The 72089-nt window shown below is 42.8% G+C and overlaps 1 protein-coding gene across 3 annotated transcripts; it reads left to right on the forward strand.

The window, feature by feature from the left end:
- Positions 1–35318: 35318 nt before the first annotated feature.
- Positions 35319–53869, forward strand: LOC115473986 (nuclear fragile X mental retardation-interacting protein 2-like). Of its 3 annotated transcripts, XM_030209229.1 has the most exons (6): positions 35319–35629; positions 36039–36150; positions 36254–36417; positions 46285–47448; positions 47775–47807; positions 53400–53869. In XM_030209229.1, exons 3-6 carry the CDS (start codon positions 36285–36287, stop codon positions 53447–53449), a joined length of 1380 nt encoding a protein of 459 aa, XP_030065089.1. In that variant the 5' UTR covers positions 35319–35629; positions 36039–36150; positions 36254–36284; the 3' UTR covers positions 53450–53869. The 3 variants fall into 3 exon arrangements, with proteins under 3 accessions (XP_030065089.1, XP_030065088.1, XP_030065090.1); XM_030209228.1 differs by having other exon boundaries at positions 36039–36417; XM_030209230.1 differs by lacking the exon at positions 35319–35629 and adding an exon at positions 35636–35726 and having other exon boundaries at positions 36039–36417.
- The last annotated feature ends 18220 nt before the right edge of the window (positions 53870–72089 follow it).

Genomic DNA, 72089 nt, shown 5'->3' on the forward strand with positions numbered 1-72089 from the left:
GGAGTTCAGTGATCATGTGCTACCAGCAGGTCAGGTTTACAGGATATTCTTAATGAATATGCATCAACAAAAAAATATTTTATTGGGGAAAAAACTCAAAAATGACTGATCAAAAAATTCAAACAAAAAAACAAAAATATAGATCAGACCTCATATCAATAACTAAACTAACTCTTTTTAAAGGCATGTATGAAATGTTCTCAGAACAAGGTGCCCTTCAAGAGAAGATGACCAACCATCCCATCATCGCACATTACAGACCCTACAAAGTCCATAAATTATAATAAGTCTTTCAGCAATCTGTCTGGGTATTTAATGTCCAGAAAAGTCTATAACCAAAAGTCTTCACACACAATAGCTAAATAGCTCAAACACCAAGATAAATTTTAAATCTATATCTTTTGCAATCGCATCCAAGTGCTCAATATGCTCAATATATTCAAGATTTAAAATGTTTGTGCCTATTATTTACCACCATTTAAGAAGAAGATGGGCGAGGGAGGTCACAACGTGTTATCTCCTATTTGTCTTTGTAAATAAACAAAACTTGAATCTAGAATCCTGGTATGTTAACTTTTTATGTTTTTTTAAAAAGGACCTCAGCAGGGATTTGAAACAAATTGTCGCTTCAAATCCTTGCTGAGGACCTTTTAAAAAAACATAAAAAGTTAACATACCAGGATTCTAGATTCAAGTTTTGTTTATTTACTAAGAGAATATTATGTTGGGGAACTTGTGAAATCATTATTAACATAGTTGGTGGTTATCTCTTATTTCTCAGCATAGTTTTGACTTTACCGCATTCTTAGAATTGTCAAAGGACGAGTTAGTTACTCCTTCTCCGTTATTAGTTACTTTTGAACTGGATCCTGATAGGGAATGGCTATTGAGGCTGCATTTTAAGTACAAGAACCCTTCTTTTTTGTCTTTAAAATGTGAGAATGTTTCCTGATATTGCTAAAGCTACACAAAGATGTTGTAAGCAGTTTTTGCTGCTTCATCCTAGGGTAGTAGAAACTGGAGCTGCTTTTGTATTTAAATTTGCTTGTAAACGTGTGATAAAACATTTTACTAATACCTATATATTCTTTAAGTCTTCTCAATTAGTAATATTTTTTAGTAATAAAACCATAGAGGCAAGCCATGAGCCGCTGCCTGAGTCAGCTGGTTCAGTGTAGGCTGCTTTTCTAAGCAAAACTCTCATGTTCAAGTTTACAGCGCTGCGTACGTCTAGTAGCGCTATAGAAATGATAAGTAGTAGTAAGTAGTAGTAGTAGTTGTCAGTGTATTATTAATTCTCTCATTTGGTCTCTGTTTTCCCTCTTTAGGATTATGTTGCTCATACTGTTTGTGTTCTTGGATCTCCTCTGAGGACTGGTACATTGATTGAAATAGTTGTATTTTTGTAAAGATTATTTTTGTGATGTATGTAATTTCAATATTTCACTAATTTTCTATAAGGCCTTGTTCCTGTGTGACGTACTTAAAACTTATAAAAATAAAATGTTTAAAAAAATGTTAAACTTATCTGTTGTCGGACTTTTCTTGCTATGTAGAGAATGCTGAAAATGAAGCGTCTCACGATGTCAGGTCGACCTCCTTGCTCAAAAGGTGTAATTAAAACAGGTCATGCATACTGCTATCCCCAGCACAAGCTGTGTTTCCCAAAAATGCTTCTTCAGGGGAATATATATTAATTTAGTTATTGATATAAGATCCGATCTATATTCTAATGAATATGCGTGAGACAGATCTGCATAGATATTGCCTCCATTATATGCATCTATATCATGCATATTCATTAGGGATATCCTGAAAATGATCTGTTGGCAGCCCTCAAGGCATGAACTCCTGCATTCCTGCCTTAGGGTAACTAACTGGATCCAAATTTTCAGGACAGGCTGAACCACTCCTGGTTTTACCCCGTTGCCTAAATGAACTTGTAGTTCTGGTGTCCCTATTGAATTATCTAAGAAAGGCAAGATTACAAATTGGTGCAGGCAGTGGGACAAAACCAGGACTAGATCAGTCTATCCTTCAAGTCTGGAGCCAGTCAGAAACCCTACACCAGGGCTTCCCAAACCTTTCTTGGGGACCATACAGCCAGTCACGTTTTCAGGATGAGTGGAGGAGTGGCCTAGTGGTTAGGGTGGTGGACTTTGGTCCTGAGGAACTGAGTTCAATTCCCACTTCAGGCACAGGCAGCTCCTTGTGACTCTGGGCAAGTCACTTAACCCTCCATTGCCCCATGTAAGCCGCATTGAGCCTGCCATGAGTGGGAAAAGCGCAGGGTACAAATGTAACAAAAATATATATATATACATGAGGTACACAGAGATGCCAAGTTATCCAGTTCCAGGCTGAAGCTTTTGAGACCGACCCCGGATTTCTGAAAACCCCATGTTGGTGCATTATGGGACTTACAGCACTGATTTCAATAGGCAAGATCAGCCACTACAAATTCTATGCTGCTTTGGAATGTAAGTTTAAAACCAGAACTGACCAAAAAGTCTCCAGCCTGGAACTGGGTAACTTGGCACCTTTGGGTACATTTACAGAGTGGATTTCCAGTGTATGAAAATAGATCTCATGCATATCTACAGTGGATATCCTGAAAACTTGACTGGTTGTGGGCATCCATGGGGCAGGTTTGGAAAGCCCTGCTCTATATAGTTTCCTTCCTAGTCTATATGCAAGCAGTGGTGTGCTGGAGCCGGCTTGCACCGGCTCGCAAGAGCCGGTTGTTAAATTTACTGGCATCTTGCAAGCCGGTTGTTGGCCCGTGCGAGCCGGCTCGCCTCTGCTCCCCCGCTCGTCCATCTTCCGTCTGCCCTCTGCAGATCTGCCGATAGTAGCCCTGGTTTCCTTCTTGCCCCGCCGCCCTGCCTTTAAAATTTTTATTTTCCCTCGAGGCGCACCAGCGTTGAAGCGAAGGCAGCAGGCTCAGCTTGGTTCCAGCCTTCGTTCCGTTCCTTCGCATCATGGCTCCGCCCTCCCCTGATGTATTTCCTGTTTGCGCGAGGGCGGAGCCATGATGTGAAGGAACGGAACAAAGGCTGGAACCGAGCTGAGCCTGCTGCCTTCGCTTCAACGCTGGCGCGCCTCGAGGGAAAATAAAAATTTTAAAGGCAGGGCGGCGGGGCAAGAAGAAAACCAGGGCTACTATCGAGGAGCAGAGCTGCAGAGGGCAGACGGAAGATGGATGACCAGGGGAGTGGGGAGGGCTGGAAGAAGGCAGATGGAGGAGAGGAGGGCAGGGGGGAGACGAGGGTTGCTGGACATGGGTGGGTGGATGGAGGGCAGGGGAGAGGAGGGTTGCTGGACATGGGTGGGTGGATGGAGGACAGGGGAGAGGAGGGTTGCTGGACATGGGTGGGTGGATGGAGGGCAGGGGAGAGGAGGGTTGCTGGACATGGGTGGGTGGATGGAGGACAGGGGAGAGGAGGGTTGCTGGACATGGGTGGGTGGATGGAGGACAGGGGGGAGATGAGGGTTGCTGGACATGGGTGGGTGGATGGAGGGCAGGGGAGAGGAGGGTTGCTGGACATGGGTGGGTGGATGGAGGGCAGGGGAGAGCAGGGCTGCTGGACATGGGTGGGTGGATGGAGGGCAGGGGAGAGGAGGGTTGCTGGACATGGGTGGAGGAGAGGGAAGGGAGAGAGAAGAAATGCTGGACATGGGTGGAGGGGAGGGAAGAGTGAGGAATGAGATGAGAAGAGGGAAAAGGAAGAGAGGAGAATAACTGCAAATGGATGGAGAAAATAGGCAGAAGCTGAGGACCAGAAAGGAGGAAAGAAATAAATGGAAATGAAGCCCTGGAAACGGAATTAGGAGGACAGATAACAGCAGAATCAGATACTGGGCCAGCATGAGCAGAAAAACAGTCACCAGACAACAAAGGTAGAAAAAAACTCATTTTATTTTCATTATAGTGTTTGGAATATGTTCACCTTGAGAATCAGGTGCTCAACATTAAAAGTTTATATTTATTTACTTATTTATGGCATTTTATCCCACATTAAACATGAATTAGATTGAAACCTGGGATCATTTAATAGTTTTTTCCTGGAGAGAGTAATGCATTGCCCCCCCCCCCCCCCCGGCTATAGCCAGCTCTGCAATTTGGGGGGGGGGCGCAGAGGTGGATGGGGGGGGGGCGCAGAGGTGGACGGGGGGGGGGGTGCCGAGGTGGACCGGGGAGAGAGCCTGTTGTTACAAATTTACCAGCACACCACTGTACGCAAGTAAATCAGGTCCATAATTAGGTCAACAAAAAGCCACATGTCCACTTGGCCAGCCTTCTTGCCACTGCCTGGCAGCTCTGTGTACATGACAATAGTTCAGATGACTCTGCAATAGTGAAAAACATTCCTTCCTTACTCCAAATATGGCAGTCTGCTCAGAATTGCTGGTTTTGCATTTTGTTCGGGCTTGTAGCCATTTCATTGTATCCATCAATATCGTTTTCCCTAAAACCCTGGCCAATTTACTTTTGAGTTGATTTAGTGCTGTAGCCATAACTGCTTCTGCTGGCAAATTGATCCATAATTTTACCACTCTGAGTTAAGAACCCATTCATCTGAAGGTAGTGAAATCTATTACCTCAATCTTAACTGACATCTCTTCCCCCCCCCCCCCCCCCCCCCAATAGCTGCTTTGGTATCCCTGTATGGTTTTGTGATATATTTGTGTAACATAAATAGATTTCCTCTGAAACACTAAAAAAAAACAAAAACACCTTAGTTTGGAGTGTCTTTCATCAAATGTAAGCCTTGATGTCCTATTCACTAGTTTAGTGGGGTGTTTTGCTAGTAATTACTGATCCAAGCAATACACCTACAATAAATCTAAATGTCTGATAAACACATTTATTACTTTTCGCTGCACTCTTATACATGTCAGCATGAGTAAGAACTTGAAACATGATGTTCTCTACAGGCTATGTTACTGAGAATCATATTAAAGGGGTCTTTTTTACTGAAATGTGGTACAGTGTTGCAGCTATGGTGTGGTAACTGCAAAGCCTGTGCCTTAACTGTTGAGGGCATTCCCATCATCTGCCTAAGCACTAATCCCCAGATTTTATATAGTTTGACTTGGGTTTCATGCACAATTCAAGTCAATTTCTGTATCGCGCTTGCAACTTATCTTAAGCCAATCAGTGCTGATAATTGCCAATTAACAAGCAATTATTGACACTAATTGGCTTTAATTAGAATTTACACAAGCAACTTGCTAAGCGTATTCTATAAAACGATATGCATAAATTCTAATGCACGCTGCCAAAAAGGGGGTGTGGCCATGGGCTTGGAATTTGCAGATCATAGGCATTTCAATAAATTATGCATGCAGTTATAGAATATACCCACCTGTGCCTAACTTAGTTGCTGGCATTTACACCAAATTTTACTTGGCATAAATTCCCGTGACTAGATTTAGATGCATGGATGGGCCCTAGGCATATTCTTTAAACTGCGCCTAACTTTAGGCATAGTTTATAGAATATACCTAGGCTGGTTTTTGTCAGCGCCAATTTATAGAATCTAGCCCTAAACTCAGAGAAAATACACTTAGCACGTGTTAAGTGCACAGCAAATAATTCAGATATCTGGTTGAGGTGATGATAAAAGTTCTGTGCTATCTGTTGCATTAACAGTTAGCACATGGTACAGTACCACACATTAAGTGTAAGCCACAGTTCCCATCCATTTTGTGTTTGTCAGTTAATGTGGGAATTAGCGCAAGGTGCTGTGTTACCTATTTGTGCGTGTTAATTCCTATGTTAACTGCATAACACACCTTAGTAAAAGGTCTTTAAAGGGGGGATTCAGCAAGCAGCCTTAGAGCCTGTAACGCACATTATTTGGCCCTTAACGCATGTTATTTGACCCTAACGCCGCTTGACTTAAAATATCACCAAATAGCATGACATAATTTTAAGTCGCCATGGGTTAGGGATTAATGAGATGTAAAATATGCAAATGATACACCACAAGTCACACTAGGGCCAAAATAGCATAATAAAATAACTTCCAGGAACATCAGGCCACAAAGCCACTGCCCAATGCTCCCAGGCAGACAGGGCTGGGTCCCCCTCCCCCGATCAAGCCCCCCTTTCTAAACAAGATCCCCCCTCTAGCCTCGAACAACCCCCCCCCCCCAAGCAAGACCCGATGCTCCCAGGCAGTAAAATAACCCCAGAAAAAAGCTGGGGTTATTATACTTTTTAAGATGAGATTCAGCAACCTGCAGTACCAGGAACCCACAGGTTGCTGAATCCCATGGGAGATCAAGGTGTGGTAAAACGCGAACTTTTACCGCACCTTGATGAATCCCTCCCTAAATGTATTTGCACCAAAATCATATTTGAATTGTACCTGTGCCGCTTTCTCTGCCTCATCTGTGACTTGTACCATCTTAGCAGTGCTTGTTAACATGTCCATGAGGATACGAGCCAGTATACTTTCCTCTTCTGGTTTTGGGTCCGGAGTGGGGTTATTATCTTTCTCAGCCATAGGTATATGACGATCTTCATGCTCAGTGTTACTTTTTCTCTGCTCCTTCTTTTCTTCAATTTTGGCTCTCTCCATCTTTTACCTCTGTGCTTCTAGTTTAGTTTAGCCAACTGTGTAAAACTGAAGCTCTATGTCCCCCATCGGATTCTGCTCTTTGGTTCTAAACTGTGGTAACTAAAGAGAAAAACCCTGGTCTTCTTCAGTGCAGATTGAACAAAAGAGCTAAATCTAATGCTAAACTTCCAAAAAAAAACCATATATCTTTAGAAAGAACTCACTACTGCAGCAAACTTGCTTATACATAAAGGAGATGATTTCTACACAAAGAACTGATTTTCCTTATTTTTATAAGACTTTTTAAAGAAAATGTAAAAAAAAATGTGGCATACAACTTTACTGATTTTGGCTCCCTCAAGGAAGAAAATGTAAAAAGATAAAATAAAGTTAAAAACCTATTAGCTGTTAGATTTCCAACCCCTTTTAAAATGTACTTTAAAAACTTACTGAAGAAAATGTTTTCAACATCATAAATCTTTTTGATTTTCAAGTCCCTTAAAAAAGTCTAACTAAAAAACTGTATACATTTATTTTGAAAATTGCTGTTTTCAATCCTATCAAAAATATTTGTTAAATAACCAACACCCTAAGAAATTAATATAATATTTTAAATACATGTATATTAAATATTTAAAATCCTTCCGGTAACAAAATTCTACAAGTTAGGAGAATTAAGCTTGAAATCTCCAGAACTAGAATTTTTCTCTTTTAAACCCGAATAATAAATACATACAATCTGAATCTCTGCTGCTGGAAAATGATTTTCTGATAAAAATAAGGGGTGCAGTGAGTTTTGCAAAAGGGTTTCTAGGGGTTTCTGAAGCTCCTGATGGTCCTCTGTTTGAAGTTTCCTGGTACCAACTGCCAGAGGATGCAGTTGTTACGGGAACAGAATGCTGCGGAGACCAGTTGCTAGGCAAGAAAAGATGCATTCCAAGCCTCTCCTGGAGCAATGTTTAAACCTCACCTCTTTTTTAAAAATACTTATTAAGTCATGGCCAATGAGCTTTCAGAAAAGCTCTTGAACCAGAGGAAGGCTTGAAATGGCATTGGTCATGCAGCTTCCCAGTAACTCTGTCTTTATCAGGTGAACAGTAATTTTCAAAGACATACCTGCAGGTAAGACACATTACTACAACTGATATTATGTGCATTGTTCTACAATGAACAGAATTTTACCTGGATTGCTTGGAAACATTCCCATGGGTAGGGTTAAGTCAGGAGAGGCAATAACAAGCATAATCCCCATTTACTAAGCCATGGCAAGGTTTTGCAGTCAGAATGCATTAATTGCAAAAGGCAACCTATGATAGCAGCAACACCTCTGCAGTAACTACTGGAGGCATTTCTTCCACTAGGGGAAAGGCAGTCATATTGCTACAGTAGAGCAACAGTCACTAATGTGCATTACTAGTGCAGCTGCCAATATAGAAGGCAGTCAACTACACATCTGGAGGTGAGCAGTCCCATTCTGGATACAATTTAGAAATCAGAATTGAGACATCTGGGTCAGGATGTGTCCAATTCTAGTAGCATTTTAGAAAAAAGACCTGCTAACTTAAAGCCTTTTCTAAAGTACACGCAGGAATGCATATGTATGTGCTAGCTACATGCAATAGATATTCCACCAGATATTTAAAACCATTTAACCAGTTAGGAATGCTCCTGGCTGGCTAAATGGCACTTAACTTGCTATCTGGCAGTATTCAACAGGAGATAGCTGGTTATCTCCCGCTTAATATTGCCGGTTAGCGCTTAGATGATAGCTGGTTATATCGCATGATATATCCAGCTATCTGCCAATATTCATCACATCGCAGGCTAAGTTTTATGACAAAATTAGGCCGCCAAAATAGCTGGAATTAAATTTAAACCATCCAAAAAGCACCCAGATATTCAATGCCGGTCTCCGGAAATGGCCTGGCATTGAATATCTGTGCTCAGCGCCTACCACGGGAGGCAGCCTGGCTACCTCCTGCGGTCTGAATATCGGACCCATTGTTTTTATTTTATAAACCATCCTGGTTATTCCTCAGAAGGGCAGTATATCAAGTACCTAATAAACATAAACATTTGTCAATATCTAAAAACAGCCACAGTAGTGGCATCTCTAGACAGAAATATTTGGGGTGGTAACAGGGGGGCAAGATAGGTATGTGGGGGAGGGGAATCAAAGCGACATTTCTGCACATCATAACCCCTTTCCACCCCACACACTTTTAAATTAGCAATAAAACACTACAGTCTTCTATGCATAAAAGAAACCCTCCCCCCTCCAGCCAGTTTCAGTTATCCAGTAAAACCGCCATTATAACTGATAGAAGAATTTCTTGAACGATGCTATGTGGGCATGGAGTTTGGATTCTCTATAGAACTGGTCAGAATCTCAATATATACCCTGAAGCTCCAGTTCTGTATTACAAACTCCATATTCCCCATCAATTAAGCTTTCCTGTCTTGCAACTTGCCACCCAAAATATATTCAAATTGGGATTATCACCTCAGGAACAGCAAACGCTCCTTCCAGTGCCAGACACTTTGTTTAAAGCAGATGGATATTTGTTTGTGTGGTGACTCTACTGGATATGGAGACCACTAGTCCTGTACATTTTTGATTTTCAAATAGGCTAGACACTTTGCAAAATAACACAAAACACTGCAAAAAGATGCTCAAAACCTATATAGGAAACTTACCAAACTACACTAACCCTAACCCACCTATGAAAAGACAGTGCTATATTAGACTGGGCCCTAGAGTACCAATATACCTGCCACTGGGAAGCTGGAGCAAGCTGCACTGTTACACATTCCTACAGACATTAGATGCTACCTGAATCCTTCCCCTCAATCACAGATGCAGAACATGGCTCTCACCTGGTATTTTATTTATTTGGATCTTGCTCACACCTTTTTCAGTAGTAGCTCAAGGTGAGTTACATTCAGGTACACTGGATAGTTCTCTGTCCCAGGAGGGCTCACAATCTAAGTTTGTACCTGAGGCAATGGAGGGTTGAGTGACTTGTCCAAGATCACAAGGAGCAGCAGTGGGATTTGAACTGGCCACCTCTTGATTGCAAGACCATTAGGCCACTCCTCCATGCCACAATGATACAAAATAGAGGACAACAAAAAGCACACAGACAAAAACTGAAACTAGAGATACCAGACACTGCATATTATTACCACAGAAATAGAAAGAAATGCATGTCCTCTTGTACAGTGCAAAATAAAACCGATAGATGTAAATTCTCAACACTGACATAACTCAAACACTAAAATGAAAATAAAATGCACCAAGTCACCCCTCTTCCCTTCCCTTCAAGTGCATCTCCCTCTTTCTTTCCCTCTTTCTTACACTTCCTTCCCACACCCGTTCCCTCCCACCTTCTTTCTCCTTCCTCCTCCCCTTTAGGTCTGGTCTCTCTCCTCAGCCGCGAGTTTATAAACTTGTGGCAGTTGCTGACAGCCATTAGATCAGGCCTTCCTCTGGCTGTCCTGAAGCATTCCCTCTGTCACACCCCACCCACACAGCAAAAAGAAGTTGAGAGAGAAGAAAACACTGTGGGATTAAGTGCTGTCCAAAAGAGTGCTTTTAAACCTATATATATCCAGGAGCAGCTATAAGTCCCACTGTTGAGCTCTGTAATCATATACATGCAATTCCCCTTCTGAAACAGGAAATATAAGTGTAAATTTTGCTGCTGCCCTAATCCTGCCCAAATCATGTTCCCTTTGCCATATGTGCTTAATGAAGATTTCCATATATAAATCCTGGCTTTAAAAAATTGGGGAGTCCTTTTACAAAGCCACAGTAAAAGATGGCCTGCAGTAATGTGGGCACGTCTTTTAGGTGCACACTGGGCCATTTTTCACCGCAGCTGGGAAAAAGGCTATTATTTTAATGGGCCAGGAAATGGGCATACGCCAATATTAAAACTAGTACATGCCTTTTTACAGCCAGAGCCCTTACTGCCATCCATTGACCTAGCGATAAGGGCTCTACCTATGTGGTAGCCATGCAACGTGCACCAATGTGGACGCGCTGCCAGTTACCACCAGGAACGCTTCCCACAATAGAAAATAGAAAATTATTTTCTACTGCAGGATTCGGTGAGTACTAAGCTAGGAATTACTGCCGGGCACACGTGCTACCCTAGCAATGGTGCCAATTGGGGGCGCGCTACCTGCGTGTTAGCCTTCCCATACCTTTATAAAAGGGCCTCTGGGTTTTCCACACTTATTCAGGGTGTACATTTAAGTGCCAATATTAACATATGTAAATCACAAATAAGGCTTATAAAATATGAACTACAGTTTTATTTATTTAATTTCCACGCCTGAAGTAGCTCTATGTAATGTACAATAAAATAAAATAAAAAATAATATAGTTCTACAATCAGCCAAGCATCAGAGAGACATCAGCATGGAGGTATCAGGTAGAGTAGAAGAGCGGGAAATGGTGGTGGAATCTGTGGCCCCTCCCCAGCAGTTTCAAGATGACCCATATACAGAGGGGGAGGACAAGGTTCTTCACTCGGATAACCCTGCATATCTCTCTTGGTTTCTACTACCTTATTGTCCTCCTAGGACTCTCTGCTCATCACAGTGCAATCTCCTTCACATCACTCTGTCCATCTTTCCTCTTTTAGGAAGAGGTTATTTAGTGTGCAAGGCCCCACCCTATGGAATTCCATTCCATGTTTGGAGTTCTCCCTGCTTATTTTTAACTCTAAACTTAAAACGTACTTATTCCTTAAGGCATTCGGCCATAGGATGCCCGTTGCTCTGCTTGGATTGTGGATTTAGTTCTGCAGTGTCAGAGTTCAGTTAAGTCTTTCTCTCTCTGGATCTCTGTACCTTCTGTTTTCTCTTTCCTGAATTATTGTAGTTCCTTTCATTTCTTGTGATTTATTTTATTGTAAACCACACTGATAGTTTTCTCTAGAGTGGTATATTAAGTCCACAATAAACTTGAAATTTAAAACAATGCTGGACACAATTGGCAGAGGTGGTCATTGCAGTGGAGGGACCGGTTAATAGACTACGCATAGAGGTGATGTGCCAGAATCAGGTCCTCATTAACCACTGTGCTGAGAAACTGGACATGATGATGTGTATGGTAGAGCTGCAAGAGGAGTGGCAGAAGGAATTGAGGGTTTAGCGTCATGCAAAACAAGGACTATGGGATGAGATTGCAGTGCTGTGCACAGATGTTCTAACCCTGCCAACAGCTATAGTGAAAGCTATGAAAGCCAACTCCAGACCGTCATGCACTAGTGACAACCCTGCAGTGTCCTCAACCTCCACCATCACCAGCAACACCATGGCCACCAATAGTAATCCCCCTAGCAGAATGAGAATGTGACAATCTATCAACAAGGGAAGGATGAGTGTTCTGCTCCTCTGAAATCATAAAACCCTGTCAACACCCCTTCCCTCACATACTGCACCAACAATCTCCAGATGCATATAAGTGCCACATGTATTCCCAAAAAAACATGAGGCTGCCCAGGCTTCAGATTAGGAGGAGGAGGATTCCGATGCCACATCAAGCAGCACACTGGTGGCCAAAGGAAGGAGTGGGAGGGGTGTGTGGGGCAGAGGCTGTGGGAAGGAAAGGGGTGGTAAATACAGATTTTAGACTGGGTGTGATAGGGGGAGAAGAGGCCGAAGAGGGAGAAGGAGAAATAGACTTGGGGTGGATGGAAGGGGCTAAATGGGGAGGGAAAGACGGACTTGGGACAGGGGCAAAATATGGAGGAGAGATGGATTCAGGGCAGGAGGCAAAATGGGGAGAGGGAGAGATGGACTCAGGGCAGGCGCAAAATAGGGAGAGGGAGAGGCGGACTCGGGGCACAGGGCAAAATGGAAAAGGGAAATATAGATTCGGGGAGGGGCAGAAGGACAGATGAACTCAGGAAAGGCAGAGGAGGGGCAGAGAAAGAGATGAACTCAGGGAGAGCAGATGAGATTGCAGAGGAAGAGATAGGCTCAGGGAGAGCAAAGGAGGGGAAGAAGCGATGGACAGGGGAAGGCAGAGGGGAGAAGGACTTGGGAGCAGAAGGTGAAGAGAGAGAGGCCAGATAGGGGGCAGAAGGGAAGAAAAGAGATGTCATGGGGTAGAAGGGTAAGAAGGAGAGATGTCAGACTTATGGGGGTAGCAAGGAGGGAGAGAGAGCTGTCAGATGGGAGGAGAGGATAGAAGGGCGATAAAGAGAGATGGGACTTGGGGAAGGCAGGTGGGAGGGAGGGAGCAAGGAGGGTTGATGAACAGGAGATGGCAGGAGTGTGTTTGGCCCATTATCTGGCCTAAAACCAGTATGTGGAGCTTGTAGCCCTATCAATTACGCTTGTGGAGAAGTAGCCTAATGGTTAGTGCAGCAGGCTTTGATCCTGGCAACCTGGGTTCGATTCCCACTGCAGCTCCTTGTGACCTTGTTCAAGTCACTTAGCTCTTCATTGCCCCAGCCCCAGGTACAAGAAACTTAGATTGTGAGCCCCCTGGGGACAGAGAAAGTACCTGCATATAATGTGTATGGTACTGCGTACATCTAGTAGCACTATAGAAATGATTAGTACTAGTAGTAGTATATGGGTTTACCAAGATGGTGGTTGCATTGGAGAGAATGAAAACCTCCTTGGGAGGGAAGAGATGGTGGATCCATGTGGGAGAGAGAGGCCATGGGAGGGTTGTCAAGGAGATAATGGAGAGCAGATGAAGAGAATAGGAGTAATGGGAAATGTGAGAGGTAGGAGATGAGAGAAGGATATAGAAAGTTGATAAGTAAGTGAAAAGGAATAGAGCAAGAGGGTGAAATTTGAGTAGACAGAAGCAGAAAAGAAAAAAACGGAGGAGAGAACTTAAACAGTACATAAGTAATGCCACACTGGGAAAAGACCAAGGGTCCATCAAGCCCAGCATCCTATCCACGACAGCGGCCAATCCAGGCCAAGGCACCTGGCAAGCTTCCCAAACGTACAAACATTCTATATATGTTATTCCTGGAATTGTGAATTTTTCCCAAGTCCATTTAGTAGTGGTTTATGGACTTGTCCTTTAGGAAACTGTCTAACCCCTTTTTAAACTCTGCCAAGCTAACCGCCTTCACCACGTTCTCCGGCAACAAATTCCAGAGTTTAATTATGCGTTGGGTGAAGAAAAATTGTCTCCAATTTGTTTTAAATTTACTACACTGTAGTTTCATCGCATGCCCCCTAGTCCTAGTATTTTTGGAAAGCGTGAACAGATGCTTCACATCCACCTGTTCCACTCCACTCATTATTTTATATACCTCTATCATGTCTCCCCTCAGCCGTCTCTTCTCCAAGCTGAAAAGCCCTAGCCTCCTTAGTCTTTCTTCATAGGGAAGTCGTCCCATCCCCGCTATCATTTTAGTTGCCCTTCGCTGCACCTTTTCCAGTTCCACTATATCTTTCTTGAGATGTGGCGACCAGAATTGAACACAATACTCAAGGTGCGGTCGCACCATGGAGTGATATAACGGCATTATAACATCCTCACACCTGTTTTCCATTCCTTTCCTAATAATACCCAACATTCTATTCGCTTTCCGAGCCGCAGCAGCACACTGAGCTGAAGGTTTCAGTGTATTATCGACGACGACCCCCAGATCCCTTTCTTGGTCCATAACTCCTAACATGGAACCTTGCATGACGTAGCTAAAATTCGGGTTCTTTTTTCCCACATGCATCACCTTGCACTTGCTCACATTAAACATCATCTGCCATCTAGCCGCCCAGTCTCCCAGTCTCGTAAGGTCCTTCTGTAATTTTTCACAATCCTGTCGTGAGAAAGATCAATATGTCAGAGACAGCTGTAGTTTGGGAGTGGAACAAGACAGGAGGAGAGAGGAGAGATAACAAATGGGCAGCGGCCACTAGAAACAGATTTAGCAGAAGACAGGAAAGCAGAAAAGAGAAACTGGGACCAATGTGATGGAAAAATAAAAGGCCCAGACACACAAAGGTAGAAAAAAAAGTGTTTTATTTTGAATGTGTTAACTGGAATATGTTAGCTTTGGGAAATGTGCATTGCAGATGTTTATATATTATATTCAGTACAAAATTAAATGTTTTTGTTTTTGTTTCTCCAGTGTTGCAGTATATGCTGAGTTAACCTTTTGGGGTTCCCAGATCAATTTTCATCTTCATATTTCTACCTCTAATTTGGGATCCCTTGTTTTGTATTTGGTGAGGATTTGTCTGTGTTTTGTGTGTGACTGAGGTGTGATTTTTGTTTGCCTATAGTTTCTGAGTTGAGATCTGTAGCAGTCCCACTTGTTCTGTTTTACTTGCATAGATGTTTTGTGTTTTAGGACCCAGTGTAATATTCGTAGTGCTGCCTGTTCATAGGTTACTCCTGGGGGAATTCTGCACCACTGCACAATGCAGAATTTGTGAATTCTGTAATTGCCTTGCAGAATTCTGCACAGGAACAAAACATTTTGTCAGGTTTCCGATCCCCCTCCCCTTGCAGCACACACAAACTGCTCATACAAATCCCACCCCCCTGTCCTAGATCATGTGGCATAAAAAACAAGCAGCTGTGCATCAGACTACTTCCTCCTCCTCCTCTGCTGGCCTGGGCTCAACTGCTGTACAGAGTCCGGCATGGTTCAAATAAGCAGTGGGCCCATGCTAGCAGAGGACGAGGAAGTAGTCTGATGTGCAGCCACTTATTTCTTCCTTATGCCACATTATCTGGGAGGAAAACACGGTAATGTAGAGGCAAGGACAGAAAAAATACAGAGAGGTAGGGGTTGGGGGCTGAGGGAAGAGAAAGAACTAGGAGGTAGAGAAAGCTGGGGTAAGGGAAGGGGTTCAAGCTAAATCAGGGTGGGGAGGGTGGAACCTGAAGCTAAGTTGGCGTGAGAGAGAACTGGGCAGGATGGAACCTGGAGAGCGAAATTACTGGTGAAAGAAGAAGCTGAGGGAGTGGTTAGGCCTTATGATTAGAGAAATCCTGCACAAATAATTACAAGTAAAGAAGCAGAATTTTAAAATATCGTGTACAGAATTTCCAACATTTTTGTGTTGAATTTTTCATTTTGCGCCAAATTTCCCCAGGAGTAATAGGCAGAGTTCTCGCTGTTTGAATCATGCTACTGTTGTATGACATGTTTGCTAAATGTAGTTGAGTGGATTTTCTTTAGGTTTTGCATTTCACAATGTGCCTAGTAGAGAGATTTATGTTGCTATTCCTCTGATGACATGAGAATCAGAATTGTATTGTGACTTCCATGGAAAAATATCCTAGTTATGATCTGCACTTGTTGGAGGGAGATTGGACTTTTGTGGTGTTGGAGCAAGCTCCGCCCACAGTGTTGATGTCAGATACCTTAGTCATTTCAAATCGCAGGCTGTCTACCTTTATCTGAACACTGCAGAACACTGTGACATCTGAGCTAACATGGGGCCAGATTGTGTTCCAGCTTTCTATCTTGGCCACAGCTCCTCACTGCAAGTATTTCAACCTACACACTGGGTGTGGGAGCAAGCTCCGCCCATTGACCTTCCAGCTATTTGTGCTTTGGGCCCACCCACAGCAAGCTCCACCCACAGCACTGATGTCAGATGCCACAGGGACTTCATTGTGGCGCCATGTGCAGCTTTGTGCAGCAGCTCAAGCAGCAGCAAAAACTGGGACTGAACATCTATGAGAATCTTGCACGTCAAGAGTTTTTTCATTTTTTTCTCTTTTTCCTTTAGTATTGCTTAGTTGTAACTCATATATCATGCACTGGTTATTGTTTTTATGTATGACCCTTTTGGGTCTTTTTAATGGACAATTGGGAAATGTGCTAGAATATGATTCAACTATACCAGTTTGGATTACTACTACATGTAGATTGAAATATAGGCCAACTCCTGACCTAAGGGGTAGACTGCTGATTGATTGTCAAGCTATATGCCCAAGGAGTATTGAAGTAATAATAGGTAACAGGTCTTTATTTTGAACAAAAATAGGTCTCTTTTTGGAAAAAAAGAGGGGAAGAATGACTTCTAGAGACCAGCAAGATGATATAATTTTGAGGTCTCTTCCTAGAAGCTCTGCTCCAATAAAAAACTTTTTGTTCACTCCTGTTCCTGTCTATTATGTACACACTAGGTCTGTAAATAATAAGTTTCTCCAAGATCTCTTGACTTCTTCAGACTTAGGTTTTCTTTTTATCTCAGAAAGTTAGATAACTGAATCTGATAGTCCTGTAATTTTCCATCTATGCATGCCAGGTTATACAATATTTCACTTTCCTAGACAGAATTTTATTTATTTATTATGACATTTGTATTCCACATTATCCCAAACAGAAGCAGGTACTATTTCTGTCCCTAGAGGGCTCACAATCTTGTTTTTTTAGTACCTGAGGCAATGGAGGGTTAAGTGACTTGCCCAGGGTCACAAGGAGTTGAACCCAGGATGCTAGGATCAAAGTCTGTTGCACTAACCATTAATCCACTCTTCCAGGAGGTGGCTTTAGCAATTATTTTAAAGAAATTTTTTAGTTTGATACTTATTTCCTCTGGTTCTCACTGGGAATTAGAATTTATGCTATGTCAACTTCAGGATGACTTCTATAAAGGTTCTAATGTAATAGGTATACTTTTAATATATCGGCCCCCAGGCTCTTGGGTTAAGGCAGAACAGAAATTATATTATTGCTGAAGCTTCTTTCCAGGTTGATTATTTTAAGAGATGTAAATTTACACGCAGAGAACAGAAATTATCTAAATGTTTTGGATTTAAAAATTTTTTTCAGTCTTGTGGTTTGATTTTAATGGAAGATGGACCTACATGTGAAAGGGGGGCACACTTTAGATTTTCTTGCTAGTAATCCATCTCATCCAGTTGACACATACGCTTGGTCTGCAGTATCTTGGTCAGATAGATTTTATACTGAACATCTGTTTATTTATTTGCTACATTTGAATCCCACATTTTCCCACCTATTTGCAGGCTCAATGTGCCTTACATAGTATCGTAAAGGCATTCGACAAGTCCGGTAGAGAAACAAATACATGGTGATTTTGTGGTTGATTAAGGTTCAGGCACAATGGGGATCAAAGAGAGGAGAGGTTATATAGTGTTGCTCCATTACGAGCTTTGGATTTCCTGTGTTGCAGAGTGGAGGCATTTATGTTGAGTCGGTAGGGTATGCCTTTTTGAACAGGTTGTTTTTTAGTGATTTCCTGAAGTTTAGATGGTTGTAGGTTGTTTTCACAGCTTTTGGCAGTGAGTTCCATAGTTTTGTGCTTATATAGGAGAAGCTGGATGCGTAAGTTGTTTTGTATTTGAGTCCTTTGCAGTTTGGGTAGTGGAGGTTTAGGTATGTTCGTGATGATCTGGTTGTGTTTCTGGTTGGTAGATCTATGAGGTCTGTCATGTAGCCTGGGACTTCGCCGTAGATAATTTTGTGGTCCAGGGTGCAGATTTTGAAGTTAATACAGATAAACCTATCATACAATATCAGTCTAAGACGATTTACTCAAGGTAAAATAGATTGCACTCATTATTGGTCAGAGATAACCATTACACTAGCTTCCTCTAAGTCCACTGAATCATTCAAATCATGTTGGGATACTGCCTCCCTTTCTGTTCTTGACAAAATCTCACCTTTAACTACTAAGAAAGTAAAATGCTCATAGAAATTCACCTTGATTTAATTTGGACCTTAAAATTATGATGAGAAATCATCGCAAACTAGAGACGCGATGGTGTAAAACCAATGATACAAATGATAAAATGGATTGGAAATCTGCCTTTAAACATTATAAAAGGACTGTGGTGATGGCAAGGAAAAATTATTATAACCAAATTGTTGGGGATGGTTTCATTACTAATAATAGGTTATTTTCTTTAGTTAGATCTTTAACAATTTCAGAAGATGCTCATTTGGGAATTCAATCTAAACTGCCATCTGCCCATGACCTAGCAGATTTTGTTTCTTAATAAAGTAATCCAAATACGTTCAGATTTATTACAATCTAGATTTAATTGCAGTGATGTATTGTCTGGTATTTTTGCAGAGCCTGAACAACCTGTAAGGGTGGATCAGGTTTGGACTCACCACCCATTTCAGTCAGTACTACTGCTTCCCTACTGAAGAAATGTTCTCATTTACAATGCATACTGGATACTTGTCCTATTTCCTTATTTTCTACAGTCTCACAGGTACATAAGTATTGCCATACTGGGAAAGACCAAAGGTCCATCAAGCCCAGCATCCTGTTTCCAACAGTGGCCAATCCAGGTCACAAATACCTGGCAAGATCCCAAAAACGTACAACACATTTTATACTGCTTATCCCAGAAATAGTGGATTTTCCCCAAGTCCATTTAATAATGGTCTATGGACTTTTCCTTTAGGAAGCCGCCAAACTTTTTAAAAAACCCCGCTAAGCTAACCGCCTTTTCCACATTCTCTGGCAACGAATTCCAGAGTTTAATTACACGTTGAGTGAAGAAACATTTTCTCCGATTCGTTTTAAATTTACTACATTGTAGCTTCATCGCATGCCCCCTAGGCCTAGTATTTTTGGAAAGCGTAAACAGACGCTTCACGTCTACCCGTTCAACTCCACTCATTATTTTATAGACCTCTATCATATCTCCCCTCAGCCGCCTTTTCTCCAAGCTGAAGAGCTCTAGCCACTTTAGCCTTTCCTCATAGGGAAGTCGTCCCATCCCCTTTATCATTGTCGTCGCCCTTCTCTACACCTTTTCTAATTCCACTATATCTTTTTTGAGATCAGCGACCAGAATTGAACACAATATTTGAGGTGCGGTTGCACCATGGAACGATACAAAGGCATTATAGCATCCTCATTTTTGTTTTCCATTACTTTCCTAATAATACTTAACATTCTATTTGCTTTCTTAGCCGCAGCAGCACACTCAGCAGAAGGTTTCAATGTATCATCAACGACGACACCTAGATCCCTTTCTTGGTCCGTAACTCCTAACGTGGAACCTTGCATGACATAGCTATAATTCGGGTTCCTCTTTCCCACATGCATCACTTTGCACTTGCTCACATTAAACGTCATCTTCCATTTAGATGCCCAGTCTCCCAGTCTCATAAGGTCCTCTTGTAATTTTTCACAATCCTCCCGCGATTTAACGACTTTGAATAACTTTGTGTCATCAGCAAATTTAATTACCTCACTAGTTACTCCCATCTCTAGGTCATTTATAAATATGTTAAAAAGCAGCGGTCCCAGCACAGACCCCTGAGGAACCCTACTAACTACCCTTCTCCATTGAGAATACTGACCATTTAACCCTACTCTCTGTTTTCTATCTTTTAACCAGTTTTTAATCCACAATAGAACACTTCCTCCTTTCCCGTGACTCTCCAATTTCCTCTGGAGTCTTTCATGAGGTACTTTGTCAAACGCCTTTTGAAAATCCAGATACACAATATCAACCGGCTCACCTTTATCCACATGTTTGTTCACCCCTTCAAAGAAATGTAATAGATTGGTGAGGCAAGATTTCCCTTCACTAAATCCATGTTGCCTTTGTCTCATTAATCCATGCTTTTGAATATGCTCTGTAATTTTGTTCTTAATAATAGTCTCTACCATTTTGCCCGGCACTGACGTCAGACTCACCGGTCTATAATTTCCCGGATCTCCTCTGGAACCTTTTTTAAAAATCGGCGTTACATTGGCCACCCTCCAATCTTCCGGTACCACGCTCGATTTTAAGGATAAATGACATACACTAACAATAGCTCCGCAAGCTCATTTTTCAGTTCTATCAGTACTCTGGGATGAATATCATCCGGTCCAGAAGATTTGCTACTTTTCAGGTTGTAGAACTGCCCCATTACATCCTCCAGGTTTACAGAGAATTCATTAAGTTTCTCTGACTCGTCAGCTTTGAATACCATTTCGGGCACTGGTATCCCACCCAAATCTTCCTCAGTGAAGACCGAAGCAAAGAATTCATTTAATCTCTTCGCTACGGCTTTGTCTTCCCTGATCACCCTTTTTACTGCTCGGTCATCTAGCGGTCCAACTGATTCTTTTGTGGGTTATCCAATGACTGACAACTGAATTGAATAGATTGTTGGTATTAGGCTCTTTACCACCTGATATGAGCTGAATTGCACTTACTCCTATACCCAAGGGTTCTAATCTAGATTTATCATTGCCTTCTAGTTACAGACCTGTGGCAGGTAAACCTTTATTCACGAAATTAGTTGAAACTTATGTAAGCCAACTTTTTATGGCGTATATGGATAATTTCTCTTTCTTTCATTTTTCTCAGTTTGGTTTTAGGCCATCTCATAGCATCGAGACTTTGTTACTTCTGCTAACCTCATTTGTGAAGGAAATACTGGGTGCTAGAAAGCAGGTCATCCTATTCCAATTTCATATTTCTCCATCGACCATGATCTTATACTATCTAGGCTGAGTGCTATTGGCATCTCAGGCTCAGTATTGAATTGGTTTGGGGAGTTCCTGGGAACCGCAGTTATTGTGTACGACAGAATAAAATCCTTTCTAAATACGGGTCTCTGGGCTGCGATGTTCCTCAGGGCTCGCCTTTGTCTTCGATACTGTTTAATTTTTTTAATGTTTTCCTTAGGAAGCATTTGTTTGAGTAATGGTGAATTATTATCCCAGACGATATTTTACATCTTTTACCAGTACCCTCTAACATTGCGGATTTGTCGATATTGTCCTATCTGGAATTAATAGGATTCAGAGCTGGGCTTGCTCCAACAAATTAAAATTGAACCCAGATAAGACAAAAATCTTATGGTTTAAAAGACCCGATGTAATGGTACCTTCCTCTGAGATTAGCAGATGACAGGGTATTTAATGTGGAAACTGAATCACATGTGTTAGGGGTTATACTTGACTTTTCATTTTCTTATGGTGCTCAAGTTAATCATTTGTGGAGGAAAATGTTGTTTAAAATGAGACAGTTATGATTAATTCAGTCATTTTTTACTCAAAGGAGCTTTCTCACTTTTAGTCTAGATGATGATATTACCTCATCTGGACTATTCTAATGTACTCTGTTTAGGGTTAAATTCCAAATATATTTAAAAAAAACTTCAACAGTGCTCTAAGATTAATTTTTAGAGTAACTAAGTTTACTAGTGTTCCAGAATATAGATTAAAATTGCACTGGCTTCCATTGGCCGAACATATACTGTTTAAGGCATTTTGTTTGCTGTTTCATGTTATTCATGACCTTACATCTTATCTGTTAAATAGCATGGTTTCTAAGACATTATCTGGTCATTCTCAATGATTGTGGGACCAAATGATTCTCTGCCCTCCTTTCTTTAACAGAATGCACTACATGAGGATAATTAACACAATTTATTGGTTATTATCATCCCTAAATGGAATTCTCTTCCATTAATGATTAGAATTGAAAAGAATTACGTTTTGTAAGATACTGAAAATGTTCTTATTTGTTTAGGCTTAATTTCTTTTATCGACACTGTTGATTGTTATGTCTCATTAGATTGTTTTCATTATATTTCATCTTCTGTCTTCTTCTTCTTCGTCTTATTATTATTATTATTATTATTATTATTAATAATAATAATAATAATAACAACAATAATAATAAAACATTATTTATAACCTGCTATATCTATAAAAGCCTAAGCGGGGAACAAACCACATACAAAATACAATAAAACATAACAATAAAAATTGTTTCTTTCCTCAAGACTATACAGTAATTTCCTATACTACTCTTAAAATAAAGCATATTGCAAATTAAATTCAAATATTATTGACAGCAAAATAATATCGTACATCAAAGGACCCAAAAGCCTGAAAAATATTAATGAGTTTTTAAAGCTTTTTTAAACTGAACCATATTCTGTATTAAACGAAGTTCAAGGGGCAGTGCATTCCATAATTTCAGACCTTTGATGTAAAAAATAGAGGATCTACATTCTTACAAATAGACCTAATGAAATTATGGCACGTTGAGTAGCTGTTTCTGAGATGATCTCAGAGAGCGAACGGGTTGATAACACCTTAGAGTGGCACTCAGTGTTGGGGAGATATTACCATTCAATATTTTAAAAACTAACAATTCACCACTATAACCATACCAAACCTTTCCCTTCCTGTTTCAGACACCCTGAAAATTCTCGGAGTTACCATTGATCAAAATCTTACACTTGAAAGTCATGTGAAGAATACAACTAAGAAGATGTTCCATTCAATGTGGAAACTTAAAAGAGTAAAACCTTTCTTCCCAAGGGCCATTTTTCGCAACCTGGTACAGTCAATGGTGCTGAGTCACATGGAGGGGCATAATCGACTGAAAACGTCTATCTCCATGGGTGTTTATCTCCGAGAACGGGTCCGTGAAGGGGCGGACCGAACCGTATTTTCGCAAAAAATAGACGTCCATGTTTTATTCGACAATTTGTGAGCTGGGCGTTTTTGTTTTTCAGCGATAATGGAAAATGAAAGCGCCCAGCTCAAAAACGAATAAATCCAAGGCATTTGTTCGTGGGAGGGGCCAGGATTCATAGTGCACTGGTCCCCCTCACATGCCAGGACACCAACCAGGCACCCTAGGGGGCACTTTTACAAAAACAAAAAAAAGGTAAAAGAGCTCCCAGGTGCATAGCACCCTTCCCTTGGGTGTTGAGCCCCCCCAAATCCCCCTCAAAACCCACTGCACACAAGTCTACACCATTACTATAGCCCTAAGGGGTGAAGGGGGGCACCTACATGTGAGTACAGTGGGTTTGGGGGGGTTGGACAACTAATAAGCATTAAGCAGCACAATTGTAACAGGTGGTGGGGATGGGCCTGGGTCCACCTGCCTGAAGTCCACTGCACCCCCTAACAACTGCTCCAGGGACCTGCATACTGCTGCCAGGGAGGTGGGTATGACATTTGATGGTGAAAATAAAAAGTTGTGAAACATCATTTTTTTGTGGTGGGAGGGGGTTAGTGACCACTGGGGGAGTCAGGGGAGGTCATCCCCAATTCCCTCTGGGGGTAATCTGGTCATTTAGGGCACTTTTTGGGGCCTTATTCGTGAAAAAACAGGGTCCAGGAAAAGTGCCCTAAATTCTAGCTACAAACGCATACTTTTTTCCCATTATCGGCGAAAGGCGCCCATCTCTGTTCGGGTGATAACCATGCCCCAGTCCCGCCTTTACCACGCCTCCGACATGCCCCCGTTAACTTTGTACGCTTCCGCGATGGAGTGCAGTTGAAAACGTCCAAGTTCGGCTTTCAATTATACCACGTTATTCGTTTTTGTGACATAAACGTCCATCTCCCGATTTAGGTCGGAACTTGTGCGTTTTTCTCGTTCGATTATAAGCAGGCTAGACTACTGCAATGCTCTCTATGCTGGCTGCAAAGAGCAAATCATCAAGAAACTTCAAACAGCCCAGAACACTGCAGCCAGACTTATATTTGGAAAAACAAAATACGAAAGTGCTAAACCCCTAAGAGAAAAACTACACTGGCTCCCACTTAAAGAATGTATTGTGTTCAACATCTGCACTCTAGTTCATAAAATCATTCACGGAGATGCCCCGGCCTACATGTGAGACCTTGTTGACTTGCCACCCAGGAATGCTAAAAGATCAGCCCGCACATTCCTTAATCTACACTTTCCCAACTGCAAAGGCCTAAAATACAGACTAACACATGCGTCCAGCTTCTCCTACATGGGCACGCAGTTGTGGAATGTATTACCACGTAACTTAAAAACAATTTTTGACCTAATCAACTTTTGTAAATCTCTGAAGACCTATCTCTTCAACAAGGCATACCACAACGATTAACAATTACAAATGTAACACATCACCACGATACCTTACACTCTGACTAGCGCTTTATTTGCCTGTCTGCTAAATTTCTACTATGTCATACTATTCTTTATGTAACACTAACCATATCTTTTACTCTGGAATGGTGAATGCCATAACGGAACATTGTAAGCCACACTGAGCCTGCAAATAGGTGGGAAAATGTGGGATACAAATGCAACAAATAAATAAATAAACAAACAATAATTTTAAACTCAATACAGAATTTTATAGGGAGCCAATACAGCAATTTTAAAATTGGAGTTACATGATCATAGCGTGAACCTCCTTTAACCACTCTGGCTATGGAATTTTGAACAACTTGCAATGCCTTCAACATGTTACTGGTAATTCCCATTAACAAACCATTACAGTAATCTTAACAGTGGACAAACTACAAACTGGACAGTTTTGTGAAAGTTTTCAACTGAAACCAGTGATCTAATACGCCTCACAATCCTTAATTTATAAAAAAACCTTCGCTATTATATTTCCAACCTGATTTTTCATAGACAAGGTACTGTCAAGTTGCACCCCCAAATTTCTCATCTGTTGGACAATAGGAATATTAACAGAGTCCATGTTAACTACCTTAGGACAGTGGAGGAGTGGCCTAGTGGTTAGAACACCGGTCTTGCAATCCAGAGGTGGTCAGTTCAAATCAGGGGTGTAGCTACTATGGGGCCACAGGGGCCTGGGCCCCCTGCCGATGACCCTCTCAACCCCCCCCCTCCCGCCACCAACCCACCGTCGCCTACTTTTGCTGGCGGGGGACCCCAACCCCCGACAGCCAAAGTCTTCTTCCTTCGTTTGGTTTCTGAGTCTGACGTCCTGCACGATGTCAGACTCACAGAAACACAACGAAACCCTGCAGATCGCAACGCTTCATTCTGTTTCTGTGAGTCTGACTGTACGTGCAGGACGTCAGACAGAAACCAAACGAAGGAAGAAGACTTCGGCTGGCGGGGGTTGGGGTCCCCCGCCAGCAAAGGTAGGCGACAGCGGGCGGGGGGGTGTCGAGAGGGTCGGCGGCGGGGGGGGTCAAAGTTGTTGGTGGTGGTGCTGGCGGCGGCGGGGGGTGTCGGCAATGGCGGCGGAGGGGGGGTCGGCAATGGCGGCAGAGGGGGGGTCGGCGGCACCGGAGGGGGCTAAAATGTGCCCCTCACCTCAGGCTACCCCCCTGGTTCAAATCCCACTGCTGTTCCTTGTGATCTTGGGCAAGTCACTTAACCCTCCATTGCCTCAGGTACAAACTTAGATTGTGAGCCCTCCTGGGACAGAGAAATATCCAGTGTACCTGAATGTAACTCACCTTGAGCTACTACTGAAAAAGGTGCAAGCAAACTCTAAATAAATCCACTCCTTTTGTACCAGAGAGGAAAAGAATTTGAGTTTTCGAAATGTTCAATTTCAAACAATTTCCCTCCATCCATTGTACTATTTTTGTAAGATGAAATCTCAATTTGACAAAAATATCTTCAAAAGAGTTCTCAACAGGTAATACAAACTGTATGTCATCAGCATACAGCTTGTATTGCACCCCCATGCATCTCAACAATGTGCATAGAGGTAAAAGAAAAAGATTGAATAGCACCGCTGAAAGACAGAATGTATACCACGTTGAACCCTAGTATTGGGAAAACAGCAGTCAAGAAGTATTGCATTGGCACTGGCACTGGATACAGAGCATGTTTACATTTAACTCGTAAGAACTGCTATATTGTGTCAGACCAAAGGTCCCTGAGAGTCATATATGCAATGTGTCAAATGCACAAGCATTGCCCATCTGGTGTGTCCTAACCGAAAAAAGGTTGAGAATCATTGTCCTAGAGCCTCTGTAGCATTTAGAAAGCAAAACATGCAGATCTTTCCAAATTTATACCCCTGACACACCACTTGGAAATCTCAATCATTGTGGTAGTGAATGTCACCCTTTGGTATGGGCCACCCTTTTCATATTATTGTGATGCACCAGCCTCTTGGTTCCACCAAAACTTGTGCCAGCTGCTCCTTTCTACTATATGCCAGGTCTGGTACCGCTAAATCAGCTGCAGAGTGTGGAGCTCTTTTCTTCTCTCTAGCTGCCAACACTGCACATATGCTAAAATCACAGAGAATTTGCTTCCTGTTTCATGTGCGCTACATTAAGTATCTACTCTCTGCTTTCAACTCCTGTGTAGTGCTGGTGGCTAGAATGGATTGAGTGAAGAAAGGAGCTCTCTTCTGTGCAGTGGATTTAGTGTTGCTGGACAGATAGAAGAAGGGGGTTGATGAGACCAATTTGCTGCTGGGGATGAGTAAAGGGAGCAGGTGGGAGATTAGAGCTGGGGTTGGTGATGAGCCTGATACAGGGGATGGGATGAGAAGGAAGGATATTGCTGGGGGGGGGGGGGGGAATAGAAACATGGGCGTATGCAGGGGAAGGTGGGGGGGGCAGAGAGGTGGATGCTGGGGTTAAGGTTGAAGAAAGGGTAGTGGATGCTAGGGAAGCGGAGAAGGAACTATGGGATAAGAGGTAGGGACAGTGGCTGCTGGGGAAAGGGGAAAAAGAAGGCTACAAAGAGTGTTTGAGGGATAAAAGAAGGTGACCTAAGTGAGAGGGTGGAAATAGGGTAAGTAAAGGGGGGGACTGGGAACCTGAATAAGGGGGTAAGACATAAGAAAGGGACTGGAGAGGATGACGAGATAAATAACAGGGAAGAGATGAGAGGGAGACACTGATGAGGCCTGGGAAGTGAGGAATACAGAGGCTGGAAATGGGGGACTGGAAAGTGAGTGAAATTCAGGGAATAGAAGGCTGGGGAAGGAATGAAAGGTAGGGATGGGAGAAGAGAGGAAAGTGTAGGAAGTAGAAAGCTGATAAGTAGGTGAAAGTGGAGACCGAAGATAGTGGGGAGAAGGAGGAATGAAATCTAGTAACTGGTTCATAAAAAGGCAGATGAGAGAAATAGAGACAACAATGAAACAGAAAGATCAATGTCAGAGTAAGGCATTAGGAAGAAGACTGTTGCAGTCCAGTCAGTACGGCTCTGGCATGGACTACCCGTCAAAGGAGGAAGGTGAGTCCAAAGCCTCTACTCCAAGAGGACTACGCCGCCCCGCCGTGTGGGAACAACGCCACCGCAGACCATCCCACCCACGCACTCCCAAAACATCACCAGGTATGAAGCACAACAAAGACAGGAAAGTGAAGAAACAGAAAATGGAAATGAGATCCTGGAAAGGGACTTGGAGAAAAGCAACAAAAGGAAGTAGCAAAGCGGGACCAGGACCAACCCAACTGGAAAACTAAAATGGTCACAAAACAAGGATACAAATTTATTTTTGATATTTACAGAAAGATAATGTCAGCTTTGAAAATGTGCATGTATTAAAGGAAATGCATCTCTGTTTCTCTAGGATTTCACTACCCACAAGTCTGATTTCTTTTGTTTTCATTTTCATTTTTTTGTCTACATTATGTTACTATGTTTATAATTTGAAATCTCATTTTCTTTTGTTTGCTAAGTGATGGCCTTTGTTTTCCTTGTATGACAGGGATGAGGGATTCAATTTATATGTAGGTTCTGTATAGGAATCTGTAATGGTCTATCTTTTCCAGCTGGAAAAGAGTTCATCACACCCTATCCTTAATAAAAGACCCACAGCCTTGATCCATTGGCGAGGAGAATACGGTTCAACACATGTCCCATTAGTGCCTTTCAAAGATAAGTGGCTCAATTTACATAAAATGCCATGTTGGACTTTTGTTGATATATTGTAGCATTATATAGCATAGACCACAATTAAAAAACTGTGTTCTGCTGGACAGTTCAATTATTAAAAGTGAAAAACAATAAAGAAAGAAAATTTAATTAAGAAAAATAGGAGTAAGACATTAAGATGGAAGGGTTTTTTGGCCAATGATGAAGAGAAGATTGTTTGACATGCTCAGCTCTATCAAATCTATATGATTCATGAGCTCTTTGAGGCCTTTTTTCCTTCCTCCTACAGGATATTTCTTTAGGACATTTTCATATGGTGGCTATTTATCATTGTTTAGTCTAGCCTTTACTGTGTTTGCCATCTGAAGATATATTGTCAGGTGGAAAGATATCAAGCTAAGATTCTGTGTCACATTTGCTCTCAATCCATGACTTACGGTAGCTAACTTGGTTTATATGTGTTTGCTGCTTAGGTCTTACAGCTAGGCTTGAACACTACTCAGTGACATCAGACAGCAGTGTGTTAGCTATCATACCACAGTGCAGAGACAGTTTGTGAGCATATTAGTTAGATGCCAGCTGTCCACTGTGCATTTGCCACCAACTAACACCAATGTGTATCTGGCAGAGTTGGGAGACTTTCAAAAGTATATTTGCCTAGCAGGTTAAGTGTGGCAGAAATGGAAATTCCTGAAAGAAATAAGATGTAAATGTAAAATGTTACAACTTTATCATATGTATATGCTAGATAGGCGCTGTAAAAAAAAAACAACACAGAAAACACGGTGCAAATCTAAGCATACATATTAACGCAGAAACTAACGAATTCTATAACTGCAAAAATCAAGGGAACGCCCATTCTGAAATGTGAAGAACCCCCTTTTTTAGATGTGCGCATTAGAATCTGGTTGTATTCTATAAAGTGCTACACACACATATTTATGCGCAGCTTTAGGGACCAGAAGAGGTGGACTGTTGGAGTAGAAGGCCCATGTGATGGAAAGTGTGAGCCCCCCAAAACCCACCAAAGACCTATTACACTCATATAGAGGTGACACCTGCATCCATAAGGGCTATTGCAGCCATAAGGGCTATTGCAGTCAAGCCACCGAGAGACTAAGCCGGGCTTGGGGCAAGGTGCCCCCCCCCCCCCCTCCACTGCAGTCCCCGGTCTCACCTGCCTGCCCTCGGCTCCATCTGCCACCGGGCCCCCTGCATTAAAATTGGCAGCGCCTCAGCTCCGTTTGGAAAGGCAGATCGCCTCCCTTCGGGTCTTCCCTCATTGTGTCCCGCCCTCGTCTGATGTAACTTCCAGTTTCTGCGAGGGCGGGACACAGGGAGGTCTCGAAGGGAGGCGATCTGCCTTTCCAAACGGAGCTGAGGCACTGCCAATTTTAATGCAGGGGGTCCGGTGGCGGATGGAGCTGAAGGCAGGCAGGTGAGACCGGAGACTGCAGCACCAGCATCAGGCCCCCCTTGGAGGCCCGGGGAATTTTGTTCCCCCTGCCCCCCCTCTCGGCGGCCCTGATTGCAGTGATGTATAGTTGGGTACAGTAAGTTTTTGGTAGGTGAGATGTGAACCTGGGACATTTTATGTGAAGTCCATTGCAGTGTCCCACTGCTCTGTTGGGATGCGGGATGTCTGTGTGGCCAGTCTACTAAGAATGCTGGCTCCTCCTACATCTCAATGGCTTGATTTTGTGCGTTTTTCAATTCTCTTTTTTTTTTTTTTTTAATGGTCCAAAAAGGTAGACACAAAACATATGTTAAACATCTATGAAATGGCCATTTTCGAAACAAAAAGATAGACTTTTTCAGGTTCAAAAATGGCTTTGTTCACCACTTGATTTTTGGACTTTTTCTGCAAAACATTCAAAGTCAGATTTAGATGTTATATCAAAAATGCCCCTCTAAATGAGTTAGTCAAAGTAAAATTTATAAACAGCCTAGCTGTAGGACAGGAATACAAGACAGATATCATATTTATAAATTTGTTACCAAAATTAAACCATTTTAACACTTGAAATAAAAATGGCCATTCAACATAATCAAAAGATTTTTCAGGATTCAGAGACACAACACAGATAGGAATAGAAAGGTCCTTTGTATTATGCAGGATATGGCTGAAGACTCTAATATTGTCCATGACTAAGCGACCTGAAACAAAATCATTTTGTTCTGGAGCAACCAGAGATCCAATCACAGATTTTAAGCAATCAGCTAATATTTTTGCATATATCTTGCAATCATAGTTAAGCAATGAAATTGGTCTGTAATTTCCAGCAAACATAGGATCTCTGCCTGGTTTTGCTACTTCTGCCATAGAAATGGATCAACATTTATCTTCAATTACCTGGTTATATAGGTAGGAAAGCAAAGGTGACAATAATGTAGAAATATTTTTAAATACAAATCAGCGTTGAGACCATCACTACAAGGTGTTTGTGATTTCAATGAGGATATCGCCTTTTGAATTTCAATATATTGATTTATAAAAGTCTACAAAGTGATTCACAATTTGTGTTTCTAATTACGATAGATTCATTATAAGTTATGGAATGTTTGACAGTCTTCTTCCTAGAGCCTTTAAGGTAGTAGGCTAATATTTTGCTGCCTTATTCTTTCCTGCGTAGAAGACGGAATGTTGTGATGACAGTTGTATACCAGCTTCAAGACTAAGATCTCTTTTTACAAAGCCACGCTAGCAATTTCAGAACGACAAATGCAACCAAGTCCATCCAATTCCTATGGGCTTCGTTGCGTTTGCCATGCTGGAATCACTAGCACAGCTTTGTACAAGGAGCCCTTAGAGTTTTGTTGAACTGAAATTTCAACTTTTGCAAGTTAAGTCCTCTTTCAGATCAGATAACGTGTATTTATTCTTGCACTGTTTTATTTCAGATTCTAAGGCCTCCTTTTATCAAGCCGTGCTAGCAGCTGCCGCGTGGCAATGCCTACACAGCCCATTCAAAGAGTACCTAAGTTTGCTAATTTATTTCTCCATTGATCTGTAATGTGGTCTTTTACTAAAGCGCACTAACGTTTCTAGCTTGCGCTAAAAATCAGCTGGTGCTAAACGTATTACAGAGTCATGGTTAACCAGCTCCGATATTGTTTTAGTCAATCAGCTCTGTCCTAAATGTATTTTTTCAGATCAAATCCTCATATTGATAAGAGAGGAGGTGGTCTTTTAGTTATATTTAAAGAGGAAATAGGTTTTCATACCTCTCCTTTGTGTTCTTGATAGTGCTTATGAAACTTTGAGGGGCATAATCGAACGTCGCCAGCGAAATAGGTCACTAGCGATCTATTTTGGCGGCGGCGCAACAGCTGGCTGGAACAGTATTTTCGAAAAAGACGGACGGCCATCTTTTTTTCGATAATATGGTTTAGGCCGGCCAAATGCCAGAGTTCGCTGGGTTTGAGATGGCCGGTTTTGTTTTTCAGTGATAATGGAAAAAATGCCGGCCATCTCAAACCCGGTGAAATCCAAGGCATCTGGTCATGGGAGGAGCCAGCATTTGTAGTGCACTGGTCCCCCTGACATGCCAGGACACCAACCGGGCACTCTAGATGGCACTTCTAAAAATTAAAAAAATATATACAAATAGCTCCCAGGTCCATAGCTCCCTTACCTTGGGTGCTGAGCCCCCCAAATCCCCCCAAAACCCACTCCCCACAACTCTACACCATTACCATAGCCCTTATGGGCGAAGGGGGTCACCTACATGTGGGTACAGTGGGTTTTGGGGGGGGGGTTGTAAACACTTAGCACCACAAGTGTAACAGGTGGGGGGGGATGGACCTGGGTCTGCCTGCCTGAAGTGCACTGCACCCATTAAAAACTGCTCCAGGGAGCTGGGTATAACATTTGAGGTTGGCATACAGGCTGTCAAAAAGTGTTTTATTTTTATTTTTTTAGTGTGGGAGGGGGTTGGTGACCGCTGGGGGAGTATGGGGAGGTCATCCCCCATTCCCTCCGGTCATCATCTGGTCAATTGGGGCACCTTTTTGAGGCTTGGTCGTGAAAATTAAAGGACCAAGTAAACCCAGCGAAATACAGCTTAACGCCGCTTTTTTTTTCCATTATCCGCGGATGCCTGCCATCTGGTAGCCACGCCCATGCCCGCCTTCACTTCGCCACAGACACGCCCCCTTGCACTTTCGCTGGTGCAGCGACAGGAAAGCAGCGATGGTGTAAAAAACGCGGCTTTCGATTATACCGATTTCGCCGCTTTTGTGAAATCGCCGGCCATCTCCCGATTTATGTCGGAAGATGGCCAGCGATCACTTTCGAAAAGAAGCCTGTTTGGGGCACTTTTACTAAGCTGCAGTGGAGGAGTAGTCTAGTGGTTGGTGCAGCAGCCTGGGAAGCTGGGGAAATAGGTCTTATTCCCACTGCAACTCTGTGACTCTGGGCAAGTTACACAACCCTCTATTGCCCCAGGTAGTTGGTCAAAAGTCTCTTAGAATTTTGAAAAAGGCCCTCCTCTGTTGTTGGGTAAAAAGTGTTATATAATAAAGAGACCCATATGTTTGTGTCAGGGTTGAGGGGGGGGGGGGGGTTGTGTGCTCCTGGTTAGCTGATTAGAGATTGGGTGAGACTGCATGTAAATCCTGGGGGACACTTCATTGCAGTTCAGTTTTGACTGGGCAGGCAGATTCTGTTGTGGGGGTTGCAGTAGGCTGTTTACTATGCTGAACAAGTGCTTGGTTGAATTGGCAGCCTGTTTAATGAATTGCGAGAAATATTGTTTTTTGGCTGCTAAGGCTTGGCGGTACTTTGTCATGTGATTCCTACAGTTTAGCCTGTCCTCATCCAGGCAAGATTTACGCCATCTCCTTTCCAGTTTCCATAAGACCCTTTATGTGCCATTTTCTTTAAGGTTTTAGCTAAGTGTGTATTCCAAATATCAATTTGTCCTGACACTGCAGCTGTCTTTTCATTTACGAGTGGATAGTCCAAGACCTCTAGGAAATTCTCAGCAGTCAGCATTTTCTTGTCTGATCTCCTTTCAAACTCTGGGAGGTGCCATTTGTTTCAGGTAGTCACATAGGGATTCCATCCTACGTCTGCTCTAAGGAACGCTCAAGAGAGTCAGCTCAATAAGGAGGAACTCGCTTGCCCGCCCTTCTTCACCTTGCGCCCTCAAGTGATGTCACCCAAAGTGCAAGGATAGTGATACCCCAGGGTCAGGCAAGCAGATGTCAAGTGCACAGGAGGGTCCCAAAAGATGTTAACAGGGACAGTTGTCTTGTCTTAAAACTGCCCTCCTATATCCAGTGAAAAGTACACACGGGTGTCCACAGTAATATGTACTTTTAGTCAGAGTTAAAAGAGACATTTCTCTACATATCTTTAGTTCAGGGGAGCAAACTAGTATGCATACTTGGCATTTTCAAAAATACAAAAAAAATTGGAGATGGAAATTACCTGGCAGTTTCTTTTACAAAATTAGGATAAATACAAATGAGAAAAGTGCCCCATACTACTACGAGGGTAATTTAACCCTCCATTGCCTCAGGTACATATTTACAGGTCAATATTTAAACTCCACAGTCAGTGTTTCTTTTAAATGCCAGTTTCAGCATTTAAACATATGCCCAAATATTCAGCGCAGGCCACTATCTGGATATCCCAAGTGTCCTGGCGACTGCCACCATTATCCGGTTCATACAGCTGAAAATCTGTGGTTATTCAAGTGCAGCTGCTATTACCTGGATAACTGCCTTTGAAAGTCATGGCCTTAGATTACAAGACCTCCAGGGACCCAAAAGTACCTTCTCGACCGGAATGCAGCTTGTCCTAAATTACTGATGAAAAGGTGTAATCCTAATTTAAAAAAAGAAAAAGGGCTTGAGGCTAGGAGAAGGTGGGCTGTGAAAAAGGGATCAGTGATAGGGAAAGCAAAATACAGGCTAAGGGAAAGAGAATGTGGTGGGGACATGAGGGAAGGGAAGAGATATAGTGGCAGGGGAAGGCTGTGAAAGAAAGTGGTGGGAATGAAAGAAAGTGGTGGGAATGAAAGAAAGTGGTGGGAATGAGCAAAGGAGTGATAGAGTGGTGGCAATGAATGGGGAATGATCTGGGGAGAGTGGTGGGGACAGAGTAGGAGGAGAGCATGCTGGGGCAGATTAGGGGGTAGATAGGATGCTGGGGACAAGCAGAAGGGGAATTGAGCGTGTTGGAACAGGACAAAGGAAAAAAGAGAGTGGTGGGGACGTACCTTTGAATGGATCATCATCTGTTGCTCAAATATGGTATTCAGAAATGGAATGATGTGAAGGGAAAGCATGGTAAGGTGAGGTGTGAGTTCTAAAGTGGTGGGGGCAGGCTGAGAAGAGGGTGAATGAGTGAAGAGAGGAAGATAGGTGGAATAGGCTTGGCAGGGATGGATAAACTGAAAGGAAAGGGAGGGGGTAGACTGCCTAAGCTTAGGAGGGAGGAGAGGGTACGGGCTGGGGGTGAAGAAAGTGACCATAATAAATGGGAGACGAGCTGAGGTAGAGTGGTCTACTTCTTTACGGAAGCCAAGGGGATTTGGGATTTAGCTTAGCTTTTATAGTAATAATTATCATTAGGGTAGTAGGTTGTTTCCTGTGCCCTGAGTTTACAGTCTAATAAGTTTGTACCTGAGGCAAAAGAGATCTCGAGGAGCAGCAGTGGCATTTCAGCCCTGGTTTCCCTGATTCTCAGCTTACTGCTCCTAGTCATTAGGCTACTTTACTGTGCTTTAATGTTACAGTACTCTGGTTCAATTGTGTACCATAAAACGGAAATGAAATGGGATTTAATATACTGTCTTTCTGTGATTACAATCAAAGCAGTTTAAAACATATTATATGCACATATAGTAGTAGTTTTTTTCTGTATTGTGTTTTACAAACTAAAAATGCAGAAATTTGAAGAAATAAAAATGCTGTATCCACAATTTTTAATATTTTTGATACAATTTTTCCCCTCAAAAATCATTTCCAGGAACAGTATTTAACTTAAATGTTATTTTGTGAATTTCTTTTTCAGAGGACAGGACAGACATAATCTTCTCCATTCCCTGCTCTTTGTCGCCCTGAAGCTGGCCCTCAGCTGCTGAGATCACTTTAGTAGGACGCATCGTGTTCATGCGCAGTCTGCAGCCTGTGCTGTAATGGAGGATCCTGCTACACGTCTTCCAGCTCCTGAGCTCCACCCTTGGCAGTGCCCGAAGAACCCGCCTTTTCTGAGTTGGAGGATAATGGCTGCTCCCCTCCCTACCGCCGCTGCTGCTGCTTCTGCTTCTTTCTTCTGCCTGCGTTCTGGCGAATCTGCTGCGTGCGGACGTGCAGGCTACGTTTCCCCCAGGCTCTTCATTCTCTAGAGCAGTCACATGCTCAGAGTTTGGGCTGATCATCAGACCCAGTTCTTGCCGCTGCTCAGATCTGACTGCAAGGTTACTGCTTCCTGGGCCTTTACCGTGCCGCCCAAGCAGCTTCTTACACGCTGCTCTGCGTTCCCTCTGGCCTTCTGAATCGCGTGAGTTACAGGAAGAGGCTCCTTCGGGTCTGGCGAGTGTTCCTGGTATATTTCAGGCCTGACAAAATACAGAGAACGCCGCATGTAATTTTAGGGAGTAAGTTTATGAGGTACCTTAGGCTTGGTCACAGGATCTGTTTCTTTCAATTTGGGGACATTTTATGAAATACTTCAGGCCTGGTGAGGTTTTGGGGTGGCGGAAGGGATTCGGCTGTCTTTCAGGCCTGTTGGTTAATAGTGGCTGGCTGCCTCCTTCTGTTCTGGGTCATTAAAAGGGGACTATTCTTTCAGTTGGAGGGGAGTGGTTAGTAAGGTACCTAAACAGTTGGGGAATTGTAAAGGGTGTTTTTCAGGCTTTGTATAGTTAGATACATTGTATAACCTTTTATCCTGTGTATGTATCTTGCAGGTGTTCTTACCTTTCACATTATTTTTACCTGACCTCAACCATACAACTCATTCAAGTTAAAGGAGGAGAATCAGGAAAAAGTAACAGTGACACTCATCCTCAACAAGCTAAGGTGCAGAGACCTTTACCCCATTTAGATAATTTTCTTTTTCGATTAACATTAAACATTCAGCTGAGTACATTTTTATTTTTAATTTTTAAATATTTGTGGAAAGGGCCAGTTTTGAAAATAGAAAATAGAAGATTATGCAGAAGGGCATTGTTGCCAGCGATGAGAATATGAACCCCCAGGAGCTGTGGCCCAGTCGCAAGAAGGAGAAATGTTACAAGAGCGAGGCAGAGATTGAGCCGCTGAAGGGCTGTATCAGAACCAAATCAGGTATGGAGCTTGTGGAAAAGGGGATGTGGGCATGTGAAGATATGAGGAGCCTCCAAAAGGTATAGAAGTTGTGAGGGAGAAGAGAGACGGAGTAACATAGTAGATAGCAGCAAACAGAGGACCAAAGTGGACCATCTAGTCTGCCTGGTGAGGTGGTTAAGGTTGTAACTGCTGTTCCAGGCAGATTACTCCCATAATCTTCTTAGAAGTGTTAAAAGTAATTTGACAGCTTTTTTTTGAGCTGAAGTATTTAATGCTTGGTTTCTGTTCTCTTGCCATTTAAGGATCCTCTATATATCCCTACTTCTTGAATTTCAACAAACATTTTTATCTACATATCCACCTTCTCCGGGATGGCATTTCAGATGTTCATCACTCTTTTTGGGAAAAATGTTTACTGACATTGCTGCTAAGTCTGTCTCCCTGCAGTTTCATACCACACATTCTCTTGTCCTATGGTTTGTTTTTTTTCCTTTAGAAAGGGCTGATTTCTCTATTAATGCCTTTCATGTGTTTAAACATCGGCATACCTTCTCTCCTGACCCTCTTCTCTAGGACATATATGTTTAGATACAGAAGTGTCATCTCATATACAGTGCCTTTCAGAAGTCTTCATACCATAAGGCCACATTCTGCTGTCTTAAGAATTTACAATTCAAAATTCATTAAAGTAAAAACAAAATCCTACATTGAAAGTATATTATGTGTGCCAGTAAAACAAACTATAGAAATTTTCAGAAATTAATAAAAAAACTAAAATGTTTTGACTAAGGGCCTCTTTTACAAAGTTGTGCTAGCGATTCCTGCGTGGCAAATAAGAGGAAGCCCATAGGAATTAAATTGGCGGCTTCTCATTTACCACGCAAGAATCGCTAGCACGGCTTTGTAAAAGAGACCCTAAGTCATAGTAACATAGTAGATGACTGGTGAAAAAGACCTGCACGGGCCATTCAGTCTTCAGACCTCTTGACCCAGTACTTGGTAGAAGCCTCTTTTGAAGCACTAAGAGCCATGATTTATTTAGGATGTTTTACTGACTGCACAGTGGAGTGGTGCATTTTTTTCTTCACAAATAAGACCCCACTAATTATTTTTTCTCAGAAAACATAAAAAGGCAAATGTTATAATCACACACTGTAGGGGTTATCATTAGCTTCACAGCTCTTGTTTTATTCTTAACGTGGTGCATCTTTTCCCCATTTTTGGCAGGATAGCTCAGGCCCCCTCAGGTTGACTGGGGGTTGTCTAGACTGCAGTCTTCTCACAAATGTTCTCTTATATTTAGATGTGGGCTTTGGGGTACTCCAGAACATTCACTTTCTTCATGCTGAGCCATTCTATTGCTGCTTTTTCTTTATACTTAGAACTAGTGTTCTGCTAAATAGTGAATCTTTACACCAATCTTAGGTCCATGGCAGACTGAACAGGTTTTCCTCTGGGATCTACCTGTATTCATACAACCATCACCATGCTTTTCGTAACTCTAGAAAAAACTCATAGGAACATGAGTTAGCAATACTGGGTCAGACCAATGGTCCATCTAGCCCAGTATCCTGTTTTCCCACAGTGGCCAAGCCAGGTCACAAATACCTGGCAGAAACCCAAATCGTGGCAACTCTCCGTACTACAACTCTGTGCAGTATATATTTAAAATATTGTGCATAATTCCCCCATGGCGCCTGACCTTCCATAACTGTACATGCTTGCTCACTTTAACCTACCTTGAATTCTTCTCGCCCTCCCCCCAACGGGTTCAATTTGCAGCTTTCTTTGCTCCTTAGTTCTTTTTTCTTTTGCTCACCCTCACCTTTCTTTTTCTACTCTCTTCTGTCCTTAACATTTAGTAAAACTGTCAGCTCTCCTCCATTCCTTGGCTTCCTCATGTTTCTCTCTTCTCTTCTCCTTCCCCCTCCCCCAAGTCAAACTGATTAGACAGCAAGAGAAGGCAGCAAATGGCTGTAAATCTGGGTGCATCATTTTCCACTGCCACCCAGCTTCCAACTGCTGTTTGAACTGTGCAGCTGTATGAAGTCCTATGCAGTTCAGATCTGCAGTCGGGCTCAGGATGGCAGAGGGCGACAGCCCGATGTACAGCCATTTTCCACATCCTCTTGGCATATGGTCAGCGTGGGGGAAGAGGGGGAACCATGTGAATCACTGGGTCTTCTGCTTCTACTTCTTGAACTATGTGCAAATGCTGTATTGCACAGAATTCCCCCAGGATTGTTTACTGTAGGGATGGTGGTGGTAGAGTAATATGGCATAAAGCAGACAGCACAGATTGCTTAGCTGTGAGACAAAAAGATCCACTTTGGTCCCGTCAGACTACAAAGTCTTCTCTCACATATATGCGGTGTTCCCCAAGTGTATCTTTGCAAACACTAAGCTACACATCCTATGACTTTTCTTCAATAGTGGTTTCCTTTTTGCCCCTCTCATACATCTTGGCCAGAAACCTTTGTATTTCTTTTAAAGTGGTCTTAGGCCTCATAGGATCCTTTTCCAGTGTTTTCCTGAACCCACAGCTACTGAGTTTGGAAGTATGGCTTGATGGAGGCAGTATCTTGGTGGTGCCAAATTGTTTCCACTTTACATTGGTAAGACCAGACGGTACCCCAAAGAGATATCAGGTATATTAGTTTTCTTATTATTCCCCCCCCCCCCCCCCAAAAAAAAAAAAAAAAAAAGAAGTACTATACCTTTGACTAATTTTATCCCAGAGATCTTTGGCAGTTTCATGTACAACATTTTTAGACCTTTGCTTCAAATTCACTTCATACCACAAACGGCTTAATTCTTCGCCCAGGAATATTCATGTTGGCTCAGTCATTATGATTATACACAAGTGGCCTCAACTTGCAGGTCTTGTTAAGGCAATTTTTGGACAGTTTGGGTTTGCTGTGACAAAGGATATGAAAACTTATGCAATCAAGACTTTCTGGTTACTTTTTCTTAATCTTTTAAAATTCTTTATTTCAACTTATGAATACAAAATGTTACATTGTTACCGTTCAGACCAACCAATTACTCTTCCGTTACAGTACATTGATCCTTCCATCTTAAAGATATCTAATACATTATTGGCAGACTGTTGGTACAGACCCACCCCCACCCAATTACCCCTCCTCTTCCAATGTATTACCTTCCCATTTTCCTAATTTTCTACTATAATATGTGCTATATACATATAGGGGTGAATTCTATATATGGCACCAAAACACCCCGCACTTGTTCTATGTTATTCTATAAGCCTCACCTAAAATTAGGCACCATTTTATAGAATTCGAGTAGTTCCCATTTCCGCATCTAAAATTTAGGAGCGACCATTTACGCCAACTAAAACTGGTATAAATTCCCGTGCCTAACTTAGGTGCATATCGGGCATATTCTGTAAACATCTGTGTGCTACGCCCAGATTTATCGTGGCATTAGTCAGCTTTTTTTTTTTTTTTGCAAGTTGTGTACTAATGTGTCCAATAGTGTGGCACCCACAATAAAAATGTGGGATCAGTGTTGGTCTTCTGCAACTTCACTACAAGTTGCACCCAGTTCTCAAAATTTTGCCAAAGTCCGCCTGGTGTGGAAAGCTTGAGTTGAGCTTGAGTTGTAATATCAGTGTCTGGGAATTATCTCAATTTAAAGTTCAGGCAGAAAGAGCACTCGGCTCACATTATCCATCTTGCCAGCCAATGTCACTTCCTCATTGTTAATTATTTTTTGAATATTTTCTAATTTTCACTGATCTAGCAATATACTATATTTCTGCATGATAAAGTTTGATTTCAGTGCATTTTGAAGTGAAAAATAAACAAGATTGGGAAGATTTTTTTGAAAGGTACTGGGTGCAACTTCTATTGCAGACCCTGCACTATTTTAGTCCTTTTCTTCTGGATCCTATCTAGCTGCTACATATCCTTACTGAGTTAGTCTCCAAAAGCAAACACAGATTCCAGATGAGGCTTCATGATTGACGTAGTATGGGGTATTATCTCCTGTTTTGTTTTTCCCTCCCAGTTATGCCTTTCTATGCAGAATAATGCAGTCAATGGTTATCGGCCTCAGCAGTCCGGTGGCATTAATGCCAAGAGCCAGAGTTCCCTGTTTTTGGAAGGGTGGGATGGGTAGGCGAGGAAAGGCCTGGTGCATGCCTAAAGCAGCCTGTGATAAGGCTGCCGCTGGCGCTGCAACACGGAAGACTTCTGAGAAGATATTGCATGCTGGGGAGTGACAGAACACCATGGGCAGGGCTGGGAGGAGAAGGAGAGATGCTGTACTGTAAGAGGGGGGAGGCGTAACCCTAGGGGGGGCGGGCCCCCTCCTTTGGGCAAGAGAGACACTACGTGGTGAGGAGACCCGGATGCTGGATGGGGAAGAGTGGGCATTCCTGCACTAACCAGTTAGTGCATCTACATTACTTCATGCTAACTGGTTAGCATACAGATAACACAGGAGCCTTTACCATCTACAAAATAGTTGGTTGTAAGTTCTCCCATGATGATTTTTTTAAAATGGCCTTGTGTAAGTGGCGACATTAATGCATAGCCATGTATATTGTACCCATTTCTTTTATTTGCGCTTTAACAGCATATTTTTGCTGTTTTCTGTATTTTTTAATAAATCAACAAAATTTGCCTGTTCATAACATAGAACATAAGAGTAGCCATACTGGGTCAGACTAGTGATCCATCTAGCCCAGTATCCTGTTTCCAACAATGGCCAAGCCAGGTCACAAGTACCAGGCAGAAACCCCACCAATCCCAGGGCAAGCAATAGCCTCCCCATGTCTGGGCAGACTGGATGGACCGTGCAGGTCTTTTTCTGCCGTCATCTACTATGTTATGTATGTCTCAATAGCAGACTACGGATTTTCCTCCAGGAACTTGTCCAAACCTTTTTTTTAAACCCAGATACGCTAACTGCTGTTACCACATCCACTGGCAATGAGTTTCAGAGTTTAACTATTCGTTGAGTGAAAAAATATTTCCTCCTACCTATTTGTTTTGAAAGTATTTCCATGTAACTTCCTCAAGTGTCCCCTAGGCTTTGTACTTTTGGAATGAGTAAAAAATCGATTTACTTCTACTCGTTCTACACCACTCAGAATTTTATAGACCTCAATTATATCTCCCCTCATCCATCTCTTTTCCAAGCTGAAGAGCCCTAACCTCTTTAACCTTTCCTCATACGAGAGGAGTTCATACCCTTTATCATTTTGGTTGCTCTTTTTTGAATTTTTTCTAATTGTGCTATATATTTTTTTGAGATACGGCAACCAGAATTGAACACAATACTCAAGATGAGTTCGCACCATGGAGCGATACAGAGGCATTCTAGTATTTTTGGTCGTCTTCACCATCCCTTTCCTAATAATTCTTAGCATCCTGTTTGCTTTCTTGGCTGCCACCGCACACTGTACAGAAGATTTCAGCATATTATCTATAACAACACTTAGATCTTTTTCTTGAGGGCTGACCCCCCCAAGGTGAAACCTAGCATAAATTAACAATGATTCGGATTATTCTGTCCATTGTGCATTTGTCCACATTTTTTTTTTGTTACATTTGTAGCCCGCGCTTTCCCACTCATGGCAGGCTCAATGCGGCTTACATTGGGCAATGGAGGGTTAAGTGACTTGCCCAGAGTCACAAGGAGCTGCCTGTGCCTGAAGTGGGAATCAAACTCAGTTCCTCAGTTCCCCAGAATTTCATCTGCCATTTGGATGCCCAGTCTTCCAGTTTCCTAAGTTCTTCTTCAATATTTCACAGTTCACACATGTTTTAACAACCTTGAATAGTTTTGTCATCTGCAAATTTATTCACCTCACTCGTCATTCTGATTTCCATATCATTTATAAATATATTAAATAGCACCGGTCCCAGTACTGATCCCTGCAGCACTCCACTGTTCATCCTCCTCCATTGAGAGAAATGACCGTTTAAACGTACCCTCTGTTTTCTGTCCAGTAACCAATTCCTAATCCACACCAGAACCTTGCCTCCTATCCCATGATTCTTTAATTTTCTCAGGAGTCTTTCATGAGGAACTTTATCAAAAGTTTATCTCTCTGTTCTTCCTTAAGTTTGAATTTTACAAGTACTGCCTGAGAATCTGGACTGACCCAATCCCTGAGCAGTCTGGATTTTTGGACTTGTACTGTGTGATGTTTGAAAGATTTAAAGGAGAAAAGAGGTTCGAGTATGGAGGAAAGAAAATTTAGGATAGAGAGCCACCTCGAAAAATTTGTTAAAAACAAAGTGTTAGTAGAATTTAGATTTTTTTTAAAGTAAAACTGTCCAAAATATACATTCATTGTAACCTATCCCTAGTTACTTCCATTCTTTTAACAAATATTAGGTGTTCTAAGTAGAACTTAGATCGAGAATCAAAAGTTGACCACAGATGTTAAACTGCCATTATAATACATTGGGAAGTGGTTTCTCTCATATTCTAAATGCAATGCCAAGTGATCAGTCACCACATCAAGGTAAGATGCTCCAAAAGAAACCTTTATTACGACCCAACACGGTCCGTGTTTCGGCTAACACACCTTCCTCAGGGGTCAAATCAATCAATGAGTGCTCAATTACGTATCGATAAATGGAGCATTAAATTATCTTGACAAGTGCCTTTTAAAATGTGCTGTCAATACAGATATTGACAGCACGTTTTACAAGGTACTTGTCAAGATAATGTGGAAAGTGTGAACCCCATCTGTTTTTCTCTCATATTCTGCCCTCTCACTGCCTGTGATTGGCTGCAGCTTAAACCATAATATAGAACATTACTATGAGATGACTCAGAATTCTTGAACCAAAATCTTCTTTAATGCTGTAATCAAACAAGTAAAAAATAACTTGCAGTTCAGATGTGCTAGATTAGAGTTTTTCCTTGCAAACTAGAATTCTGTTCTCAGCCAGCTCGCTCTACCTGCAAGAGAATATTTTGGAGAAATTCAGCAACATTGAGTAATGCTGTATATATTTTTATACTGATGAAATCTTAATAGCATCACATAACTTGAAGGGGGTCATACATCAAAGTACAGCATAGGGAGATTCAGCTCACAGAGGAGAATGCTGCAGACTAACTCTTACAGACCTGCTGGACAGATAAAGGGGAGGTACAAGTAGCCCAGTGTGTGCATAACAAGGTAAGCCAATAAGAAGAGACCCATAAGACACAAATCTAGGACATGTGCTCAGGAAGAGCCTGTTACAGAGAACTACAAGATAACAGGGATTTGTAGTTTAAGGGCACAATGTTAAAATTTAATGGTACAGACGACATATATCTATAAACAACAAAATAGCCTGCCTCCATAAAAATGGGGGCAGAATACATACCTTTTAATTATTGGTAGAGAGTGCTCATTTCTGCAGCTGACTACTTTTGGAGATGTAGTAGTTTTGTTTCTTGGAAGAGAAGCTAGTGAGGAGGTGGGTTTTCCGTGAAGTTGAAGGAGAGAGAGGGAAAGATGGAACTAAACATACTGAATTTAGCAAGAGTGTATTACATGAGGAAGTTAAAATGCAACTATGCTAGTTGTTTCCTGTAATCTTGTAAATTATTGAATAAAATAATGTGATTGCTGGGAAAGCCCGCTTCATTGCTTGTACTTTAAGCTTAACATATATGGGAAGAAGCTGGAAACTACAGGCCGGTAAGCCTCACTTCGGTTATTGGAAAAGTAATGGAAGCAATGCTAAAGGACAGGATAGTGAATTTCCTGGAAGCCAATAAGTTGCAAGATCCGAAACAATATGGTTTTACCAAAGGGAAATCGTGTCAAACGAATCTCATTGAATTCTTTGACTGGGTGACTGGAGAATTGAATCAAGGACGTGCTATGGACGTAATCTACTTAGATTTCAGCAAAGCTTTTGACACGGTTCCCCACAGGAGGCTCTTGAATAAACTGGACAGGCTAAAGATAGGACCTGAAGTGGTGAACTGGATTAGGAACTGGTTGACGGACAGAAACCAGAGGGTGGTGGTGAATGGAATTCACTCGGAGGAGGGGAAGGTGAGTAGTGGAGTGCCTCAGGGATCGGTGCTGGGACCGATTCTGTTCAATATATTTGTGAGTGACATTGCCGAAGGGTTAGAAGGTAAAGTTTGCCTTTTTGCGGACGATACTAAGATTTGTAACAGAGTGGACACCGGGGAGGGAGTGGAAAACATGAAAAAGGATCTGCGGAAACTAGAAGAATGGTCTAAGGCTTGGCAATTAAAATTCAATGCGAAGAAATGCAAAGTGATGCACTTAGGGAGTAGAAATCCACGGGAGAAGTATGTGTTAGGCGGGGAGAGTTTGATAGTTACGGACGGGGAGAGGGATCTTGGGGTGATAGTATCTGAGGATTTGAAGGCGACGAAACTGTGTGACAAGGCGGTGGCTGTAGCCAGATGGTTGCTAGGCTGTATAGAGAGAGGTGTGACCAGCAGAAGAAAAGAGGTGTTGATGCCCCTGTATAAGTCGTTGGTGAGGCCCCACCTGGAGTATTGTGTTCAGTTCTGGAGGCCGTACCTTGCTAAGGATGTGAAAAAAATGGAAGCGGTGCAAAGAAAAGCTACGAGAATGGTATGGGATTTGCGTTACAAGACGTATGAGGAGAGACTTGCGGACCTGAACGTGTATACCCTGGAGGAAAGGAGAAACAGGGGTGATATGATACAGCCGTTCAAATATTTGAAAGGTATTAATCCGCAAACGAACCTTTTCCGGAGATGGGAGGGCGGTAGAACAAGAGGACATGATATGAGAGTGAAGGGGGCAGACTCAAGAAAAATGTCAGGAAGTATTTTTTCACGGAGAGAGTGGTAGATACTTGGAATGCCCTCCCGCGGGAGGTGGTGGAGATGAAAACGGTAGCGGAATTCAAGCATGTGTGGTATAAACATTAAAGGAATCCTGTGCAGAAGGAATGGATCCTCAGAAGCTTAGCCGAGATTGGGAGGTGGGGCTGGTGTTTGGGTGGTGGGGCTAGTTCTGGGCAAGACTTCTACTATCTGTGTCCTGAAAATGGGGCTAGTTCTGGGCAAGACTTCTACGGTCTGTGTCCTGAAAATGGCAGATACAAATCAAGGTAAGGTATACACAAGAAGTAGCACATATGAGTTTATCTTGTTGGGCAGACTAGATGGACCGTGCAGGTCTTTTTCTGCCGTCATCTACTATGTTACTATATATAAAAAATACATTTTTAGTTTAGTAAAATGTTACTTTTATTTTTGGTTTATAACATATTGAAACTTGTGGCAGATTGAGTTCATGCAATGATTCTATTTTCTCCCTACATTCTAGAACTTCAGAACCTGCTCGGTCTTTGGTTTAACCCCTTTGCTTCCCTACTGCTGAGGCCTTTTGCCAGTCTTGATGCCATATCTGCCCCTGCTGAGACTGATCCTTGCATCCCTGCCACAACAAACTGTCTTACCTTACTCCTCAGTCTAACATCTGGTGGAATGCTTTTTATATAGAAAAAGTTGTGCACCAGTGCAAATTTAAGAGCAATAGATTGGGGAAAAAACCCCACCCGATCTTTCTCTTGTCTTTTTTCCTGGGGCATGTCTGACTAACAGTGGTTCCACTCCAGATGCTGGATTTTATATGCGCAGGTCACCTGATGCCAGGAATTTTTCAGCCCTTTTCCCTCTTAAAATTAGCATTGCTTGTTAAAGGGAATTCTAGAAGCAGTCCATTACTAGCTGTTTTGTACATTTATTTGTGTTTCTAATTTTTCTTAAGTATAGAGGTCCTCGGTCCACTGAATAATTGCTTCACACTGTTATCTGACTGGGTCTGGGGTAATTATTTTTTCTATCATCTGAATTTTCACTGATTCCAACTTTCTTCTTCCTTCCCAGGGTCCTGGGACACAAACGGATGCGGTCCTGACCCAGAGATTGAAGCAATGTCCAGTCGGAGCGAGGAAAGCACCCCATTGAGTCCATCCAATAGCATGAATATCCGTAACCTGCAGATTTCAGAGCGGGAGACCACAGCCCCCCGCCAGGCACAGAGACCTCCTGCCCACCATTATAGTTACCATCGGCACCAATCGCACTATACTGACCGCTCAGGGCCCTTCCAACCAGGCTTCAGGAGGAACTTTAGGGACTTTGAGAGAAAGTACAGGAGGGACTGGGTTCCTCGGCAGAATAATGCAGTCAATGGCTATCGGCCTCAGCAGTCCGGTGGCATTAATACTGAGAGCCGGAGTTCCACACGCGTGCAGAAGACTAAAGAGCTGCTGGGACCTTCTGAGGAGTTGAAGGGCAACTCCCCTGAGCCTCAAATTGTACCTACTGGCAGTGTGAAGACTGAGGGGTGTCCCTCATCTCCACGTAGAGCATCAGGAGTTTCAGATTCCCCTCAGCTGCTTGAAGAAATGGATGGGAAGCCAGCTGTCACTACAGCTGGGAGAGAGGAGACCTGGTCACTCTTCAAGCAGCTACCGGTTTTCCCAGTGGACAGTAGTAGCGCACGCACTCTGCCGAAGATCAGCTATGCTAGCAAGGTGAAAGAAAATCTAGAGAAGAGAACCCCAGAGCCTGCTGCAGTCTCAGCAGCCAAAACCACCATGGTGCCTGCCTCAGCAGTGAAGACCACTAACAGCTTGCCCAACTGTGTGCTGTCCACCAGCCAAAATGATCCGTATCGAACTGGCACAACTGCAGCCACTTCTGCCACGTTTCTCCCTACTTTAGGTGCTCCCTCATCCCCTGCAACCCCAGAGCTAGTACCACATCATTTGGACTCCTCACCCAGCAGTGAGAATGGACAGAGTGCCCCTGGCTCTCCACCCTGTGCGTATTCCCAGAATAAAGAACACCTGGGTGCCATTTTTCAGAATGAGTGGGGGCTGTCCTTCATCAATGACCCAAATGCTGGGCAGGCATTGTCTGCAGGAGAGACCCCGCCTCTTGTCACAAACGTGCCAGAGGTGACAGCAGAAATGGAGCCTCGAGCATGCCAGGAGTCTGCAAGTGAGAAGGACTGGGAGGCAGTGGTGTGGTACCACATGCGAGGTAAATTTCTGCTAAGGAGTATTTTCCTATTAGAATAGGGCATGTTTATTTATTTATTTATTGCATTTGTACCCCGCATTTTCCCACCCATTTGCAGGCTCAATGTGGCTTACAGAGTTCTGTTATGACATAGTCATGACAGAATCTTAGATACAGTCAGTAATAAGCAGAAGTTGGGTGAGGACTTGGAGAAGAAGGTGTTAGGTTAGTGTAAGAGGTTGATTTTGATAGCTGGGTGGGTTAGTTTTAAGCTAGGACTACAGTGCACTTAGTAATATGCATATTTTCATTGTTTTAATGTTTTTCTCTTTTTTTTTTTTCTCTAGAATGGGATCAGCTGTGGAATTTGCACCAATTAGGTAAAGTTAAAGTATCTAGTGCTGCTTACTGTAGAAGGCAATTTTGAAAGCCCATTACCCAGGTACATGTCATTTGTACCTGGGTAAACTAGCCTGTCTGAAAATAATTCCTATCAAACAGAAACTGCTGACTTCCATTGTGCATGGACTTTTTAGCTTTGTTATAAAGAGGCACTCCTGGGTGTGTGTGTGTGTTAGGTCAGAGGAGGGGAAGGAGTGACCATACATGGGATTTCCAAAAGCCTGTGTGCTATTGGCTAGCTTTGAGGACAGCAACAGGGCATTCAGGGCCGTGCCTAGGGTCTCTGGCGCCCCCCTGCAGACCATCAGTTGGTGCCCCCCTGCAGACTATGAGTTGGCGCCCCCCCCCCCCCCCCCCCCGGACCTGCCTGGCTCCAAGGCGCGTGGAAGAGCTGGGTGGTGCCAAAGAGCCAAGCGCTGCTCCCCCAAGCTGCCGTCTGGGGCGCGATGGAGGAAGTGGCTGGGTTTGGCCTGCAGAGGAGGCTCTGAGCATACTTCTCATTCAGCCTGAGGCTCCTCCGCTCCATCCCCGATTCCCTGGCGCTTTAAATTTACCTCTCTCTGCCTCCGACGTCTGCGCAGCGTCAGTGAAAGCGCTGCCTGTCTGATGTCTCTCCACCAGCCTTCCCTTCGCTCGTTCATTCCCTCTGTGTCCCGCCTTCTTCTGACGTAATTTCCTTGAGGGCGGGACACAGAGGGAACGAACGAGTGAAGGGAAGGCTGGTGGAGACGTCAGACAGGCAGCGCTTTCACTGACGCTGTGCAGACGTCGGAGGCGGAGCGAGGTAAATTTAAAGCGCCGGGGAATTGGGGATGGAGCAGAGGAGTAAGGTGTTTTTTTTAATACAACTACAGCGCAGTGCCCTTGAAGGCAGGCGCCCCCCTGCGGCGCTTACCGTGTTGGCACGGCCCTGAGGACATTCATTGTGAAAGGAGATACTTGCGTAGTTTTTCAGCGAAAATGCTCCATTATTTTTAATTCTTTATGTGGGCTGCTCAAAATTGCCTCTACGCTTGTTTAACCTGTATATCAGTGCTTTCCAATCGGTGGGTTGTCTGATGTGATCAGGTGTGCCACAGATAAGTCATTCTCTGATGCTCAGTTCCACGCTAGCACCTGAGATCTACTCCTAGCACCTCACAGCAATAAATACCAGCATTAGGTCTGAAATGTATTGGAGTTCATTTCTGAGCATGTGTATGCAATTATATCTGCTGCTTCTTCCTAACTGCTCCAGAAGCCACTGAACATGGGATTTAAGGGCAATCTGCAGGGCTGGAATGAGTGAACCTTGCTTTATGTACAGTCAGCAGCTCTTTTTCAATGTAGTTCTTCCAGCTTCTGTCTTTTGTCTCCAGGCACAGTGAGATGAGGAGAGTGGGTAGTGAGCAGTGGAAGAACATTGGGCAGCTACATGCCACAACCTAAGTAACTAATTGAGCCAGCTGCCCATGCAGCATGGATTTCTTTTTTTCTTCTACATAGAGACAGCTGAAGTCCAGGAGTTAGGCCTCTTCATGGTGAGGACTGACAGGACAGAGAGAGTTCACGTATGGTAGGAACTGAGGGTAGGGAAGGAGTGGGAGCAACTGTAGGCTAAGGAGGTGAGCAATGGGCAGTGTTCCCATGTTATAGGTCAGCAGAGTGGAACAGAGCAGCAGAAAGGGCCACAAGGCAAGACTAGCAAACAGTGGCTGAAGCGTAAAGAAGTGTTAACTGAAAACTGAGACTTTATCCTCCAGTGGATATGGGTAGGTGAGAGGTGGCAGGAGAAACTCATGGGCATAGACTGGGGGAACAAAACCAGCAGTATTTATCTGCACACTGAATGTATATCTTTCTGTCAGTAAGTTTCAAGAGTCACTGGAATGCTGCTTCACTGTGATGGGTCCGTGTGTGTCTGCTTTTCTCTCCTTTTGGTGTAAAATTTGCTAGAGATGCTGGAATGTGCTGGGGTTCCATAGCCCTTTTTTAAGCCTTGTGAAAACTGTGCACCACAAACTGGGTTTTCTTAAAGTTGTGTGTGTGTGTATGTATATATATATATATATATATATATATATATATATATATATATATATATATATATATATATATATATTTATTTATTTATTTATTTATTTATTTCTACTTGTAAGTACTGTACATTACTTGTAGATCTCTATTAGGCAGTACTTCCCATGTAGACAGCTTTATAAAGTTTACCAGAGGAAATATATGAAATTGTTGCATACTCTGTTAATTGTGTAACACCTGTATACAAACTGTCATATGCAACAGTATACATTCTATAAAGGAATCATATAGGTCTACCTGTCAAAACCCAGTGTACAGTTGGATTGCTTACCAGTAAGGAGTTCTCCATGGGCAGCAGTGGTATGCAGCCACACAAAAGGATGATACCATACTTGGTGGCTCCCTTAGTTGTGTGCTCTCCCAGAGCTTGAGAAGTGGCAGAAATCCCATGAGCAGAGGGAGGAAGGAGGTGTGGTATGGCAGCATTTCCTTGCTGTCCACAGAAAACCCCCATGATTAATAAACAATCTCACTTTCTCCATGGACAATAAAGGAGATGCATCCATACTCCAGAGCAGGGGTTTTCAATGCAGTCCTCAGGACACACCTAGCCGGTCAGGTTTTCAGGATACCCACAATGAGTGTGCATGAGAGAGGTTTGCATGCACTACCACCATCTCATGCATATTCATTGTGGGTATCCTGAAAAACCTGACTGGCCAAGTGTATCCTGAAGACTAGATTGGGAACCCCTGCTGTAGGGTGCTACAAAACTGAGAGTTTCCTTTTGTTTGGTCTGTGGGGCAACCATTTGCTCCTTTGTGTTTGGAGAAGAGTGATAAATCGGGCAAAAACAGTTTGCAATATGAATTGTATAAACACAGCATTTAGATGTAACAAGGTGTCCATGCGGTAATCCTTTGTGAAGGAATGGGCAAAGACCTGGCTGCAGTTCTGTAGATGTAATCCACGAGAGCCGGTCTGAGGTTGGTAGTAAATGTTGCTTTCACACAGCTGATGTGTTGCAGTGTGGTCTGGCAAAGGCAGATTGGCCTTGTAACAGAAATCGATACAGTCCAGTATCTAGCTGGTGAGAGTACACTTGGTGACCTTTACCCTGGGTGTTTTGGACTAAGAGACCTAGCTGAGAGCAGCTTCAGATATCCTTTGGTGTCCTGTACATCCTAAAAAATACATTGCAGTCCGTGTGCAGGGTTTTCTTAGCTCAGTGGTTCCCAAACTTGTCCTGGAGGCCCCCCAGCCAGTCAGGTTTTTCAGGATATCCACAATGAATATTCATGAAAGATATGTATGCACTGCCTTCATTGCATGCAAATCTCTCATGAATATTCATTGTGGACATGCTGAAAACCTGACTGGCTGGGGTGCCTCCAGGACCAGGGTTGGGAATCTTAGCTGATTGAGGCTTCAGAAAAATTACTGGCAGGACAATGATTTGTTTCAGATCGGGTAGAGACTGAAGTGTGTTTGGATAGCGACTCTAGTAGGGTACAACTGGGATGTAGGGCAGGTAATAAACTGGAGCAACGTTCTGCAGGAGGTATTGGAATGTTGCTTGTCCCAGCAGCTTGAAAGAAGGTGCCAGAAGTTTAGTCAGCGTGACATTGAAGTCCTACACAGGAGGTGGGTTACAAATAAGGGGTTTTTTTTTTGTGAGGAAAGTCCTTACATGAGTTTGTCAGCTGTCATGGTAGGCCAGAATTACTGATGAATGCAGGCACATGGAGTTTGTTTTTTAGATCAGAGGTGGATAACATCAAGGGATAACTCAGCAGTTGTGAGACTGGACAGAACTATGGTACTTGGTTGTGTGTTGTAAGCATCAACGAGCAAAGTGGCTCCACTTGAGTTGGTAGGATTACTTGGTGGAGGGTTTCCTGGAGGCAAGAAGGATGCTGCTAAGGACACCGTTGTGATGCAGACAGCTGCGATATATGTCGGGTTGTTCATTTTTGAAATTGGACTGCTGTGCGCAAAAGGGAATCCCTACTTGTGGTGGGGGTGGGGGGTTCTGCCATATTTGAACTCTGGGAAAACATCCATCTACTAAGGGACCTGGCAAACATGACTTCACCTTATCATGTAGTTACATATCAACTTCTTGTCCATAGAAAAACACCATAACCATTGCTAAAAGTAGCGCTTTCTGTAGTGAAGGAAGTTGAAATAGGCTGTGGGTTTGTGAGTGTGTCTGAAAAGGAGTGGAATGTGGGCACTTTACTGTTGATGGGGTTCATGGGTTGTAGGGGGACAGTCCCTTGAGGGTGGGATGGAATCTCAGAAGGATTCTTGACTGTAGGTAAAGATCATAATGGAGATAGTGGTGTAGGTACCACCCAAACAGCCCCAAGTAAAGATGACCCAGCAACCTGTAAAGATAGAGGCAGATTGCAGCAAATATTTTGCTTATTCATATAATGACATTGCTGTGCTGCCTCCTGACTTCAGTTGAATTGCTTGATTGAGTCGCAGCAAGAGAAGCGCTCAAATGCATCATTGCCTACTATAGAGAATGACACAGGGACAAAGTTTGTCGCCCATCCCCGCTCTGGCCCCCGCCCTTGCATATTTTTGCAGTTTTATATTATATAGGGCTTTTTGTAGGCCTATAACCCAAGATAAACATTACATGTATATTTTTAAATTTTAATCAAAATACTGTTATGATTTCAATCTATGGACGAATAATGTGTCATCAATCTCGGGATTCAGTCTAGTTTTCCTGTCTTCCACAGTCACATTCCCACAATAGAAGACATGCTGGTAGCAGGAAGGCATGGGATCCCCATACAAATTTTGCTAGTTTGACCGGCACTTTTGCTTATTTTTCCAAAACGAGAAAACATCAGTAGCAGCATCACTTGAACATAAATAACTGTCCAAGTCATTAACAGCCTTCAGAGGAGACATGGTTCCATAAGTTGCTCAGAAAACCAACATCCAATTTCATTCTTTTGGAGGGAGCTTTTCCACAGACACAACGCTTTCTGGAAATGTGGGTTAGAGAATGATATGGGGACAGTTTGACCCTGTCCCCACTGTAATTCCGTTAAAATATTAGTTACCGCAGATCCCCATGTCATTCTCCAGCCTGTTTCCCTTGTCCCAAGTCTGACAATAAGAACCACATGAAATGATGCACTTAAAACAGTTCTTTTACTCCCATGCTCAAATGGGTAATTCAATTGGAGGACAAAGTTGGGAGGTAGCAGTGTGGAAATACTGCTGGAGGTAAGTTCAGTGCTTGTTACTTACCTCCTCCCAGCCTCAGCACAGCAGAGGCGCAACGCTTTACTTGGGGGGGGGGGGGGGGGGGGGGGGGATTGTGTTCTTCCCTTCCCCTCCCCTGCTGCTGAAAGGAGCTCTCTGCAGTATGTCGTTTGGGGCCTAGAATTTGAAATTACAGAACTGTGTGGAAGAGCAGAGAGCCCTGCTGAGAAGGATGCAGGGAAAATTGCTTGGTGAAATGGAAAAACTCTGTAGACGTTCTGCGCTTTCTATTTACTTTGATTCTCTCCTTCAATTCTCCACAGATCCAGCAAGAGTCATGATGTATTCTGAACCCACTGATGGAAAGGGTTAAACCAGACCTCCATTACTGTCGGTGGATCCTTTTGCTTTTCCCTCTTCCCTGTTTTCCATCAAATATTGGGAAAAAAAACCCAACAATGTAAAATGTAAACTTGAAACATGGAAAGGGTGGGTGGGAAGAATCTAGCCTTCACATGTACACATTTTAAATGCATAACTGCCCCCACCATTGGGGGAAGGGTTGGCAGCAGCACATGGAAACCTGCTGTCCTCTCACCCTGTATTCCTAATCAAATGCACCTTTAAATTTTGTTTTTGTTTTCTTTTGTTAACAAAGATTTTAAAAACAAAAGGAAATCTTTTTTAAAGGAAATACCTTAATTTCATGTGGAATGTGTCTTGAATCAGAAGGAAGAAAATATACATGTTAAATACCCAATTGGTGATGAAATAAAAAGAAAATATATTTAAATGCACCTCTGAAATCTGTTTATTTCCTTCCCTGCATGGATAACATTTTTCCAGTATGTTTTAGGAGGGAATCGGGGGATTGGGCATAGTTGTAGTTTTATGCCTGGTTAAATACGGACAAAAGCACAAGAGCCTCAGTCAAGCTGATGAACGACAAACTATGTTGCTGTATTTCAGAGCAACATAGTTTGTCGTTTTGCCAGCCGGAATGCATTTTCTCCCTGTGCTTGGAGTGTGGTTGGAGGATGGAACACTTATTCACATATAGCCTACAGCAATGTTTCATGAATCTTTCTGAGACCGTGACACCATTCACATAGCCACTGAAGGCATATGACCACCCTCCCCACCCCCAGGGGTGATGTGGGCCAAAGACATCTTATGGAGGGCCTGCCCAGGTTGTTACATCAAACATGAGTTTTGCAACCTCATTTGGAGTCATGACTCCAAGTTCTGGCCTAAGTTGTTAACCCTGCAGATTCTCATTATAGTGTGCTCTGTTCACAGTTGTTCACCACCCAGTGAGGCCCCTGTCATTCCATGTTCATCCTCACCCTGCCCCCAGTATCCAGTCAATGTCCCCCCCCCCACCAGACACACACTCTTACATATTCATACTAATTTAGCTGTTATCAAAATTAGTTAACGTTGATTAGTAATAACACAGTGGAACTGTGTAAACAATATTACATTATTTTATTTTATTTATTTGTTGCATTTTTATCCCACATTTTCCCACCTATATGCAGGCTTAATGTGGCTTACATTATGCCATAATGGTGATCGCCATTACCGGAATGAGAAATACAGAGTGGTATTGCATTAAAATTCATAAGTGACAGAGTAATTTAAGCAGTCAGGTATAGAGAGTTCATTCCCGGAATGAGAAATAAAGTGGTGTTGCGTTAAAGTTCAGTGGTGACAGAGTAAGTTAAGCAATCAAGTATAGAGGGTTCGGTTTTGTCCAGTTCTGGTATAAGTTTTGTTATCTGGTATTTAGGATAGATCATTGTGGTATGCCTTTTTGAATGGGTTGGTTTTTAGTGATTTTCGGAAGTTTCTTATGTCGTGCATTGTTTTTATGACGTTTGGTAGTGCATTCCATAGTTGCGTGCTTATGTAGGAGAAGCTGGATGCATATGTTGATTTATATTTTAGTCCTTTGCAGCTAGAGTAGTGGAGATTAAGGAATGTGCGTGCTGACCTTTTTGTGTTTCTGGTTGGTAAGTCTGTGAGATCTGTCATGTAGACCGGAGCCTCGCCGTGAATAATTTTATGAACCAGGGTGCAAATTTTGAACGCAATACGTTCTTTAAGAGGGAGCCAGTGTAGTTTTTCTCTTAAGGGTTTGGCACTTTCATATTTTGTTTTACCAAATATGAGTCGGGCTGCTGTGTTTTGGGCAGTTTGGAGTTTCTTAATGATTTGTTCTTTGCATCCGGCATATATTGCATTGCAGTAATCTAGGTGGCTTAGCACCATTGATTGTACCAGGCTGCGGAATATTTCCCTTGGGAAGAAAGGTTTTACTGTTTTGAGTTTCCACATTGAGTGGAACATTTTTCTTTGTTGTGTTTTTTGCTTGGTTTTCTAGTGTGAGATTTCGGTCGATTGTAACTCTGAGAATTTTCAGGCTATCTGAAACAGGAAGGGTGTAGCTTGGGGTGTTTATAGTGGTGGGCTTGTTCGTGTTGTATTGTGATGAGAGGATGAGACATTGTGTTTTTTCTGCGTTGTTTTAATTGAAATGCATCCGCCCATGAATTCATGATTTGGAGGCTGTTTGATTTCATTTGTGATTTCTGTTGGATCATGTTTGAACGGGATGTAGATCGTGACATTGTCTGCATAGATGTAAGGATTAAGGCCTTGGTTGGCTAGCGATTTGGCTAGAGGTGTCATTAGGTTGAAGAGGGTTGGTGAGAGCTGTGATCCCTGGGGTACTCCACATTCTGGTTTCCAGGGTGACGGATGTGTTCGAATTTGATATCACTTGGTATGTTCTGGCGGTTAAGAAGCCCTTCATCCAATTAAGTAAGTTTCCACCGATCCCGAAGTATTCTAGGATGTTTAGTAGTATTTTATGGTTTACCATGTTGAACTCACTGGATGTGTCGAATTGTAGGAGAAGTACACTATTGCCATTTGCAATTGCTTGTTTGAATTTGGTTAGGAGGGTGATAAGTACTGTTTCGGTGCTGTGGTTGGATTTAAATCCTGATTGTGATTCATGTAGTATTGAGAATTTGTTTAAGTAGTCTGTAAGTTGCTTGATTACCATGCTTTCCATTAGTTTCATTGCCAGAGGGATGGATGCTACCTGGCGGTAGTTGGTTATTTGCTTATTAACTAGTTAGACATGGTTGAACATAATTGTTTATGTAACATCCTATTTATTATGAAACTTGATGGTCTTTGGAACTCATAGTCTATAATGTAGACCCTTCACCATTTTTATTGGGACAAGTTTAGTTTCAGTGTGGGTGTTCTGCTAGGTTTAGCAGGCGGTTTCGTGCTTCATTTTCCGTGTTTTGTGTGGTTTACCTGAGGTTGAACCAAAGTGTTTCTGGAATAACCAAGTTCTAACTGAATGTCTGAAATGCAGAATCTTATGTCTTGCGGCAGTAATTTTTATAGCTCCACTCCTTTGCCTGTAATTGTCATCATATGAGTTTTTTTCTTTCTTCGGCATGCTTGTGAAGTTGGTATAATCAGTTTGGTTTCCTTTAAGGATCTTGGGGTTCTTTTGGGTTGCTGTAATTTGATGAGGTGCCAAATGTAGCATGGTATGAGGCCATAGAGACTTATGAAGATCATTGTTAGTAGCTTGAATTCTATTCTTGCTTTAATGGGTAGCCAGTGTAGTTTGATGAGAAATAGTGTAGCATGATCAGACCAGCGACGACCTCCTATCAATTTGGTTGCTGCATTTTCAACTATTTGCAAACGTTTTAGTGATTTGTCTGGTAGTCCTTAATAGACAATATTCAAGTCCTGTAAGAACCATAGCCTGTACTATAATGTGGAAATGGGTTTGGTCAAGTAGATGTTTCATGTGCTGAAGAAGCTTTTACGTTTCAGATGATGAAATGAAATCCCAGTAATCTTCTGATGACAACTATGCTGGATCAGGGTACCTGTGTGGGCAAGTGCACTCTGTCATTTGACAATAGGCAGATACTATCCTTATTTACATAACTGTTATTTGTGATAGATATTGTAAACATTATAGGTACCATAGCATGATGGCCTATTTTTGAGCTGCTGGTTCTGTTTTTAGTTTTGATGGTCTTCCATAGTGGTTACCAAAGAGTTGCTTGAGTGGAGGAGTAGCCTAATGGCTAGTGCATTGGCCAGGGAACTGGGTTCAATTCCTACTGCAGCTCCTTGTGACTCTGGCAAATCACTTAACCCTCCATTGCCTCAAGTACCCCTTTCTCAAAGTGTACTTGAGAATAGCTGCTGCTTACCAGTTAGGGACCCCAGTGGTCCAGTGTTATTTGGGACAACTCTGGAGTCAAGAAATTCACCTTCTCTCCCCCCCCCCCCCCCCCCCACCCAAATGAGTCACCCTGGAGTGGATCCACCACTTCCCATTGGGAATATGTCACCCCAAATAAATGAGCTCCACTGAAAGGGTGGAGACTTCCCATGATACCTGTAGGATTGGATAGAAGACTGATAGGAGGACTGCTTTCCTGGCAGCTAAGGCCACATATCTTTAAGATGGGAGACCTATCCTCTAGAAGCTTCTGCAGCTTGGCTTTCCCCCAGTTCCTTGATGAGCTTCTGTAGCACCTAGTTAAACAGAAGCTTCTCCTTAAATGGAAGCTAGCTAAGATGAGACTTGAAACTGAGGTCTGCTGCCTAAACTACACAGCTCCAGCTAACTCCTTGTCACCACCAGTAAGGCTACTGCCCAAGAGGAAATGCAGACTAGATCATAGAGCATGTCCACACAGAAGGTCAAAGCTAACTCCAAATGTGCCACCACTGAGCTCTCTGGCAGCTATTGAGCCCAGCACAATAAGGCCTGAGCGACTTAGTCTCCGCAGCAGCACTACTACTACTTTTTCTGTAGTGCTACTAGACATACACAGAAATGTATACATACCTGGCAACCCCTACTTGACAGAACTTACAATCTATTGAAGATATACAAACAGGATGAATAAGAAATTAGGGTGTTTTATTATGGGAATGAGTAAAATAACATGGGCATTACAATGAGTGACTCAGGGGTTATGATTTAAAAGCAGTCACAAAACGTTGGGCTTTAACCTGGATTTGAATTGAGCCAGTGACCGAGCATGATATACTAACACAGGAAGACTATTCCAGGTGTGTAGTCCAACAAGTGGAAGGAATGGTGTCTGGAATTGGCAGTAAAGAATTGCACAGATAAGTGTCTTACCTGATGAGCAGAATTCCCAAGAAGGGTTGCAGGGAGAGATCAGAGGAGAGCTACTGAGGCGCTGCAGAATGAATACTCTTGTAAGTAAGAGAAGTTTGTTTGTGGAAATGATAGGAAGCCAATGAGAGACTTGAGGAGGGTTATGTGAGTGTAGTTACATCAGTGGAACCAAGTTATGCAATGGAATTTTGAATAGATTGAAGAGGAGAGAGAGAATTCAGTGGCTGACTTGTGAGAAGCAGGCTAGTCTAAGCAAAATGTGATAAGAGTGTAGATAAAGTATTTTGGTACTGTGTTCAGAAAAGAAGAGATGAATTTTGGTGGTGATATTTATTTATTGGGGATTTATTAACCGCCTTTATGAAGAGATTCACCCAAGGCAGTGTACAGATATAGAGAAAGAGATTAGAGCTCTTAGCAGTCTTTTGGATAAATTCAGAAAAAAGGAGCCAAATGACCCTGAGACTGCGTCAAAACAGGAACGATGACAGTGTTATCCGCAAAAGTAGATAATGGGGGAAGGGGGAGATGTGATTTGAGAGAAAGATAAGAAGCTCAGTCTTGGCCATGTTCGGTTTCAGATGGTGGTAAGATATCCAGGCAGTACTGTCAGACAAGTAAGCAGAGACATTGGGCCTAGATTTCTGGTATCTAAAGGTAGATCTAGGATCAGTATAAAGGTGATACTGAAACCAAGGAGGTCAGAGCACCAAAGGATCAAGTATAGAGAGAGAAGAGGTCCCAAGACAGAGTCTTAAGGTACACTGACTGATAGTGGGGTAGCAGTAGAAGAGCATCTACTGGAGCAGTGGTTCTCAAACCTGGCCTGGGGAGCCACCTGCCAATTGGGTTTTCAGGACAGTTGAATATGCATGAGAAATATTTGCATATAATGGAGGTGACAGGCTTGCAGATGTTTCATGCATATTCATTAGGCAGAGGTGTAGCTAGTGGGGTGCAGGGAGAGCAGTCGCTTCACCAAACATTTGGAAACAAAATAGTGCCTATTGCACCATAGGTTAAGCCTTCCCTGCTGTGCCTTCCTGACTTGGCTGCAGATAAAATGAAGCTGCACACAGGGTCATATAGCCCTATGCGGTATGTGCACCTCTGCCGGTTTCCCTCCTCCTCCTCTGTCCTGTGGTATACATAAGTATTGCCATAGTGAGACAGACCAAAGGTCCATCAAGCCCAGCATCCTGTTTCCAGCAGTGGCCAATCCAGGTCACAAGTACCTGGCAAGATCCCAAAACAGTACAATACATTTTATGCAGCTTATCCTAGAAATAAGCAGTGGATTTTCCCCAAGTCCATTTTGATAATGGTCTATGGACTTTTCCTTTAGGAAGCCATCCAAACTTTTTTAACCCTGCTAAGCTAACCACTTTTACTACATTCTCTGGCAACGGTTCCAGCGTTTAATTACACGCTGAGTGAAGAAATATTTTCTCTGATTTGTTTTAAATTTACTATTTTTAGCTTCATTGCGTGTCCACCAGTCCTAGTATTTTTGAAAAGAGTAAACATGATTCACATATACCCATTCCACTTCACTCATTATTTTATAAACCTCTATCATATCACCCCTCAGCCACCTTGTTCAGAGGGGCAGAAGAGGGAAACCGGCAGCGGTGCTCATAGGGCTATATGACCCCACACACGGCTTCATTTGATCTGCTGCCAAGTCAGGGAGTCAGTGGCAGCTTGTGATCCAGTGAGTGAGGGGTGGGGAAGGGAAGCTATACTCAGGGCTTTTCTAGGGATGAGGTGGCAGTGGTGAGTGACCAGGAGGGGGAGGGGGCTGAGAGAGAGTGAGACTTTAATACTGGGGAAGGGGAGAACAGGAATTATTACAGAAAGGTAATAAATAACAGAAAGGTGGGAGAACAGGAATTATTCAGTGGGGAAGAGTGGGAATTTGGGGGGGGGGGATGACAAGTAGGGAGCTGAGAACTGGACGGGTTGGGAGTAGGGACTCGGAGGTTGATCAGGTACTGGGCAGACACCGAGAGAGAATTAGATGAGCTGGAGGAGATGAGACAGGGAGTGTGTGTGTACTTTGGGGAAAGGGGGCTTGATATTGGGTAAAAGGAGGGTGCTGCAAGGTGGAGAGAGGCTAAGAAATGAAAGGAATAAGTTGGTGAAGGGAAAGATGTAGAAACTGGAGCTGGGGAAGATGAAAAGCGAATAATGAGAAGCTGGTTTGGGGGGTTGAAGACAAGACGGATTGGAGACAGGAGAGAAGAATAACAAGGGGGAAGCTGGGGCTGGTAGGTGATGAAAAGCAGAGGAAAGTAGTTATGAGCTAGGGAACGGGTAAGTACAAGAAGGTTGGTATTGGGCACTAGGGTATTGGAGACTTGGGCTGATAGTAAGGGATGAGAGACACAAGACATCCTGGATGGCTGAGAGAGGGGGGATAGTTGCATGGCAGATTGGGGAAGGAGAAAAGGGGCATCCTGCATGGGGGAGGGAATGGAAAGAGGAGAGAGAGTGATATGGTGTCTGTGGTGGTCTCAGGGGAAGAGAGATGGGATGATGTGTGATAAATGGGGGAAAAAAAGAGAGATGGGGTATTGGGGAAGAGACACAAAACTGGATGGAGGGGAGGAAGAGACAGGGTAAAGCTGGATGCTGGGAAATGAGGGACAGTAGGGAAATGTGATGGGGGGGGGGGAAGAGAGAGGTGATATTGATTGGTGAGAGAGTGAAAGAGACGTTGGAATAGGGGGCACGAGAGAGACAGAAGAGATCCTGGATGGCTGAGAGAGAGAGTGGGGGGGGGGGGGGGGGGGAGAGAGAGGAGGGAGACCTGCATGGCAGATGGAGAAAGAGAGACAGAAGAGATCCTGGATGGCTGAAAGAGAGAGGGGAGAGCCCTGCATGGCAGATGGGAAGAGAGAGAGAGATGGAAAAGATCCTGGATGACAGAGAAAGAGGGGTGAGTCCTGCTTGGCAGATTGGGGGGGGGGGGGGGGGGGGGGGGGAGGGGAGCAAGAGAGTGAGAGTGGAGGTAAACTAAAGGGCAGCAAATCTGAAACCTGTTGGCCATTTGGCAATCTACTAAAAATATTGATAGCCAAATAATTTTATGGTTACCTGTATGCGAGGAAGCGGGATGGGTCTGAAGGGGTTGAGTAAGGGTGGAAATGGGATTTATAGATAACATAGTAACATAGTAGATGACGGCAGAAAAAGACCTGCACGGTCCATCCAGTCTGCCCAACAAGATAACTCATATGTGCTACTTTTTGTGTATACCCTACTTTGATTTGTACCTGTGCTCTTCAGGGCACAGACCGTATAAGTCTGCCCAACACTATCCCCGCCTCCCAACCACCAGCCCCACCTCCCAACCACTGGCTCTGGCACAGACCGTATAAGTCTGCCCAGCTCTATCCTCGCCTCCCAACCACCAGCCCTGCCTCCCAACCACCGGCTCTGGCACAGACCGTACAAGTCTGCCCAGCACTATCCCCGCCTCCCAACCACCAGTCCCGCTTCCCACCACCGGCTCTGGCACAGACCGTATAAGTCTTCCCAGCACTATCCCCGGGTGAAAGAGAAGCAATAAACTTGGGATATAGGTTAAGAGAGTGAAGTGTGGCCTACAGACAGAGATGGAGCTGGGACTGGTAAGAGAATGAGAGGGTAGATGAGGACTAAGAGGGGTGAGTACAGGGGATGGGAATGGGAGAGTAAAGAGGTGGGTGAAAGGGGGGAATAGACTGAGGAAGGAGAAATACAGAGGGACAAAGGGAGTGCTGGAGAAGGGAAAAGCCAGTTGGTAGATGAGACTAAGGACTACAAGGTGAGAGAGAATGAGAATAAAATCAAATGGGTGGATATAAACTCAGAGAAAAGTAGGGGGAATAAAAGAAAATGAAAGATCAGTGCCAGACAGAAGGAAAGGTAGAAGATGAAAGGAGAGAGAAGAAATGGAAAGGCCAACCTGGAAAAAAATTTGGGAGAAGACTGACTTATGGAAAGTGGAAAAGAGACTGAGACCAGCTCAATTATAAAAATAAAATTGCTAGACAACAAAGGTAAAAAATATATATATTTTTTTATTTAATACTTTTTAAAGACCGAGATGTGCCTGCTTTGTTAAATGCACTCAATATTCAGGCAATATATGGTTGTTCAGACTGGAACCTCAAAATAGCATCAAAATAAATTCTAGATATCCAGTAAACATTTAATTAGCACTTAAATAAGAGTTCTTAACAAGAGAAGATTCTTTACACTTTTTCTTTAAACTTATCAGCTCACATCTCAGTTCTTCCCATGAACCTCAGTGATGTTAATCGCCAACCATTTCAAAGTCATAGTGATCTATCAAACATCAAACTCTTCACTGGTTCATCTATATATATCAGTTTCTCTTATTTTCATTCAATTTTAAAATTTTTATGAACTTATAATAGATCTTTAATCTTGCCGGACCAGGGGTTCACTGTCCGACATGCACGTTTCACCCTAAAACGGGCTGTCTCAAGGACATCCCCCTGAAATGCATGCAAACAATCATAGTTAGCCAGACATAAGTATTAAGCCCATATCTAGCGAACTTCATTTTTAAATTGACTTACCCCATAGTCTTGGCATTCAAACCCTTTGGTATAATCGTTTGTAACATAAAGATATTAAATTGTTCCCTAAAATTCAATTATCCCGATTATCCAGACATTCCACAATCCTCCATCTAGTATCTTCAAATCTATGTTGCTTCTGAACCCAGTGGGCTCACTAAAGGAGCTTGCATATTTTGTGTTTGAATTCTAGACGTATGCTCGTTCAAACGTATCTTAATAGAACGAGCACTCCTACCACTATATATCAGATTGCAGGGACATATAATAGCATACACTACATTATTGCTATCACAACTAGTAATAGATGTACTCCTCAGCAACCTATCTCTGCCAGGTACTGGCCAAGTCTCTCCTGTAATGGCCATTGAACACCACTGACAGTGTCCGCAGATTCTTTGATAGCCTTGAGACATACTTCTAGCACTTTTATCTGAGAATTTGTTCTTACTTAGACGTTCTCCTAAAGTTTTTCCCTTAGTGAACGACATAAGGGGTATATCTGGAAAGCATGAATATAATTGAAGAACATGCCAGTGGTTCTTAATAACCTGAGCTATCTTCTGGCTTATATCTGTAAAAGGTAGTACACATGTTAAACAATCCCCTTCAGCTTTCTCAGTTTCCTGCAATAAAAGCGATTTCTGGGCAAACCTGGCTCTAATGTATGCTTTCCTAACAGCCGATTTGGGGTACCCTCTTGCCAAAAAACGTGCTTTTAAATCAGCCGCTTGTATCGTAAAATCACTTAAAGTGGAGCACACCTTTCTAGCTCTTAAAAATTGACTTATGGGAAGATTATACTTAAGTTGAAAAGGATGAAAACTCCCAAACTGCAACAGAGCATTTCTACTGACTGGTTTTCAGTAGAGAGATGTATACAATCTATCTCCTTCTTTATAGATCCAAAGATCTAGAAATTCTATAGCTGTGGTTTAAACAGTCATAGTAAATGAAATATTAACATCAATAGTGTTCAACCAGCTTATAAAGTCTAGCAACACTGGTTTCGAGCCTGACCATAGAAAAAAACACATCATCTAAGAAGTGTCTCCAGAGCTTCACATATTGGAAAAAAGAAGAATAGATACATCTTGATTCCATTTGGGCAATATAAAGAGTAGATTAACATCACTGAGGTTCATGGGAAGAACTGAGAAGTGAGCTGATAAGTTTAAAGAAAAAGTGTAAAGAATCTTCTCTTGTTAAGAACTCTTATTTAAGTGCTAATTAAATGTTTACTGGATATCTAGAATTTATTTTGATGCTTTGTTAAATGTACATTTTTTCTATTATTTTGCAAAGTATAGGAGAAAGTTAGTTTCTATTTTACCAATATTGCCCTGCTTAAAGAGTCTGGCCATTTGAGGTTTTTGTCTGCATGTTTTTTGTAGTCCATTATTTTATATCAGGTGAAGGTCTGTCCATATTCTGAGGTGAAGAATTCTACTAGCATAGAATTCCTTGCGGTCCTTGAGGGCCGCAACCCAGTTGGGTTTTCAGGATTTCCCCAATGAATATGTATGAGATCTATTTATATACAATGGAGGCAATGCATGCAAATAGATCCCATGCATATTCATTGGGGAAATCCTGAAAACTCAACTGGGTTGTGGCCCTTGAAGGCCGAGGTTGCCTGTCCCTGTGCTAGTATGTAGCGTATGTAGAAATCTGTACCAGCCCAACTTGTTCCAGTTTCCCAGTAGCAGGTATATTGGTGCTTTAGGGCCTAGTCTAATATGTATATCACTGTCTTTTCAGAGGTGGTTTAGGGCTGTTATGATGTGGTAAATTTTCAGTATAGGTTTTGAGTGTCTTTTTGCAGGATTTTGTTTTACTTCACAAAGTGTCTGGCCCTATTTGAAAGTAGGCCCGGGCGCTTCTTGTCACCCAAAGCAAAAAATGCTCAGGACTAGTGGTCTCCATATCCTGTAGAGTCACCATACAAACTGACTTAAATAAAGTGTCTAGCAGTGGAAGGAGTGAATGTGCTGTCCCTGGGTTGATGTCATAATTTGAATATTTTTACTTGTTGTTAAAAAGGCAGACTGCCTCCTCCGACCAGTCCCAGGACCTCTGCTGTGTCCTGCCTCCTGATGTAACCTCCTCTTTTCCCTGTAGGCGGGACACAGCAGAGGCAGCTTGTGTTGATCATTGCTGATCACAGTCACCAAACTGAGTGACAACACCGGCACTGCTGCCTAGCCAACACCAACCGGTGCCTATTTTACAAAATTCTGCTCCCCCTGACATCAAAACCTGGCTACACCTCTGCCTACCTTCTGTCGTAACACATCAGAGATGAATGTGCAAATCTTTCCATTCAGTGGCCAGTGTAACAGTAAGGAAGCCTCCCCCCCCCCCCCCCCCCAAATCTTTAATGACTTTCCAAAGTACATCACAGGCCCTGATGTGCCCAACATTCCATGTGTGGACAGCTCACTTCTCTCCACCTTGTTGTCTGGTGTAGCTAACATGACCTTTTCAGCTCTGTATCTGTATTACACACTGTTTTATTAACTAACCAGCCACAGCAGTGACACCCTCCATACACATTGACCCATGCACACATATGCATAGTAACAGGTATGGAAGGGTGGCACACTCAGTGACATACTGCATGTTGCCCAGGTCCACGTTCCATGAGATCTTTTTCATGCTCCAGGATTTGGTCCAACCATATCCTGAAAGATGAAGGCACTTGCAACATTTTCTACAGTCATGTTCCTCAACAACAATTGCCACTGTGCAGTCACATAAGAACTTGCTAGTGAGCCCAAGCAGGAAAACATTGCCACTGGCAGAGCTCTGAATTTCATTTTCAGACCTGTGCTTTTGAGCAGTGTCGGCCAGATGTGATGTATGGTTCTATAAAGGTGGTCTGCTAGCCTAATGGTTAGTGCAGCACCCCTAGATCCAGGTGATATGGATTCAAGTCCCACAGCAGCTCTTTGTGGTCTTGGCTAAGTCATACATGTGTATTTTTAGTTTGAACTACACCTTGTAATATTGGCATCCTGACGTCAGGCACGTGCTAGTGGCTAGCATGCATATATGATGTGGACACATACATTATGTCGTCATTGTGTGCTCACAAATGCCATTTAAGGTGCTACAGTGCTTGCTGTTTTCTTTGCCACAAAGGCCCAGTGTGTAGATGGTGTGAATCTCTGCTGTTGTGCTGCTTAAAGTGCAAAGGTGAAAGTGTGCAGCACAAGTACCCTGTATGTATCTCTTGTGAGAGCCTCATGCTGTGATAGTACATGTTTAGGCTGCTAGACACTAGGGTGTTAAGGGCAAGAGTATGGGTTGTTTGGACATTCCGGAGTGTCTTCTTCAGTACATCATGCCATGGAGGGAGTTCTCTGTATATGTAAGTATAGTAAATTGTTTTATTCTGTCTTGTTATATGTTACAGTGGCTAATGGTGCTGTTTGTACAAAGACAGTCACCAAAGTTGTTATGCATGGTCAAAGAAAAGGTCTGCAAAGGTAACTCCAGACAGCCCAGAATACGGCAGCCAGACTAATATTCGGCAAATCAAAACACGAAAGCGCGAAACCCTTAGGAGAAAAACTACACTGACTCCCACTTAAAGAACGCATCACGTTCAAACTTTGTACCCTAGTCCATAAAATCATCCATGGTGACGCCCCAGCCTACATGTCAGACCTAATAGAACTACCACCCAGGAACGCAAACAAATCTTCTCGCACATTCCTTAATCTTCATCCTCCCAAGTGTAAAGGTTTGAAATACAAACTAATGCATGCATCTACCTTTTCCTATATGAGCACGCAGCTCTGGAACGCGTTGCCACGTAACCTGAAAACGGTCTATGAATTGACCAATTTCCGTAAACTATTGAAAACCTATCTCTTCAACAAGATATATCACAAAGATCAACACGTGTAACTGTATAATCTTTAACATATCCAGAAATGTCTTATAATGCCTTATGCTTTAACACTATCATGTATTTCACCAACATGTAACCCAAAACCCTCTGTAAAACCAAATGTATATTCTCTTCTATTTCCAGTATCCATGATGAATTGTAAGCCACATTGAGCCTGCAAAGAGGTGGGATAATGTGGGATACAAATGCCATAAATAAAAAGTGTGAGTTTTGCAGAGCTGTGTGACAAAGGTGAAAAGCCTAATATGAGGTCTCTCAACTGTGCTGTACAATCTGTTTAGCCTATATGTAGAAGTAGTTTTTCTGCTAATCAGGTGAAAGCTACCATGCAGCTGAGAGTTAGGGATTGGCTTCAGGCAAATTAGGGGCATTTCAGTACTCATTAGCCATAGGCATTGTGTTTGCACACCTGCTTTCTCCAATTGGGTTTGATGATATATATTCAAGTAGTGAGTTTCTGTGCTTTCAGACTGCAAGTGTTTGTGTTTTCGCAAAGTTTGCTGCAATATATGTAAAGGCAGGGCTGGCAGAACGCGGTAAGTAGGGTATGCACAGCAGGGGGGGGGGGGTGCCACCATTCGAGGGGCGCCAGAAACTGCCATGCTTACATGTTGTGCTGTATTCCACTAGCCACTGCTGCTACACACTACAACCCTCCCAAGTCCCACTCCACTCATTATTTTATAGACCTCTATATCATATCTCTCCTTGGCCATCTTTTCTTCAAGCTGAAGAGCCCTAGCTGCTCATAGGGAAGTCGTCCCAGCCCCTTTATCATTTTCATTGCTCTTCTCTGTACTTTTTCTAATTCCACTATATCTTTTTTAAGATGAGGTGACCAGAATTGAACACAATATTTGAGGTGCAGTCGCACCATGGAGCGATACAAAGGTATTATAACATCCTCATTTTTGTTTTCCATTCCTTTCCTAATAATACCTAACATTCTATATGCTTTCTTAGCCACCGCCACACTCTGAGCAGAGAGTTTCAACGTATCATCAACGACGACGCCTAGATCCCTTTCCTGGTCAATGATTAAGTTTGGACATACTCTGTATATATAGATGCCTATTTATGGCCATGATTCCTGAACATGTGGCATCATTAAAGAACAGACTTTTAAGTGCCCAGTTAGGTATATATGCTAATCTCAATTTAGTTAAATGTTTCAGCATATCCATCTATTTGCTCCCATGATATAACTGAATTCTAGTATTCTGTCTCACTGTATTTTCAAATGTAAGCCACAGTGAACCCGAGTTTGCTTGGGATAATGTGGAATATAAATGTTAAAAAAAAAAACCTTTATCCTCCACCTTTTAAGACACTACCTATCTAGCTGGATGGTGATGGCACAAGGAAAGCAAGTTTGGTCCAGTGAAGACTAACTCAAAATAGCCTGTTCCTTAGCTGGGCTCTAGTATTACCATATTTAAAATGCAACCACACCATGCCTCTGTGGTTATGTTCCACTAATAAGTTGGCTGGAGTCACTGGGGTTCATTTTCAAAGCACATAGACTTACAATCCATAGGTTACTATCAGGCTTATTTTCGAAAAAGAAGGGTGCCCATCTTTCGACACAAATCGGGAGATGGGCGTCCTTCTCTCAGGGTCGCCCAAATTGGCATAATCGAAAGCCAATTTTGGGCGTCCCCAACTGCTTCCCATCACGGGGACACCCAAAGTTCCCGGGGGCATGTTGGAGGCGTAGTGAAAGCAGGACTGGGGCGTGCCTAACAGATGGGCATCCTCGAGCGATAATGGAAAAAAGAAGGGCGTCCCTGACGAGCACTTGGCCGACTTTATTTGATCCATTTTTTCTTATGACTAAGCCTCAAAAAGGTGCGCAAACTGACTAGGTGACCACCAGAGGGAATCAGGGATGACCTCCCCTGACTCCCCCAGTGGTGACTAACCCCCTCCCACCCTGAAAAAAACAACTTTAAAAACTTTTTTCCCCAGCCTGAAATGTCATACTCAGGTCCATCGCAGCAGTAAGCAAGTCCCTGGAAAGGGAGGTATGTGTGTGTCAGTGGAGGCATAGCGAAGGCATGGACGTCCTTCTTTCAAACATTTTGGATGGCTTGAACTACCCCCCCCCCCCCCCTCACAGGTCTGGCCAAATTTCAAGGGAGAGGAGTGGCCTAGTGGTTAGAGCACTGGTCTTGCAATCCAGAGGTGGCCAGTTCAAATTCCACTGCTACTACTTGTGATCCAAAATCCAAATAAATAAAGGGGGTGTCCTTCTCACAGAAACATCCACATTTTGGACGTCCTCAACTGCCGTCACAGGGACGCATAGCGAATGACGTCCTTCACCCATACTCTACAAAAAAAAAAAAGACGTCCCTGACGAGCACTGGGACATTTCACTGGGCATGCACAGAGCAGCCACGCATAATGCTTGGCTGCTCTGCACTGGCTTCCCCTCCTTAGGAAGGAAATCATGTGCAAATGAGCTAACAGTGAGCAGCTCATTTGCATGTGATTTCCTTCATGCATGCCCGTTCCTTTCCAAAACGCTAAGGGATCGGTAAGGGAAGGGCAGGGCTTTTTCCGTTCAGTTAGTGCATCAGTTTGTCCACTGCAGTGCCCCCTAGGGTGCCCGGTTGGTGTCCTGGCATGTCAGGGGGACCAGTGCACTACAAATGCTGGCTCCTCCCATGACCAAATGAGTTGGACTTGGTCGTTTTTGAGATGGGCGTCCTCGGTTTCCATTATCGCCGAAAACCGGGGATGACCATCTCTAAGGTCGACCTAAATGTTGAGATTTGGGCGTTCCCGACTGTATTATCAAATCAAAAGATGGACGCCCATCTTGTTTTGATAATAGAGGTTTCCCCGCCCCTTCACGGAGATGTCCTGCAAGGACGCCCTCAGGAAAACTTGGGCGCCCCATTCGATTATGCCCCTCCACGTAACTTTATAAGTCTAAGTGCTTTGAAAATATGCCTCTATGTAACTTTATTAGTCTAAGTGCTTTGAAAATACAGCTCACTGTTGTCCCACAAGTTTTTAACTTTTCTTGGGTATCCAGATAATTTATTTGTGGGATTTATTTTGTGGTAGAAAGTGATCTTGTATTTTGCTGTCTACAGTAGATAATCCAAATGGCTTTCGACGGCCTAAAAAACCTTGGTACCTTTTATAGTTATCCAAACAATTCTCCCCTTTGTAACACAAGTCTCAACTCACTTCTGTCCCCGCCTTATATTGATGCCAGTTCTGTGGGGAACAAGGCTCTCTTACTCTGGGATCTGCTAGAATCTTCAGATGTGGGCTTTCTGTTTATCTCAGAAACATGGCTCATAGAAGTTGATAGTCCGATACTGCCCCACATCAACCCACCCAGTTACGGTATTCTTCATTCTCCAAGACCGGGTAAAAAAGGAGGCAGACTAGCTCTTATCTTTAAGAGTTTTTTCCCCACATGTGTTTAGTTAGTTCTGGGATTTTCCCTGAACTGGAATACATGCTTTGCAAATTCTGCGATAATTCAAAATAAGCAAATCAAATTGCCCTACTTCTCATTTACCATCCTCCGGTAGTTTGGTCCAAAGCAGAACCTCTACTTGAAGAGATTAATTCCTCTGCCATGTCACAATTTTCATGGATTATTTTCCTAGGAATCTTAAACCTACACTTGGAAAATGATACAGACACCAATGTCCACAACTTCAAATCATTCCTGAAGGACTGTGAACTAACTACATTCTCTGAGGATACAACTCATGACAAAAGCAATATGTTAGACTTCATGACTTCCTATCCTAATAGCTTGATTAGTTCATTCAAATGGAAGTCAGTACCTTCATCTGACCACTTCCAAATGGATTTCACAAGCTTAACCAGACACAAGTCATCCAAACTCATCTCCACCAGAGGTAAAATCAACTAGGCCATTTTCTGGTCTGAGCTAAAAGATTCCTTCACAACCGCATCTCCTACACATGGTTTGATCAAATCCCGCTAGGACACCAAGGTGAATGCCATACTAGAAATTGTTCCATTTACCACTAAAAAAATCAAGACATCCAGAAATTCACCATGGTTTACAGAAGAACTATCCATCCTAAAAAAAGAATGTCGATGCCTTGAAAAGCAATGGAGAAAGAACAAAGGTACTACTGATAAATCCAAATGGAAGTCAGCCTTCCGATGCTACAAAAAGAAGGTAGCTGACTCAAAATGCCAATACTATAGCAGCCTAATAGGTCGATGATCTTGACAACAAAATACTTTTCTCCTTAGTTAAAACACTAGCTTCTACTAATAAGGATGAACATTCACAGAAAACATGTCTCATCGCCCAAGATCTAGCTGATCATTTTGCCAATAAGATCCTCCAAATTAGGTTCAAACTATCTAAAGCTACACCAACAGAGGAAAATAGTTCAACCCATAGCTCAGCCTTAATCACCGGAGATCCTACAACCCAAGGACTCAAAACTGACCAAAACTGGGAATCTTTTCAACCATTAACATTTGAGAATGTAAGATCAATGCTGTTGAAATGCTCCCGAGCCAACTGCTCCGTGAATCAATGCCCAAAACACCTACTCAAATTCATCCCTGTGGAAGCAATAAACTGGCTACTCGATAATCTCAATTAGCTGTTAAAAACTGGCTCTCATCCTCCTGACATAGGCAAAATTGTTCTCACTCCACTACTGAAGGGATCTGGGCTAGATATATCATTGCCTGCAAACTACTGTCCAGTGGCAAGCAAACTCCTTTTTACTAAAGTATTAAAAACTAACATTAGTAAACATCTCTCTTTATATCTGGAAAATTTTTCTATTTTACACTGGTCACAATTTGGCTTCAGATGATCGCATACTATGGAAACATTGTTGCTAGTTCTAACTATATATGTCAAACAACATCTATGCAAAGGCGACCAAGTAATTCTCTTCCAATTCAATTTACTGGCGGCGTTCGAAGCAGTTGACCACACACCCTCTCACCTATCCTGTTCAATCTCTTTATGTCATTCCTTGCCTCAATACACCTGGGACTTAATGTACTACTTTTATTCTATGCAGTTGACATCCTGCTTCTCTTACTAGTGACAGCATCAAACATAGATCCAACTCAGTCTGTAGTGAATGGTAAGACTGCTGTCAGCACCTGGGCCCTGACCAATAAACTGAAATTGAATGTGCAAAAAAACAAGTTCCTGTGGTTCTGAAATCAGAGAGTTGAGGTCCCATCATCAATATCTTTGACCAATGGTCAAACCTTTACAGTTGAATCTAAAACCAGAGTACTAGAGGTATTGCTTGACTCT

The sequence above is a fragment of the Microcaecilia unicolor genome, chromosome 7 (assembly GCF_901765095.1).
Source record: "Microcaecilia unicolor chromosome 7, aMicUni1.1, whole genome shotgun sequence".
NCBI classification, from domain to species: Eukaryota; Metazoa; Chordata; class Amphibia; order Gymnophiona; family Siphonopidae; genus Microcaecilia; species Microcaecilia unicolor.

Bases quoted from the DNA above. Each gene is read 5' to 3' on its own strand.
- LOC115473986 (XM_030209228.1), top strand. From the start codon at position 36,285: ATGCAGAAGGGCATTGTTGCCAGCGATGAGAATATGAACCCCCAGGAG. The intron at 36,418-46,284 runs GTATGGAGCTTG...CTTCCTTCCCAG, and splicing joins CTGTATCAGAACCAAATCAG to GGTCCTGGGACACAAACGGA. The intron at 47,449-47,774 runs GTAAATTTCTGC...TTTTTTCTCTAG, and splicing joins GGTGTGGTACCACATGCGAG to AATGGGATCAGCTGTGGAAT.